The sequence below is a fragment of the Bufo bufo genome, chromosome 2, assembly GCF_905171765.1.
Source record: "Bufo bufo chromosome 2, aBufBuf1.1, whole genome shotgun sequence".
Classification (NCBI taxonomy): domain Eukaryota; kingdom Metazoa; phylum Chordata; class Amphibia; order Anura; family Bufonidae; genus Bufo; species Bufo bufo.
The window spans coordinates 12,364,109-12,436,197 of NC_053390.1; the positions used below are offsets into that span (position 1 = coordinate 12,364,109).

General features: G+C 46.1%; 2 protein-coding genes and 1 long non-coding RNA gene across 3 annotated transcripts in view; all 3 read right to left on the bottom strand.

The window, feature by feature from the left end:
* Positions 1-4,562: 4,562 nt before the first annotated feature.
* Positions 4,563-38,719, bottom strand: LOC120990616 (zinc finger protein 120-like). Its single transcript, XM_040419535.1, has 3 exons — positions 38,669-38,719; positions 5,168-5,551; positions 4,563-4,639 (listed from the first exon to the last, which is right to left on the bottom strand). The coding sequence occupies exons 1-3, from the start codon at positions 38,700-38,702 to the stop codon at positions 4,563-4,565; spliced, it is 495 nt and encodes a 164-aa protein (XP_040275469.1). The 5' UTR covers positions 38,703-38,719.
* A 285-nt stretch (positions 38,720-39,004) lies between these two features.
* On the bottom strand, positions 39,005-47,417 carry LOC120992060. The gene is made up of 3 exons (XR_005776903.1): positions 47,360-47,417; positions 39,370-39,494; positions 39,005-39,055 (listed from the first exon to the last, which is right to left on the bottom strand). It is a non-coding gene; the product is annotated as an uncharacterized LOC120992060 (long non-coding RNA).
* Positions 47,418-64,776: 17,359 nt separating this feature from the next.
* The window catches only part of LOC120992053 (gastrula zinc finger protein XlCGF71.1-like), a 7,782-nt gene continuing 469 nt past the window's right edge, over positions 64,777-72,089 (bottom strand). The window contains exon 2 of the mRNA XM_040420815.1: positions 64,777-65,559. Within this exon, the coding sequence (XP_040276749.1) occupies positions 64,844-65,559 (716 nt within the window). The 3' untranslated portion in view covers positions 64,777-64,843. The remainder of the gene's footprint in view (positions 65,560-72,089) is intronic.

Genomic DNA, 72,089 nt, shown 5'->3' on the forward strand with positions numbered 1-72,089 from the left:
AGGGGGTACTTCCTCTTTCGCTCCAGTGTTTGGGAGATAGAGAATTGAACGCTTCCATGGGACATTATGGAGATGCTTGGTGACCCAGATGGTGGTGTTGCTGGCAGATCCTCTGTTTGCGGGGTGGCAGTTGCCACTGTCACTCCAGAGGTGGATGAAGAGGCCGAGACTGCAGCAGAAGAGGAAGCAGGAAGAGCCAGAGACCTTTCTTTGTTTTTGAGGTGTCTAATCAACTGCAGCTCGTGCTTTGCACTTAGATGCCTGGTCATGCAGGTTGTGCTCTGGTTGAGAACGTTTATGCCTCGCTTCAAGCTCTGATTGCACAGCGTGCAAACCACTCGTGTCTTGTCGTCAGCACACTGTCTGAAGAACTGCCACGCCAGGGAACTACACAGGTCACTCGCATGACCTTGATTCCATGTGGGGTCGAGGACCTCATCGTCCTCCACATCATCTTCCACCCAGTCTTCACCCCTGCTCTCCTTGTCGGTCTGCACACAGCAGAAAGCCACAGCAGTTGGCACCTGTGTTGCGTCATCATCCGAGATGTGCTGTGGTGGTCCTCCCATGTACTCATCCTGAAAAATAAGTGGTTGGGCATCGGTGCACTCAATCTCTTCCACTTCTGGTGCAGGGCTAGGTGGATGGCCCGGGGAAACCCTGCTAGTAGAGACTGCTCCATGACTTGGGGCTCAGACTGCTTGGCTGATTTGCAAGAAGATGAGGTGAAAGACTGATGGACATGGGCTGCAGGTGCCAACTGTGGTCTTTCAGCAGGGGACTGGTTGGGAGACAATGTAAAGGAACTGGAGGCACTGTCAGCCACCCAATCTACTATCGCCTGTACTTGTTCTGTCCTCACTATTCGTAGAACCGCATTCGGCCTGACCAAATAAAGCTGCAGGTTCTGTTGCCTACTCGCACCTGAGGAAAGTTTTTCACTTGTGCGTGTAGCTGGCACAGATCAACCACATCCTCTTCCTGCAACAGGAGCTCCACCAGCAGCACCATGACCAGGGCCACGTCCCTTATTTGACGCTCTGCTCATTCTTTGCGTTCACCCACCAAACTAACTTACGGTTTATGTAACCGCCAATAGTCAACAATTAGGTTCACTGAGAGTAAGGCAGTGCCGGTGTCATAAAGAGGAAAAAATTCTTGAGGTCACACAACAGTGTGACAGGCAAATTTTATACAATTACTTCACGGTCCCAAAATTTTTTAATTTGTCAACCAACAATGTAACAGCGGTATTGACTGGTTGTATTTGTTTGTGACAAATGCAGCAAAGGCCCCAGATGTAGGGTCTTGCAAATAATTGGTGTTTTTTTAAACCCAGAATATAACAGCAGTATTTAAAGTTTGTATTTGACTGTCACAAATGCAACAAAGGCCGCACCGGCCGCAAATGTATTATCTTGCCCAAAATGGGTGTTTTTTTAATAGAAGAATATAACAGCAGTATCTAATGCTTGTATTTCACTGTGACAAATGCAGCAAAGGCCCCAGATGTAGGGTATTGTTAAAAATTTTTGTTTTTTTAAACACAAAATATTAGTGCAGTATTTCAAGCTTGTATTTCACTGTGACAAATGCAGCAAAGGCCCCAGATTATTATCTTGCCCAAAATTATTTTATTTTTTTAATACCAGAATATATAATAGCGGTATATAACGCTTGTATTGGACTGTTAGAAATGCAGCAAAGGCCGCAAATTTATTATCTTGCCCAAAATGGGGGCTTTTTTAATAATGGAATATAACAGCACTATCTAACGCTTATATTTCACTGTGACAAATGCAGCAAAGGCCCCAGATGTAGGGTATTGTGTTATACTGACATTGACTAGCAGGCTGCCCCAGAGAGGTGCAGCATGCTGGGAAACGCTGGAGGCACACTAGGCCCGGCCTGCCTGCACTGACATTGGTATCTCATTTGCAGGGGTGCCGATTGGGATAAGGGGGAGTCTGCTCCCTCTGTAACCGCTTACATGCCGCAGGCGCTATTGCCCACAGCAATTAAAGGTTGAACAGCTTGAATCAGCGCTTCTGCCTGTCTGGGCTATTAGAACAGTATGTATCAGCCGTGCCCTCGCTGCATGGCAGCCCAGTCTAATGCCTCTCACTGACCACTGTAAAAAGGAGAATGGAGCATTACTATTTTTTGCACCAGGTTATTTTATTCTATGGGCATGTATTCCATCTAAAGTAAATGACAATGTGAATATATGACATGTATTACACCTGGTTCACCAGTGGATGGAGAGTGCCTGCTTGGCCATGTTCCGCATAGGAATGGAATTTACCATTTCATTCCTCCCTCTTTGGTAGAAGTGGGCTAGGCCGACTTCATGCCAAGGGTAGGGAGCTAGTCCAGTCTGTGGAGTCCAATCAGAAGGAGTGTGGAAGCAGCTCATAGAGCACCCACTCCCTGCATATACAGAGAGGGAAAACGGGCCAAGGACACCATCATTATCATCAAGCCGCTATTAGGTGTTGTGGAAATTTTATTATGCGGACATTTTATCTTAGGATGTGTGTGTGTTTTTATAGATTGTCATCTGTCTCCCTGTGTCGGATTTAGCCAAAGAGCGCTCTAGCAGAGGGTACTTGGGTTGAATCGGGACCAGTGGCAAAACCGTCAGTATGAAAACCTTCTCATGGGCTTGGAGATGTGTTCTCATTGTGTAGGGGGGCGTTTGCCGGTTTGTGAGCACTAAGTGCAATGCACTGGGTTACTTCCCTTCAAATGTCTATACACATTAGAGAAGTGAAGTCTGCATAATGATATTATACCTCTGCTGCGGCTTCGCTATCCCTTTCTGGATACATATTAACGCTGTAATAATGAAGCGTTTCCATTATGGAAGCGCTTCATTAGTACAGAAGGACCAGGAAGCGGTGAAGGATCTGTACTCACCACTTCCTGGTCCACGGCTCGGCTATCGGCTGTGCACAGCGTGAGGTCGCTCTGTGACCTCACACTGCGCCGCTATACACAGCCAGCCGACAGCAGAATGAAGAAGATCGCGATGGTGACCAGGAGCAGGAGAGGTAAGTGTTTTTTTTATTTTATTTGCACTGGGGGCTGATGGCTGACCTGGGGGACATGGGGCAGACATGAGGGGCTAATGGGGGTTTTATGGCTGACATGAGGGGCTAATGGGGCCTTATGGCTGACATGAGGGGCTAATGGGGCCTTATGGCTGACATGAGGGGCTAATGGGGGACTTATGGCTGACATGAGGGGCTAATGGGGGCTTATGGCTGACATGAGGGGCTAATGGGGCCTTATGGCTGACATGAGGGGCTAATGGGGGACTTATGGCTGACATGAGGGGCTAATGGGGGCTTATGGCTGACATGAGGGGCTAATGGGGGGCTTATGGCTGACATGAGGGGCTAATGGGGGGCTTATGGCTGACATTGGGGGGGTTTATGGCTGACATTGGGGGGGTTTATGGCTGACATTGAGGGGGTTTATGGCTGACATTGGGGGCTGATAGATGGCTAAAGGTTTGGGGGTTGATCTGAGCCATTGGGGGTCTGATCTGAGGTCTGATTAACATTGGGGGTCTGATTGCTGGTCTGACCTGAGGTGTAATGATTTTTTTTTTTGTTATTGTTCTCTAAAACTAGGTGCATCTTATAGAGCGAAAAATACGGTACAGTGCAGCAGAGACCATAGTCAGTTTATATAGTCGTTATATAGTGTTATATATTTGAATATGCACCTTGTGTTTTGTTATGAGCGTGAAACAGTCAGCACCGCCCCCCCCCCCCCCCCACTCACCCGGTCCCTGGGAAAATTGTCTTGCATGAAACTGGTCCTTGGTGCAAAAAAGGTTGGGGACCACGGACCACTGCCATACACCATTTGTGATATTTAACTATTTATGATCATGGATTAATAACAGTTATTTTGTATGGTATATTGTGGCTCTATTATTTGTAGGTTTATTGCACTGGGTATCAAAGTATCAATCAGTTTGATTGGATACGGATAATGTCAGCTTTTTAATACTAAGCCTTAAAAATTAGGAGAATTTCCGATTAGGCACATGCACAACGCAGAGCACGCAATGTTCTCACCAGCAGCTGCACATAGAGAAGGACGGATAGCATCAGGGAGGGTGGAAAATCACTGACACATCCGAGGGGAGGGTTCCTCTTGCTACTGATGATACAGCCAGCCAGCAGCACAGAGGAACACTGGGGGTTAATATTACCTATCTACCCCAATATTGCCATTATGTGAGATATATGACAGAGTAACTTATTAATGTGAGGCATTGACCACGTGGTGTTATTATTTTAGTACCTCCATATGCCTCACATTAGTAAGTAACCCCATCGTCTACCTCCTCATATAATGAGCAACATGTGAGGTACATGATTAGGTTATTTACTATGAATATGAGGCACATGGAGGTCCAAATTGATAAAACCATTAATAATAACTCAATCATTAAAGAGGTTGTGCAGCAATATATATTGATGACCTTTGCTCAGGATAGGTCTTCAATAGATCAGCGGTGGTTTGACTCCTGGCACCCCCGCCGATCAGCTGTTTGAAGGGGAGGCAGTGCTCCATGCGAGCTCTGCTTTCTGTTCGTTACACTGCCCGTCGTCTCGGAAATCTTAGCAAAGCAGAAAATGACGAGAACGCACTCCATTCACTTGAACTAGTGTAACTATTGGTTACTACTGTAATGTAAATTAATTGGAATCGAAATCAAAGTCTAAATTCTGGAATTGTGATCGTATCCTTACTCTTCTGTGACTTCTCTCATGACTAACAAGATCAGATTTTTGCGTAAAACATTGCTCACATTCTGAACATGAATACGGCTTCTCTCCTGTGTGACGTAGCGCATGTTTAACAAGACTTAGTCTAACTGTAAAACGTTTCCCACATTCTGAACATGAATACATCTTCTCTCCTCGGTGACTTCTCTGATGTGCAGCAAGAATTTGTTTTTGTGTAAAACATTTCCCACATTCTGAACATGAATACGGCTTCTCTCCTGTGTGTCTTCTCTCATGTCTAACAAGCTCTGATTTATATGCAAAATATTTCCCACATTCTGAACATGAATTTGGTTTCGCTCCTGTGTGACTTCTCTCATGTCTAGCAAGATGTGCTTTATGTGCAAAACATTTCCCACATTCTGAACATGAATACGGCTTCTCTCCTGTGTGACTTCTCTCATGTCGAACAAGCGCTGATTTATATGCAAAATATTTCCCACATTGTGGACATGAAAATGGCTTCTCCCGTGTGTGAATTCTTTTGTCTGTAGAAAGACTTGATCTTTTTGTGATCTCTTGAAACCTTTCACCCCCTTTCTGACCAGCACTTGTGGTAGCAATCTGTGATTGGTCAGAAGATTCCTCATGAACAGGGGGATTATATGACAGATCTGTACTGTGAAGTCCTGGAGGTACATTAAGGTTTTCTCCTGAAGAGCACTGCATAATGTCTTCATCTTCTGCTTTATAATTTAGTGACAACATGAAGTTTCCCTCAGAATTCTTATGGGAATTTTCTGCTAAAGATACAAAATGAAATTTTTATTTTTTTATCTAAATTACAGAATCGACAAACGTATAACATTCCTATTAAAGGGGTTGTCTCAGCTCACTGTTTCTAAAGCAAAATACCGGCCGGCAAACAGAGTGGAGGACAGATCTGCTGCACGGCTACACACTTCTGTCCATCTCTATGCAATCTAATTATTGGCTTTTCTGTCACAATGGTGCATCTTGAGCCCCGCCCCTGCAGAAATCGCCTGTTATCTGCTGTCTCCATATGGCAGAACCTTACAATCCTCACGTTGGACAGATTATAATAGCAGCACAGATCAGTCACTGGTTATGTCACGCCTTGTGAATGTGCGGAGATCTGTCAGACTGGCTGCACATGTCTGACATCTTTGTTTGTTTTGATTTGGGTTTGAGCTGGATCCACCTTCCCTCAGGTATACTGGGTTTCATTGTTAGTGAGGCTATTTATCCCTCCTTCCCCCAGTGGCCTGTGTAGGTTATAGTTCTTTCCTAGGAGCTCTTGATTTGTGGTGGATCGTCTGCTCCAGCTCTGCTCAAGATAAGTCCTCTCCTTCATTTCCCTTTGTGTGTTTTATCTAGGCCTCTAAGGAGACGCTTGCTTCCTCCTGGTTGGAAGAAGCAGGCTACCTCTTCCCTTTTCCCTGCTGCTTAGGGTTTGCCCAGAGTGTTTAGGTTTAGGCACGAGGGCATGTGCATATCCACCCTAAGGGTATGCACATGGGCACAGCAGTTTAGGGAAGGCTTTTAGGGATCGCTAGGAGGTGACCCTTTTCTCCCTAGCTTTTGGGCCTAGTCGTTTGTTCTGTTTGTTTTCCAGTGTATGGTTATTTCTCCGCTTACCTACCTATCGTGACATTATAATCCACCCAAAAAAAACTGTCATATCCCTGCTGTTTGCGAAATGGAGGCTATGGATATCTTGGTTTATCGCATGCAGGGATTATCGCTGGAGGTTGCTCATCTCCGCTGTTCTGTTGCACGGTGCCAGAATGCTCTAGCGTCTGGCGCCGTTGGAGGAAATCAGGTCTGCTTAGAGCCGAAAGTCGCTCTCCCTGATAGGTTCTCAGGGGGGGTGATGACTTTATTCGGTTCAGGGAGTCCTGCAGGTTGTATTTTCGTCTGTGGCCGATGTCATCTGGTGACGAGAATCAAAGAGTGGGGATCATTATATCTCTGCTCAAAGAGGACGCACAGTCCTGGGCTTTTTCTCTTCTGACCGGTTCACCATCCCTCCGGTCGGTGGATGAATTTTTTAGAGCCTTGGGCTTGATTTATGATGACCCAGACCGGGTCTCTATGGCTGAATCTAAGATGCGCAGTTTGTTACAGGAAGAACATACTGCGGAGTCGTATTGTGCAAAATTTAAAAGATGGGCAACTGACTCGGGGTGGAATGATCCTGCACTCCGGAGTCAGTTTTGTCAGGGGCTATCTGAAAGGTTGAAAGATGCCCTTGCTTTTCATGAGTATCCCTATTCATTGGAGACGGCCATGTCATTGGCAGTGCGGCTTGATAGACGTCTTAGAGAAAGGTATAAGATTCCTCTCGAGTGGGGGGTCCCGTCTGTAAGAGGATCCGTCCCACCTAGTCCCCGCGGGGTAATATGACTTTTGAATCTGGGGCAGGAGAGGAGCCTATGCAGTTGGGCCAGGTTTCCTTTCGCTCAGGTGATAGGCATTTTAGGAAGCTGAATAAGCTATGTTACTTCTGTGGAAGAAGGTCATTTTGTTTGTGCATGTCCTTTTGTTAAACCTCAAAGCGGTAATGAAAAACTACGGAGGTATTCACATAAAGAAAAAAAATAAGGACTTCCCTGACTCTTGATAGTGTGAATAGGGAGTCTGAGCAAGCAAATATGCATTCTCCCTGCAATACCAGTTTCCTCCTGCCTGCCATGGTGGCGCTAGACTCAGGAAATTTCGATTTTGAGGTATTTGTTGACAGTGGTGCGGGGGTAAACCTTATTGATTTTTAGTTCCTCCAAAATCTTGGTTTTAGAACTAGCACTTTAGATAAAGAGATACCAGTGTTTGCTATTGATTCCTCCCCTCTCTCACAAAAGAGTCTTACTCATATCGTTCAGGACATTCAGTTAAGGGTGGGTGATTCACATGTTGAATTCAATTCTTGTTTTGTTATGAGGGGCCTGCCTGCTCTGATGGTTCTGGGTTTACCATGGTTGATAAAGCATAACCCTTCTATTGAGTGGCAAACAAGACAAATCAGTAGCTGGAGTGAATTTTATTCGGACAACTGTCTTTGTGCTTCTATCTCAGGGGTGTCAACTATGGTCCTACCTCAGTTTCTCTCTGATTTTGCAGACGTATTCTCGGAGGGTGGAGCTCAGGAGCTGCCTCCCCATCGAGAATATGATTGTCCGGTCAATCTCATCCCTCGAGCTAAACTGCCAAAATCTCGACTATACTACCTTTCCCAACCCGAAAGAGAAGCTATGCGGAAGTATATTGCCGAGAGTTTGGCAAAGGGACATATTAGGACCTAAGTCCCCTGTGGCCGCCGGCTTCTTTTTCGTAAAAAACTTAGACCGTGTTTAGATTTCCGGGAATTGAATCTCATTACGGTCCGTGATCCATATTCCCTTCTTTTGATTTCTGATCTATTTGATCAAATTGTCGGAGCCAAGGTGTTCTCCAAGTTGGATTTAAGAGGAGCTTATAATCTGATCAGAATTAAGGAAGGAGATCAGTGGAAAATGGCCTTCAATACACCCGAAGGTCATTACGAGAATCTTGTCATGCCCTTTGGTTTAACTAATGCGCCAGCGGTCTTTCAGCGATTTGTCAATGATATTTTCCATCATTTAGTGGGAAGGTTCATTGTTATTTACCTTGATGATATACTAATTTACTCACTCGATTTGGAGACCCATCAGGATCACGTGAGACATAAATTGGGAGAATAAATTGTATGCAAAATTGGAAAAATTTGTATTTCCTGTCCAGGAGCTACCGTTTTTAGGATACCTGACTCTGGTTTTCGTATGGGCCCCGAAAAGGTCCAGGCGGTACTGGAATGGGACCGGCCTGAGAATCAGAAAGCTCTGATGCGGTTTTTGGGTTTTACCAATTACTACAGAAAATTAATCTTGAATTATTCCACCATTGTAAAACCTTTGACAGATATGACTAAAAAAGGCGCCGACTTTTCTGTCTGGTCGGATGAGGCATTACAGGCCTTTTCTGCCATTAAGAAATGTTTTGCGTCTGTTCCCATTGTGATGCAACCTGATGTGTCTCAACCATTCGTCGTGGAGGTTGATGCATCAGAAGTGGGGGTAGGAGCAGTTCTGTCGCAGGGTCCATCCCCTAGCAAATGGCGTCCGTGTGTTTTTTTTCTCCAAGAAACTCTCGGCCGCTGAAAGAAATTATGATGTAGGAGATAGAGGGTTACTAGCCATTAAATTGGCCTTTGAGGAATCGCGCCGTTGGTTGGAAGGGGCTACTCATCCTATTACGGTATTTACTGACCACAAGAATTTGGCTTACCTGCAGTCTGCTAAGCGCCTGAATCCTAGGCAGGCTAGATGGTCACTGTTTTTTACTACGTTCAATTTTGTGGTCACCTTTCGCCCTGGGGTTAAAAACGTCAAGGCAGATGCGTTGTCACATAGTTTTCCTGGGGGGAGTGATTTGGAGGATCCCACTCCGATTTTGGCTGATGGGGTGGTGGTTTACGCTCTGTACCCCGAGTTGGAGATGGAGGTGTTGGGGGCCCAGGAGGAGGCTCCTGATTCTTGTCCTCCAGACAAGTTGTTCCTGCTGAACTGCGATACAAGGTGTTCAAGGAACATCATGATACGGTCCTTGCGGGACATCCTGCAAGCAAATCCACCATAGATCCCCGGAGATTCTGGTGGCCAGGGTTGCACAAGGGTGTTGAGGGTTATGTGACAGCATGTGAGACCTGTGCACGCACGAAGGTGGCTCACACTCGGCCTTCGGGATCCCTTCTTCCTTTATCATTTCCGTCTCGTCCTTGGACGCATTTAGCCATGGACTTTATTACCAAATTACCGAGTTCCTCTGAGAAAACTGTGATTTTGGTGGTAGTGGACCGCTTCAGTAAGATGGCCCACTTTGTACCGTTGCCTAGCTTACCCAATGCCAAAACTCTCGCTCATGTTATTATCGATAACATTGTGAGGCTGCATGGCATTCCCTCTGATGTGGTGTCTGATAGGGGGTCGCAATTTGTTTCCAGGTTTTTGAGGGCGTTCTGCTCTTCTCTGGGAATTCAACTGTCTTTTTCTTCGGCTTTTCATCCCCAGTCGAATGATCAGACAGAGCACACTAACCAAAACCTGGAGACCTATTTGAGGTGTTTTGTTGCCGAGAACCAGGATGACTGGTCCTCGTTCTGGTCTCTAGCCGAATTTGCCTTAAATAACCGTAGACAGGAGTCCACTGATAAGTCGCCAATTTTTTGGCGCATATGGTTTTCACCCACAGTTTGGTACTTTTTCTGGGACTGGATCTTCTGGTATGCCAGAAGAGGAGAGATTCTCTTCCGCCTTGTCACCTATCTGGTAGAAGATCCAAGTTAATTTGGAAAAGATGGGTGAAAGATATAAACGGATGGCTGACAGGAGACGTATGACTGGTCCGGACCTGTGTGTGGGTGATTCGGTGTGGTTGTCCACTAGAAACATTAAGCTGAAGGTACCATCTTGGAAATTGGGTCCAAGATTTATTGGCCCTTACAAAATCTCTGCAATTGTCAACCCGGTGGCGTTTCGTCTGGATCTTCCGCAGACCTGGAAGATCCATAATGGGTTTCACAGGTCTTTATTAAAGAAATATGTGAAACTTGTGTAACCATCGACATTGCCACCTCCCCCTGTCCTGGTGGATAGAAATTTGGAGTTTGAAATCTCTAAGATTCCCGACTCGTGTTCTTTGGTGTTCCCTCCAGTACCTGGGAAGGAGCGGGTTGTCTCTGCCCTGTCATTAAGTCTAGAGCATCCGAGGGCCACCAGGGTTTTCTAGGTTCCTATGTATGGGCATCTCTACCATCGAGAGGTGCCCATACGGATAGGAGTTAGGGCCAGGAGCAGGGTTTTATAGGTGGTGACCCTTTTCCTTCCCTAGCGGTGAGGCCTAGTGTCTTTTCCCTTCCTTCTTGTTGTCTTTTGGTGTTCTCCCCTACTACATCCGTGACAGGTGTTTAAGTTTAGGCACGAGGGCATGTGCATATCCACCCTAAGGGTATGCACATGGGCACAGCAGTTTAGAGAAAGCTTTTAGGGATCGCTAGGAGGTGACCATTTTCTCCCTAGCTTTTGGGCCTAGTCGTTTGTTCTGTTTGTTTTCCCTGCTTACCTACCTGTCGTGACAGGTTATATACGAGCAAGTTCACACATAGAAGACATAGAAGATCAGCTGTAAACATTTCTGTGACTGTCCCGCTACCCTGAATGTGGCTTATAATAATCCATGCACCTGCTGCAGGGAGGTCTGACCTCCTCCTCCAATCAGATGTAGCAGGTTGTAGCTTCTCTGCTTGTGGAGTGACTAGAGGATCCCAGACATTAAGGTCAGGAGAACGACTGTAAAGTCACTATAATGGACTCTTCTTATAAAAGTAAGGACCTGTTCACACCACGTCTGAGCCTCCAGCAGAACATTTGTGCGAAGGGTTTCCTAATATCTCCCTCTGACATCAGGCTCTATACAGTCATACAGGGGCGGACATTGCCCAGAAGCTCCATGTATAATCTACAATGTATACGCTGCGGAACACGGATTTCACAGGACGCCTCTGATAGAGCAGTGTAGTCTACTATATCGGCCAGAAGGACACACTCCTAACATGTGACTGGAGCCCTATGGACATGACTGACATAAAGAACACGTAGCCTCTAATGTAATGTAAGAAGAAACTGTGGAGCTCCTCCATTACATGTCACTGCACACACGTGTACACACTGCACATGACGGCTCTTACCTTGTGATAAAAGAGGCTGGAGCTCCTCCATTACATGTCACTGCACACACGTGTACACACTGCACATGACGGCTCTTACCTTGTGATATAAGAGGCTGGTGCTCCTCTATTACATGTCACTGCACAGACGTGTATACACTGCACATGACGGCTCTTACCCTGTGATATAAGAGGCTGGTGCTCCTCCATTACATGTCACTGCACACACGTGTATACACTGCACATGACGGCTCTTACCTTGTGATATAAGAGGCTGGTGCTCCTCCATTACATGTCACTGCACACACGTGTATACACTGCACATGACGGCTCTTACCTTGTGATATAAGAGGCTGGTGCTCCTCCATTACATGTCACTGCACACACGTGTACACACTGCACATGACGGATCTTACCCTGTGATATAAGAGGCTGGTGCCCTTCCATTACATGTCACTGCACACACGTGTATACACTGCACATGACGGCTCTTACCTTGTGATATAAGAGGCTGGTGCTCCTCCATTACATGTCACTGCACACACTGCACATGACGGGTCTTACCTTGTGATATAAGAGGCCGGTGCTTCTCCATTACATGTCACTGCACACACGTGTACACACTGCACATGACGGCTCTTACCCTGTGATATAAGAGGCTGGTGCTCCTCCATTACATGTCACTGCACACACGTGTATACACTGCACATGACGGGTCTTACCTTGTGATATAAGAGGCTGGTGCTCCTCCATTACATGTCACTGCACACACGTGTATACACTGCACATGACGGCTCTTACCTTGTGATATAAGAGGCTGGTGCTCCTCCATTACATGTCACTGCACACACGTGTATACACTGCACATGACGGCTCTTACCTTGTGATATAAGAGGCTGGTGCTCCTCCATTACATGTCACTGCACACACGTGTATACACTGCACATGACGGCTCTTACCTTGCGATATAAGAGGCTGGTGCTCCTCCATTACATGTCACTGCACACACGTGTATACACTGCCCATGACGGGTCTTACCTTGTGATATAAGAGGCTGGTGCTCATCCATTACATGTCACTGCACACACGTGTATACACTGCACATGACGGGTCTTACCTTGTGATATAAGAGGCTGGTGATCCTCGATTACATGTCACTGCACACACGTGTATACACTGCACATGACGGCTCTTACCTTGTGATATAAGAGGCTGGTGCTCCTCCATTACATGTCACTGCACACACGTGTATACACTGCACATGACGGCTCTTACCCTGTGATATAAGAGGCTGGTGCTCCTCCATTACATGTCACTGCACACACGTGTATACACTGCACATGACGGCTCTTACCCTGTGATATAAGAGGCTGGTGCTCCTCCATCATGGCCTCCTTGTACAGGTCCTTGTGTCCTTCTATATACTCCCACTCCTCCATGGAGAAATAGACAGTGACGTCCTGACACCTTATAGGAACCTGACAACACAATGACACCGTCATCACCCAGACCCCTCCAGTGCTGTTACTGGAGAATTTCCCAGCATTCCCAGCAGTGTCACCTCTCCAGTCAGCAGCTCCATCATCTTGTGGGTGAGTTTTAGGATCTTCTGCTCATGTATCAGGGGGTGAGGGGGAGGCTGTGTGATGGGGGGAGCGGTCCTGCTCCGCCCTCCTGACTCCTGGAGATGGATGATGGGAGTCACACAGTCCCCCGATGTCTTCTTCACTATTGTGTACTCCTGTGGATGGAGAGAGACACTTAGGGAATAAACCCTTCAGGGGCCATGTGCTCTCCTCCGGCCCTCTCCTCCTGGTACAACGTGCCTACTTACCTCCTCATGGCTCCTACAACATGACTATTGGTCACTGGTCACATGACACATCACTCACCATATTGGGGGCTGATCTTCAGGTTCTCCATCACTTGGAAGGTCTGGAGGCCGTTCTCCAGGACCCTGGACTCTTCCCATCACTTCCTATGATGGATTCTCCTTCCCGATTTCTGACTTGTTACAGAATACAATACAGAGGAGAGAAATCTAGAAAAGTTTACCTCTCCGCTCAGCAGGGAGATGATCTCCAAGGTGAGGTCTAATATTCTTCTGCTGATCTCCTTCCTGTCCATCCTTGGTGGTCGTTCAGGAGAAGAGGAGAGAACTGGAGGAGCTGGAGGCTTCTAGTACTGCAGGCGCCTTTATGAGAAGAGGAGAGGAAATCATCCAGGGGACAAGACCAGATGTCACCTCCAGAACCGCACTTCCTGAGCCTGGAGGGGCCCCGCTTCTCAGAGCCCCCACCACATGGATTCCAGGGGCCCCAACATGGAGATCTCTGGTGGCTCCACAGGAGATAAATGTCTGGTAGATGCAGGTCCCACCTCTGGGCTGTGCTCAGCTGTGTCCAGAACTCCTAGAGAAGAGACTGGAGAGAGCTGAGCTCAGGCCGGGCCCCGCTCCATTCATTCTCCTCCTGGAGGCAGGGGCCCCTCACCAGGACAGTCAGGGGCCAGCGAATGATGACAACCCCCACTATCATACTAAGATGAGGAGCGGAGAAGGATTCCTTGTGTGTAATGGAGGAGAATCTCCAGGGGTGACATGTCTGAGCTCTCCACCACACTGTCTCCTCACAGCTCATCTTACCTGCAGGCTGGAGGAATGGCTGATACCAGAGAGAACAAGAGCCCTGACTACCGACCAGGACCTGCCCAGTATCTGCTGCACTGCCAGAGCTGAAGGACCTGGGGTGACGTCACTGTCATGTGATCACTGCAGGGGGCGGTGCTCAGCAATGACTACCGACCAGGACCTGCCTAGTATCTACTGCACTGTTAGAGCTGAAGGACCTGGGGTGACGTCACTGTCATGTGATCAGTACAGGGGGCGGGGTTCAGTAGTGGAGAGGAGAAGAGGTGGGGAAAAAGCAGAGATGTTAGTCATGTGACATGAGGGGGCGGAGCTTTCTATGGAGAAGGATCTGTAGGATTGAGGATTTTTTTCTCTATACAGCCAAGGAAATGCTGGGAGTTGTAGTTCTCTGATATCCTATAATAGCAGTCTGGATGTGCTGGGAATTGTAGTTCTCTTCTTTGATTTCTTATGATAGCAGCTTGGACATGTTGGGAGTTTTATCCTTTTCTCTGATATAATGACAGCCTGGACATGCTGGGAGTTGTAGTTCTCTCCTCTGTTTTCTGCACATGATTACGGGGGTGGCCATCTTTCCCGATGATGAGAGCAGCATTTAGAGCTATGATTTATAGCAGCTGCATGGACTATGGGCACAGTAGACAGGAGAGGATTGTGGACATGCTTTGTGAGCTGAGCAGAGGCCATTGTGCAGGGAGGGGGAGGAGGTAAGCTGTGACTCCTATTGTAAATGGTGGATCCTGTGTTATCTATACTGAGGTGTTAGAAATGATAGAATTAGTCTCGCGTTGTATCTCCTCCTGTGAGCGCTGCAGGTCCCTTGTGAAGTGGGTTCAGTTCACACCAGACATAAAAAGCAAGAAGAACGGACGGCGCTGCTCCTCTAGGATCCACAAGCAGATTAGATCCTAGACGGCTCCTCCTCCGCTCCTTCTCCGTGCTGCCAAACACTGCTTCTCGTGTGGATTGCGGTACGGCTTCTACACATTATGCGTCCTCAGCTTCCCTCCAGGCTCTTCTCTTCCCCTCCAGACTCCTCTGTTCTCTTCCAGACTCCTCTGTTCCCCTCCAGACTCCTCTGTTCTCTTCCAGACTCCTCTGTTCCCCTCCAGACTCCTCTCTTCCCCTCCAGACTCCTCTGTTCTCTTCCAGACTCCTCTGTTCCCCTCCAGACTCCTCTCTTCCCCTCCAGACTCCTCTGTCACCTCCAGACTCCTCTGCTCCCCTCCAGACTCCTCTGCTCCCCTCCAGACTCCTCTGTTCCCCTCCAGACTCCTCTGTTCTCTTCCAGACTCCTCTGTTCCCCTCCAGACTCCTCTGTTCTCTTCCAGACTCCTCTGTTCCCCTCCAGACTCCTCTGTTCTCTTCCAGACTCCTCTGTTCCCCTCCAGACTCCTCTGTTCCCCTCCAGACTCCTCTGTTCCCCTCCAGACTCCTCTCTTCCCCTCCAGACTCCTCTGCTCCCCTCCAGACTCCTCTGTTCCCCTCCAGACTCCTCTGTTCTCTTCCAGACTCCTCTGTTCCCCTCCAGACTCCTCTGTTCTCTTCCAGACTCCTCTCTTCCCCTCCAGACTCCTCTGTTCTCTTCCAGACTCCTCTGTTCCCCTCCAGACTCCTCTGTTCCCCTCCAGACTCCTCTGTTCCCCTCCAGACTCCTCTGTTCCCCTCCAGACCCCTCTGTCACCTCCAGACTCCTCTGCTCCCCTCCAGACTCCTCTGTTCCCCTCCAGACTCCTCTCTTCCCCTCCAGACTCCTCTCTTCCCCTCCAGACTCCTCTGTTCTCCTCCAGATCCTCTTTCACCTCCAGGCTCCAAGGACAGAGAAGCGAAACCTAAATCACAGTGGGGGAACTTGAAACAGTGCGTGGACGAGATGCTATCACAATACATATTGTTAGAACAGACAAAATGGAGTCACATTTCTCTTCACCGTCCAGCTCCTCGGGATAATCAGCCGTCAGACTTCTCTCACATCACCATCACACCCATATCTGGAGCTCTCAGTTTCTGAATGATTTGGAGAAGAAGATGAGTATTTAACCCTTACCCCGCTGAGTGGATTGTCTTGCAGATGAGCAGATTGGATTTGCCATTGACATTGCCTCTGATATGAACTGTAGAAATGCTTCTCAAGGTGACCTCCGCCCAACACACAATCTGTCTCCATTCTTCTGACCGGGAAAGGCATCTGTTTCCACCTTGTTTATGGGGAGAAAAACATCCCCCGTGTTGTCCGTCTGAATCAGAATCCGTCTGAATTAAGGGCTGAGAAATGAGTAAGGCCGATGTGATTGCCCTGAGTTCCTTCATGTTTGATGACAGGAGATCTGATGACGGACACTTCTTTTCTACCCATTGATTCTTGACATGGGCACCCCAACCTGAGCCTGAAGTATCCATGGTGAGGAGGGTTGTTTCTGGTATCAAAATATCGATACCCAATCAATACGTTTGTCCCGGGAACAATTCGATACCGGGATTTGACATTTGCCGATACTAGGCTGCACTACTGCGCAACCCAGTATTAGAGAACATGGAGCGCACTGCTCTCCCCGCGTGCCATGTTCCCTCAGCAGCACAGGGGAGAAGGAAGCAGTCTCTCCCTCCCCCCTGTGCCGCTGATGCCAATGTTAGCGGATACCGGATGAGCGGTGGACTCCGAATTAGAAGTTATGGATATCCATAGAGAAAAACCAACACAGGCATAGAGCTGTGTTTCAAGAGTTTCTACTTTATTAACCCCTTCCCGACACATGACGTACTATTACGTCATGGAAGCCACTGCGTTCCCACAATTTGACGTAATAGTACGTCATGGTGATCAGGCGGGCACCGGAGCGGTGCATGCGCGATCACTGCGGGGGCCCGGCAGTCCCTGGTAGCCGGGCCCCTGATGTATCCGCCAGCATCGCTGTAAAAGCCGTTGCTGGCGGATTAACCCCTTCTATGCCGCGGTCCGCGCTGACCGCGACATAGAAGGGGTTTGTGTCGGGTGAGGGAGCACATCGAGTCCCCGCGCTGCTGTGGCGGGGACTCGATTTGTCAGAAGGCAGCCCGATGCCATGCAGAGGCTGCCCAATGCCCTGCACGGCATCGGGACCTGCCTTCTACGGGAGCCGAGGAGATCCAGCCTCAGGTCCGTCTCCTAGGCAACCTGTTAGTGTATGACTCAGTGTAATCCACTAACAGGCAATGCATTACAATACAGATGAATTGTAATGCATTGCAGAGGGGATCAGACCCCCAAAAGTGAGGCATGGGAGAAAGTCATGTGGTCAGATGAGACCAAAGTAGAACCTTTTGGTCTAAACTTTATTCGTTGTGTTTGGAGGAAAAAGAAGGATGAGTTGCATCCCAAGAACACCATCTCTACTGTGGAGCATGGGGGTGGTAACATCATGCTTTGGGGGTGCTTTTCTGAGAAGGGGACAGGACAACTGCACTGTATTAAGAAGAGGATGAATGGGGCCATTTATTGTGAGATTTTGAGCAACAACCTCCTTCCCTCAGTCAGAGGGAATGTCTCTTAGAGTGGGAACGCACCTACAATGTGAATTTCAGACCCCTCCATGATTTCTAAGTGGGAGAATTTGCAAAATCGCAGGGTGTTCAAACGCTTCTGTTCCTCACTGTATAGACCTATAATCAGATATTGCAACCCTCGGATACTGGCATGTAATAGCACATATCTTCCAGAGACATCTATTTGAACTGACATTATCTGGAAAGGAAGACATTTAGCAATTAAAATAGAAACTCCCCTCGCATAATTAGAATATACTGCATGATAAGTGGATCTCATCCAGGGGCGTTTCAGAGCCAATACTTTCTGACATCGTAGATGTGTCTCCTGTAATATTACTATATCTGGGCTACAGCCTTTCAAGTAATTAAAGACCAATGAACATTTGACCTTGTCATTAAGACCCCTGACTTTCCAGGACATCAACTTAACTGACGCCATACAACCACCAGAAAAATACCGCTGCGTCCTTAAGTCCCGTGGAGGAGCGAACACTCAAACCCCGACACACCGACACGAACAAACAGAACCCCCCCCAACCCAATCCGTCCTAACATGGTTGAGCCTGAACCCTTAACTAAAAAACAATTGGGTATACTGCTAACCCTAGCAAACCAGGCGCATAGTCACATCATAATTAATAGATAGCGGCTCACCCCACTCCACTAGTGGACCTAGGTGCTCATGTTCCAGGACTGCCCCACAGTCCTTTCAAGGGGTACAATTGGATACGTTTGTGATGGAACAGGCACTCTATCACCCGGAATTGTTATTAGAAAGTTAGTATTTAATTGTTGTCATATTCATAGTAAAAAGTTTAAAAGTTGAAATTCCCCAAAATTGTACAATAAATTGTGAATTGAAACATATATATTAAAAAAGCATGTATATTAAAAAACCTCTAATACATATCTTACATTCAAAGCCTATCTCATAAATATTGGGTATATCCCAACAGACACCTTCCAATAAGGGCTGCGTCTGTGGGAGTGCGAGCAGCAAATTGGTCTGTTTGGATATTGCAAATAATATTCACACGGATCATAAAAACAGATAGAAAAACAGATATTAGAAAATCAAGGAAAATAAAAAAAAATTCAAATGAGACTACAGGATATAAGGGATAACCATATTGGGTTTTACAGTCCTGCAAACTACTGGGAACATAGAATATTGGTTAAATATCGACTTAGTTCTTCTATTGTACCCCAATACCCCTCCTTTGTATGGAGGTTATTTCAAGCCACTTATCTGTAGGTGTGGGAGATGAGATGAATCAGGTTGTCGGATGCTCAAGGCAGTACGGGGTTAATTAGTCTGCTAAATCTCCTGTGATCCAATTTCTCTTAATATATCTGTTTCACTAGTGATATTACCTTGAATTGGTTAATACCATTTGGTGCAGTGTATGATTCAACAGGTATTCCTCCTGGTCCCGCAAGGGTTTACCGTATCCTCGCCGTCTTCTTCTACCGTGATGGATCGGCGTGCTGTGGCTGTACTCGCTATCTAAGCCAGAGGCTTGTCTCGCAGTCTGCGAGTCACTTCCGCGTAACAGGTCGTGTGTAGTCCGGCGAGTCACGTGGCGTCCCACGTAATCAGTTTGCGTTCCGGGATTCGAATTCTCTTAGCGCGCTATTGCCAGCTTGTAAGTGCTTGGTCACAAGGTGGCAAGGTTCCTCAGGGATAACGCAATCGGCCATACGCGTTTCGAAGCTGCCTGCTTCTTCATCAGTGGCTCTCAACATTATCCCAAATGGATGCGTCTTTTTATATCCCCGTTGGGGGTGTGACCAAATTCCCAATTGGAGTTAAATAAAAGGTGGACCGGATTCCCATATTCCTTATTGTGTACATAATGGACATATCATGAAATGCTTTCAACATTAGCAACAATAGAGACAAATTATAAGGAACAAAAGGATACGTCAATAATCTATGTAGAAAAACTAGTGTTCACCGCGCATATTCGATGTGTTATATTTTTATTGAGGGAACACCGTAGTTGTTTTGAGGTCACATCGATTCTACTGTGTTATTGATACCACTATTTATCTAGACTTAGAAGGGAGTTACTTGTTCTCAATATAGTCCATCTCAACAAGACAAGTCCACTAGGTTGCCTATACTTAAAAACGCAGTTGCGTTTTTAGGTTTTTCAATTATCTCTATCTGGGCAATTCGTTCAAGCAAATTCCTATCAGTTCTGAAGGATAAATCTGTCCGTTATTGTTGATAATCTCTTGTATTCTGTTCAAGTCACACTTTGCCTGGTATATATGGTAAAGGAGTGCTCTGGTGGATGGGATGGAGTGGGTGCTGATAGACAGCCAGACACTCTATGTCTTGTCAAGAGGAGGCACTCCACCCCAGATCTCTTGTGACCTCGGACAGGGTGCCTTCTCCTGACGAGACATGAAGTATCAGTATCCCTACTTTCCCTCCGGGGAAGACGTTCACCCCCACTCACCAGAGTATTCAATCCTTCCTTCAGTACACACACCGGGAAAAGTGTGATTTACAGTTAATGAACATGAGCCTCTGCCTTTTTAAAATCTGGGGTGGAGTGCCTCCTCTTGACGAGACATAGAGTGTCTGGCTGTCTATCAGCACCCACTCCATGCCATCCACCAGAGCACTCCTTTACCATATACACCAGGCAAAGTGTGACTTGAACAGAATACAACAGATTATCAACAATAACGGACAGATTTATCCTTCAGAACCGATAGGATATTGCTATATACTATAACCTTAGTCTTTTTCTGTCTCGTACAGCGTCTGTGTATATTTGTTTTTAGATTATAACATTACTATTTTTGTATTTTTTTTATGGTTGTTCCGGAGGGTGAACACAGTCGGCAGTATTGAACATTGTGTATTTTTTCCTTTCTCCTTTTATTATATATTTTTTTATACTGAGGCATGACAGGAATGATGGATCCCAATAACTTTTTTTGTAAAACTCAGGGGGTGTTCCCTTGTGGTATTACATTGTCACTGCCACTTCTGTGAGAAGGTCTGGCAGACGTCCTTGTCTACCTCTTGCATGATGTTCTTTGTTTTGGTTTCACTTTCTCATCTCATTTCCTTCTCCCAGGTGTCACCTATTTAGACTAATCCTCTTTCCTTTATATTCCCTCCCATACTGCCTCACTTTGCAGTTTATACTACTTCCTGGATTGAAGTGTTCACTGCTGGAGGCTTCTGCTGCTGCTTGTTCAGATAAGTCCTTTCATGTATTGTGTTACCTTGCTGGCTTGATTCTAGGTGACCCTGACTCCGTCCGTATTAAGTGCAGGGAGCCGGTGGTCGTGTCCTCTCACTATTATAGGGTTTTCAGGTGTCACACAGTCTTAGCTACAGGGGGGATACAATCGTCTACCTTTGAGACCCTTGTATGTGCTTAGCAGTCAGGATGAGCTCTTAGGGTTTTATAGGGGTCACCTATATGCTCCTTAGTTTGGGATCAAGCCAGTCGGACGTTCATTCATAACTTCCAGCTATCTGCAACATCATCCGTGACAAACATTTGGTGATGTATCCTGTATCCTATAGTGCTTGTAGATAATGTGCCCGGAACCAGGACACTATACTTCAGGGCTAGCCAACCTGCGGCTCTCCAGCTGTTGCAAAACTACAACTCCCAGCATGCCCAGACAGCCTACAACTATCAGCCTACAGCATGGCATGGTGGGAATTGTAGTTTTACAACAGCTGGAGAGCCGCAGGTTGGCCAGCCCTGCTATACTTGTTTACTTGTCATCTTAGGTGGGAGGCAGACTAGATCGGTTGGCCTCTAGGTGTTGGGTAACAGCAAGTTATCCGGCACATGTGCCCCCCGATACGGGATTGGGCTAGGTGCGCTTAAGTGCAGCACCTCCCGTCCCTTCTGCATGTCCTGCTGATGATATTTCATTACTTGACTTACTATTACCTGGTTACTAGGATACGCTATTATGTTTACACCGGTCAGGTGAATCATCACGTGACAGCGACGCGTACATGCGCACGGGAACCTTATACCTGTCCTGTGATACTTAGCCGATCATGTAATTATGACGCGCGGACACGCGCATTGGTGCATTGTCCTTTCCAGCTGAGCGGTCTGTGTTCCCCATAAGTTACTACCCCCTACACCTGATGAGAATGCGCAGTAATTATTAATTATGTGCAATGTTAGTCCTTTATATATGAATTTAAAAGGAATACTTATTAAATTAGAGCACTATGCACTTTATTTGGTAGATAAGGTATAATTAAGTACACTGCTGGTCTTTTTAATGTAAATCATGGCAAAGTTTTGTAAATTACTATTAACTGATTATGAATTATGTAAATGTATCGACACTCTATAAATATGCACTAAGACAATGTACGTATTGCTTGAGAAGGGTCCCAGAAAGTGGACTGAAACGTTGCGTGGGTGAATAAAGGACTCTACTTATTTTTCACCTATGGAAGTGCTGCGGTGATTTTGGTTACGTCTATACTGCGGGCACTCCGGACTTCTGTTACTGTTGGTGCTGCCTTGGATTGTCCTATTTTATGTATTGAAGTAGTTATACACCTCTCCAGAACCCATTAAGAACATCGATCGGCCTTCTACCAGTACATTTCTAGTAATAAAATATGAAACAAACATAAGTGAAAAAAAATGCACAAAAACCCTTTAGATTAGATTTTATTTAATAATAAAAAAAATAAAAAACATACCGGTACATACAAATATGTTAGCAAACTCATAGATATGAGATCGAAGCAATCATACAACTCTTTCTATATATGAACACTGCACTAATTTTTCACAAGTATTTTCTATGTATTTTTAATGCATACATTTAAATTTTTATTAAATGGGTCGGGTCGGAGGAACCCATAGAACCCGAGGTACATGGCCGCTTGTAATGATGCTTGCTGATTGGCCAAAAGGGAGACCGTCTAGGCCTACAGACAATCTGTGGAAACTCGCCTGACACTGGTTGCCTACGCACCCGGACCGCCGTGCTAACGCTGAGGGCTTGAGCCTCAAGCCTGGCGAAAAGCTGGAGCAACTAGCCCAGCCCGAGGGGAGGCCCTGAGGTCCCCTGATCAGGAATCAGGGTGCAGACCGCCCAGGTGAGATTGAGCAAACCATGATGTAGCAAAGAACATAAGAATGCCGTTTGAGTGGGAGCAGAGTACAATACCTGATGTAACCATAATTGTCGAGATAAACCCCCATGATGACCCGGATCCAATGCAATCAGGGATTCAAAAATGCGGAACCCGAACCGGATAACAGAAACCACTGGATACTGCTGGAAAACCCAGAGCGTCTCAGGCCAATGTATCGGATCCCGAATGATTTAGGCAAATGTGTACCAGCAGCGGGAAGAGACCTGAGTGATTTCAAGCAAATGCGAACCACCTGCGGGAAAAAGAGCTGAGAGAATCATGCAGATGCGAACAGCCTGTGGGCAAAAAGACCTGAGCGATTCAGGGAATACGTAACCTGGGTGAATCAGGAAAACATACGACCTGGAAATACCGCCAACCTGAAAGAGACAGGAAAATACAGAACCTGAGTGATTCCGGGAATACGTAACCTGGGGAAATCAGGAAAACATACGACCTGGAAATACCGGCAACATGAAAGAGACAGGAAAAATACAAAACCTGAGCTATTCAGGGAAACCTAAACCTGAGCGATTCAGGAAAAAACCTGACCTGAGCGATTCAGGGAAAACACCTGACCTGAGTGAATCGGGGAAAACGTAACCTGAGTGACTTGGGCACATACACAACCTGAACGATCCAGAACATGAACCTGGGCGACTCTGGAACATGAACCCGAGAGATCCAGGTAAAACATGGACCCGAGCGATCCAGGAAACACGCAACCCGCGCGACTCCGGGGAATCACACCTGGGTGAAAGGGTAATACGTGAATTTTGAGCTGATCTGGGAAATACATGGCCATGTCCAAACCCCCGAACCTGAGAATCATAAGGAAACAGGAATGAACATGGTATAGAAAGGATCGCAACCCAACCGAATCAACGGACAGCGCTGCCAACTCCCCGGCGATACCGGAGACCTAGGAATGGAGGTTCGTGATGAATGAAGGAAGGCTCTGAGCTGCGGAGAAGCGTCATGCCGCCACTCGGCTGGAACTTACCTGAAACCCGGCACCGTGGAGTGACCGGGCATGGGGGAGCCCTGCGATATAACTGAGGATGGATCGACATTCCGGTGGCCTGAGGCCCTGCTTACAGGAAATAATAAGCTTGCGTCGGTACGAGACCCGGAGAGAGGTGCGATCTGGTGGCACTGGAAAGAGGCGATGGAGAATCGGGATGCAACCTGGGCGTCATGGCCAACTGCTGGGTGACCCTGGACGGCCAGAATCAGAGCCCGAAGTCGCGCCGCATGCACTAAATTCCCCCTAGTTCTGTGATCACACTCCCTATAAATATAGACACAGTCTAAGGGTCCATTCATACGTCTGCAATTTAGTTTCGCATTTTGCGGAACGGAATTGCGGACCTATTCATTTCTAGGGGGCAGCACAATGTGCTGCCCGGATACGGAATTGCGGACCCGCACTTCCGGGTCCACAATTCCGTTCCCGAAAAAATCTGAACATGTCCTATTCTTGTCCGCAATTGCAGACAAGAATAGGCATATTCTATTAGTGCCGGCAATGTACGGTCCGCAAAATGCAAAACGCACATTGCCGCTGTCCGTGTTTTGCGGATCCGCAGATCAGTGGATCTGCAAAACACGCATGGATGTGTGAATGGACCCTAAGGAGAAGCACTCACAGGGGTCAGCACGAGCCAAAATCATCATCTCTGTCAAAGCGCCATATTGCCTAAGCGCTTGGCAGTTAATCAGGGCAGTCGGACAGGGCAGGAGACGGAGATGCTATGTGGACTACTCAAAGTTACACACAGCACAGGTGTGCTCCAATATTGTCTCACTCAGGCTCTGGCTGCTCTTCTCATTGCTATGGATGTCTACCTTCAAAATCAATCACCTCCCCCCCCCCTCTGTCCCTTCTCTCCACATCAGTCCCTCCTTCCCTCACCCTTGTTCAGTTCCCATACACCTTATACTGTCATACATTACACCAGTGCTTCTCAATTATTTTCTGTCATGCCCCCCCTAGGAAGAAGAAAACATTTTGCACCCCCCGCGCAACTGTAAATAGTATCATTTGTCTATAAAATTGTTATAAGTACACCTCTGCATAACACTGTATCCTTATTAACGTATAAGAGAATAAAAAAAGAAAGAAATGTGGATCGGACACTTATGGGGGGGATCTGTGGATGACGGACACTTATGGGGGGGATCTGTGGATGACGGACACTTATGGGGGGGATCTGTGGATGACGGACACTTATGGGGGGGATCTGTGGATGACGGACACTTATGGGGGGATCTGTGGATGACGGACACTTATGGGGGGGATCTGTGGATGACGGACACTTATGGGGGGGATCTGTGGATGACGGACACTTATGGGGGGGATCTGTGGATGACGGACACTTATGGGGGGATCTGTGGATGACGGACACTTATGGGGGGGATCTGTGGATGACGGACACTTATGGGGGGATCTGTGGATGACGGACACTTATGGGGGGGATCTGTGGATGACGGACACTTATGGGGGGATCTGTGGATGACGGACACTTATGGGGGGATCTGTGGATGACGGACACTTATGGGGGGGATCTGTGGATGACGGACACTTATGGGGGGGATCTGTGGATGACGGACACTTATGGGGGATCTGTGGATGACGGACACTTATGGGGGGATCTGTAGATGACGGACACTTATGGGGGGGATCTGTGGCTGGCACTGTTACAGGGGCAATAAAACATCCCATAACAGTGCCATCCACAGACCCCCACCCCTTAACTGTGCCATCCACAGATTCCGTGTGCCCGCCGCCGCCGTTTAAAGTTATTAAACATGCCCCCCTCACTCCTAATAGTACCGTATATCCGAATTTCTTCTGTATAATGTCGGCAGGCGGGCCGGGCGGCCGGCGCGTCCCTCAGTGACGTCACTTGTCTGCGCCGCCTGCTTCATTCATAAAGCAGGCGGCGCAGGCACGTGACATCACTGAGGGACGCGCCGGCCGCCCGGCCTGCCTGCCGGCATTATACAGAAGAAATTCGCACACCCCAAAGGCCGGCCCTGAACGAGCCCCCCTTTACGGAGCCTGGCGCCCCCCCTGGGGGGCGCGCCCCACTATTTGAGAAGCACTGCATTACACTGACCCATCTTCCTCCACAGTGCAGCATAGAAAACACCAATATAAATCTCTCACCCACTTGCTGTCTCTTTCTGTTCTCCTGCTACTAGCTGCAGAGGATATTTCCCCAAATCCTGGCCCTCGCTCTGTTGCTAACTTCAGCTTCTCCTCTGCCACAGACAGAAACCCCAAAAATCTGATTAATGTTCCCTGCACATCCAGTCTCTTTTAACTGCGCACTCTGGAACGCACGGTCGATTCAAAACAAACTCCCCATAATCAACGATTTCTTCTTTTGAGGTTCACTCGATTAGACTCTTCCATCCATTCCCCCTGAGAGTTGCGGTTGTCTATCGTCCCCCAGGCTCCCCCCACCTATTTCTAGATCACTTTGCCCCTTGACTTCCTCACTTCCTATCTTCTGAATCACCAACTCTTATTATGGTTGATTTTAATATCCCTATTGATCCCATCCCCCCATCAGCCGCTCACTTTCTTTCTTTAACCTCCTTTCTTGGCCTATCACAACTAACTTTTTCTGCCACACATGAACAGGGCAATATACTCGATCTAGTCTTCTTCCGTCACTGCTCAGTCTCAAACTTTAGTAACTCATCCTTCCCACTTTCTGACCACAATCTTCTTTCATTTACCATTAAGACCTCTCACTTTTCTCATGACAATCCTACTTTTCACACTTACAGAAACCTACACACCATTAACTGCCAGCAACTTTGACCCTGTAACAGAGGAAGAAGTCTCCTGGCTTCTCTTTTCTTCTCGACCCACGACCTTTAGCAGTGATCCTATTCCATCACACCTCCTTCAGTCCCTCTCCCCGGCTGTCATCACTCACCTAACTACAATTTTTAATCTCTCTCTTTCTTCTGGTATTGTCACGGCCATGGCTATGACCGTGACTCCTGAACCGCATGCGGTTGTCAGCGGTTTTCATTGGTGTTCAATCACAGGTGAGGGCTGTGGTATTGGCCTCACCTGTGGTTGCCGCTGGCAACAGTATGTATGTGGCAGCGTAGCAGGCTGAGCTGTGCCATGCAGCTCGCTACGCTGCGCATGCGGTTTTGTGTGTGATGTGTGGATGTGTGCACTGTGTTTTATGTTATTGTGTGCACGTCCCCTTTAAGTGGTGTTTTCCCTTCCCTGGTGTTGGAAGGGTTAATCTCCTTCCTAGTGTGTGTGATCACTGGGTGTGTCCGACTGTGGGGTGTGGCTTCTTGGCCTATAAAGCCTCATTGCTTTTGTAGGCCTGCAGGTTGCTTCAGCCATGCTTAGCTGAGATCAGCCTCATGTATTTATTACCTGCCAGTAAGAGCCACCCCTGTGGTCATAAACCTTAATGTCATAACCATATTGTGCTTAAGTTATTTCCAGTTATGTGTGATGTCCGTGTGATGTTTTATATGTGATTTTGTGCAGCTATGGATCTGGGTCCCTGTGTGGGGATGCGTTTGTGATCTGCACCCTGCTAACACAGGGATCCAGTCAGCAAGGCTGTGGCAGGTAGGTGGAACTCTAGTTCACCTGCCATATCCGTAGAGCTGTTTATGTCTCCCCTTTTCCTGCAGCTTGGCCGTTGAGACTCCTGCTCCTCCGTGTCTAGGAGGAGTGGGCTTGTCTTACTCAGCTCCTAGGTGAGGGTCATCTTGAGGGCCAGCAGGGACTTTTAGGTTCCGGAGCATGGGCCCTCCTACCATCAAGGTTGGCCCATGTAACTAGGAGCTAGGGTCAGGTTAGGGATGCCTTAGGAGGTGACCTGCTCCCTAATCCTGTCTTCATGGCCAAGCAGCCGTAACATCACCGGGCTCCACACGGCTGAGGATTTCCCCCATCCTCAGCCGTGACAGTATGACCACAGTCGCTCTTACGTGGCGCTCCCTCGAAAGAGGGTAAAGCATGCACCGCTATCTACGGATGGGGTGCATGCGCGTTCTCCGGAGGGAGAGCGTTATGGGGCTTTCACCATTTACGGCGCGGTGAGTGGCATTCCCCGCCATTCCTTGCTCACCGTGTCCGTGTTGGTGTCCCCTTTTGTTTGTCTTTCCCCTCCCCCCCCCTCCCATTGTTTCTTATGCCTCACCAACCTTCCCTTTTTTTTGTTGGGAGGGGCTTTGAGGGGTGGGAGTATGCTCCCTCGAAAGAGGGTGAAGCATGTACCGCCGTCTGCGGAAGGGGTACATGCGCGCTCTTCGGAGGGAGAGCGTTCTGGGGGTTTCGCCTCTGACGGAGCGGTGAGTGGCGTTTCCTCGCCATCATCGTTGCCTCGTTTGGCGTTCCCCCTGATTTTAGTTACACGTGGTGTGTGTCTGGTATGCGGTATGCATACCTTCGAAAGAGGGTGCAGCATGCAGTGCCATATCAATGTGGCCTGCATGCGCGTTCTCCGGAGGGAGAGCGTTCCTGGGGGTTCTCCGTTAACGGCACGGTTGGTGGCTTTTTCCCCGCCACCTTACCTTCCGTGTCCGTGTTGGGGATCCCTCGTCCCTCTCCATGTTCCCATCTCTGGTCGTCTGCTGGCAGCACTCCGTAAGTGGTCCGGCTGCGTGCTGGTTAGGAGTGTCTGCTGGCAGCGACTGGAGTGGGGACGTGAGTGGAGAGTCCCCTCGTCCATCTCTCAGTGGTTCTTTTCTCTTTGTTGCTGGTGCGGGCTGCAGTCCTCGTCGGACTGGCTAGTGTGAGCCGGGAGAGGATGCAGCTGACAGCGACCCCTTTTTAGAACCGGCACTGAGAGTGGACGTCCCCTTCTCCTATCCCCTTGTCTGAGTCCCTAACGTGTCTTTTTTTGGTGGGGGGGCTTTGAGGGGTGGGAGTGTCACGGCCATGGCTATGACCGTGACTCCTGAACCGCATGCGGTTGTCAGCGGTTTTCATTGGTGTTCAATCACAGGTGAGGGCTGTGGTATTGGCCTCACCTGTGGTTGCCGCTGGCAACAGTATGTATGTGGCAGCGTAGCAGGCTGAGCTGTGCCATGCAGCTCGCTACGCTGCGCATGCGGTTTTGTGTGTGATGTGTGGATGTGTGCACTGTGTTTTATGTTATTGTGTGCACGTCCCCTTTAAGTGGTGTTTTCCCTTCCCTGGTGTTGGAAGGGTTAATCCCCTTCCTAGTGTGTGTGATCACTGGGTGTGTCCGACTGTGGGGTGTGGCTTCTTGGCCTATAAAGCCTCATTGCTTTTGTAGGCCTGCAGGTTGCTTCAGCCATGCTTAGCTGAGAGCAGCCTCATGTATTTGTTACCTGCCAGTAAGAGCCACCCCTGTGGTCATAAACCTTAATGTCATAACCATATTGTGCTTAAGTTATTTCCAGTTATGTGTGATGTCTGTGTGATGTTTTATATGTCTCCCTTTGTGCAGCTATGGATCTGGGTCCCTGTGTGGGGATGCGTTTATGATCTGCACCCTGCTAACACAGGGATCCAGTCAGCAAGGCTGTGGCAGGTAGGTGGAACTCTAGTTCACCTGCCATATCCGTAGAGCTGTTTATGTCTCCCCTTTTCCTGCAGCTTGGCCGTTGAGACTCCTGCTCCTCCGTGTCTAGGAGGAGTGGGCTTGTCTTACTCAGCTCCTAGGTGAGGGTCATCTTGAGGGCCAGCAGGGACTTTTAGGTTCCGGAGCATGGGCCCTCCTACCATCAAGGTTGGCCCATGTAACTAGGAGCTAGGGTCAGGTTAGGGATGCCTTAGGAGGTGACCTGCTCCCTAATCCTGTCTTCATGGCCAAGCAGCCGTAACATCACCGGGCTCCACACGGCTGAGGATTTCCCCCATCCTCAGCCGTGACAGGTATCTTTCCCTCCTCTTTCAAACACTGTGTTATAACCCCACTACTAAAGAAACTCTTCCTTAATAAGCTATCTCTCTGCAAACACCCTCTTCACTCTAGAGAAACTGCCCTTACTAATCTCCTAACAGCAAAAAGAAATGGTGACTATTCTCTACTGATTCTGCTGGATCTCTCTGCAGCATTTGATACTGTAGACCATAAGCTCCTCCTCACCATGCTCCACTCAATTGGCCTTAAGGACACTGCTCTCTCTTGGTTCTCTTCCTATCTCTCTGGCCGCTCCTTTAGTGTGACATTCCCTGTAATTTTTTATTAGCCGCTGGTGACATCAGCAACATTATCTGTGGTATTTCTCCTGTGAAACGTTTCCACATCCCAAATACCTGTGACATTCCCTGTAAATTTTTATTAGCCGCTGCTGACATCAGCGACATTATCTGCGGTATATCTCCTGTGTGACGTTTCCACCTCCCAAATACTTTTTTTTTTTTTTTTTTTTGCTCATACACTTACAAATCCTACGCTAATGTACGTGTGACATACTTTCAAGCATATATAACATTTAATATGAAGAAGGCGAGCAGTAATGGAGAGGGAAGTGGCCGTGATGCTGATTGTGCACACAGAGGCCGTGGCCCTGGGTGCGGTGAAACTGTGCCTGCTGCCAGAGCACAAGAAAAACAATCATCCACGATACCTAGCTTCATGTCCCAGTTTGAAGGGCGGCACAGGACAATGCTCTCGAAGTCAGACCAGTGCAACCAGGTGGTCGGTTGGATTTCCGCAGATAATGCTTCTAGTCGGTTAAGCACCACCCTGTCTTGCACCAAGTCCAGTCTCAGTAGACAAGAGTCTGGTCAACACAATCCTCACCCTGATCCTCCTTCCTCCAACCATGAAGAGTCTTGCCAAACAAGTGATCCCACACTCGGATATTCCCAGGAGCTCTTTTCAGCTCCATTCCTTCATTCGGGCCTCTCGACAAGCGCGCTTGAAGAGGGACGATATCTTGTGCCCTGATTCCCAAACTCTTGAGCATCCACAGTCACAAGAAGATGACGGTGGGGAACAGCAATTAGTGTTTCACAAGGTGAATAATGATGATGAGACACAATTGCCAATAAGTCAATGGCAATTAGTGTCTCAAGAGGTTGATGATAAGGATGAGACACAGTTGTCAATAACTGAGGTTGTTGCTAGGTCAACAAGTCAGGAGGATGAGCAGAGTGAGGAAGTGGAAGAAGAGGTGGTGGAGGATGAAGTCACTGACCCAACCTGGTAAGGTGGCAAGCCGAGCAATGACAGCAGTACAGAGTGGGAGGGATCCGCAGCACCGCAACAGGCTGCAAGAGGCAGTGGGGTGGCAAAGGGGAGAAGGCGGGCCACACCAAACAGGCCCGCAACTGTTCCCCGGAGCACACCCATGCGTAAATCTCCCATGCCAAGGGGTAGGTGTTCCGCAGTCTGCCGCTTTTTGAGGAACGTGCGGATGACAAAAGAATTGTAATTTGCAACCTGTGCCATACAAAAATGAGCAGAGGCGTGAACACTAGCAACCTCACCACGACCACCATGATCCACTACATGGCATCAAAGCACCGTAATAGGTGGGCCAAACGCTTGGGTCCACAATCTGTGTCTGCGGTTCACACCACTGCTTCCTCTTCCCCTGTGTTTCGTGCTGGCCAATCCCGTCAAAGGTGCAGGCGAGGATGCCTCCCACCCTGCAACTGGACCTTCGCAAGCACCATCAGCGACCATATCCACTTCCATGTCCCAGCACAGCGTACAAATGTCCTTATCCCAGGCATTTGAACGCAAGCGCTAATACCCAGCCACCCACCCATAGGCCATAGCACTAAATGTGCAACTTTCCAAATTACTGGCCCTGGAAATGTTTCCATTTAGGCTTGTGGACACTGAGGCCTTCCGCAGCCTGATGTCGGCGGTCGTCCCTCGTTACGCAGTCTCCAGCCACCAGGATTGTTCTTTGGTAATTATAATCAGGTCTCCTCCTTCCAGTGTCTGTTATGAGCTTTACTGTAATGTTGAATATCATCTCGATTCCCTAGATCTTTCCAGATGTCCTGAAATCTATTTAGCCTGGAGTAAACCTTTTGGTTGGATATGGCACTCGTGTCCTGTTGGTTGGGTGCTCTAGTTGTGGGGTCCCACCCCCGTAGCAAGCAATAATGAAATACACTTAGGCACTCCTTAGGAATTGTGTGAAGTATCGTGTTGATCTTTGATTGGTTTTCATATGCAAGGCAACTTATTCGCGTACATGTGACGTTTCGGTCCTACACGGACCTTTTTCAAACACTGGATAACAAATTACAGAAGAATTATTTAAGAATAAAAGGATTACAAAATATTGAAATCTAGTATAACAACATCTATCTGTGTCATATTGGATATAACCATAGGATGGCCTAGTATGGTGAGCAAGAATACTTTCTAAGTCATATAAAGTCAGGTAATATGTCTAGTCTTAGGTTAATTATCGGCAATAAAACATTGCATAGGTTACATAGTCAATGGTATATTACATCATGGGTAAGTATAAGTGGAAGTAGCACTCGACAGTGACATCAAACAGCAGAGATGTAGAGGGGTAAGCAGTAGTCTTGCCAAATATCCGACGATGACTAAGAAAATATGCCAAATAATGCAAATTAATACAAATTAATAAGGAAATTTGTTACAAGCAGATCTTCTGATAGTACGTATTTGGGGAGTATATCTGTTATAAGCAGTTGATTTAGATTAAGGATAGCAACATTATAACAACACAGCAACCGAGAGGAATTTGTAGTATTAAACCGGGTCCCCTGAATGAAGGAAGGAAGAGTAAAGTGAACTCACCTAGTTGCCATAGGAATAGAGGATGGAAAGGTGGTTTGAGGAAGGTGACTAATCACCATATGGTCTCCTAGGGTGTGTTTACAATTGGTGGAGTTTAAATACTGTGTGGGCAGGAAATGTAACCCTTGACCAGGAAGTTACTATGGCTAGTGTAGTAATAAGAACTAAAATTAGATGGAAAAATATAAGAGAAGAGAAGGGGGTGATGGTTTACATCCATATTGAAAATACATGTACTATGATGTGGGAGGTAGCCTGGAGTAAAGAGATCAGGAAGGTTGAGAATTTATTACTGCATTTCCGGAAGGAACAATAAGCTCTCGCATGCGCCATAGCTGCCAGGTGCCTGCTGTTTCATACCGCAGACACCAGCAGCTAATGTCCGTGACTGGCGGTAACAATGATCTCAGACGTTTAACCCTTCAGATGCTGTTGTCAAACATAAGGATCAGGGGAGCCGGATGCATTGTGCGGCAGCCTCAGTCCTCCATAATGAACTGAAGCTGCCGCATGTTAGCTCCTATGAAGCCCCTGCCTGTGGCAGAGCTTTATAGGAATACATTGTAACTCTCATACACTCCAATGTTGGTGTATGAGAGAAGCAATCTGATGATTACTTTTTATAGTTCCCTATGGGAATTATAAAATACTTTAAAAAAAAAAAAAAGTTTAAAGTGCTTCTGTCACTAGAATTTTCAGTATTAACTGGCTGACATTAGCGATGTGGTGATGTCAGCGGCACCTAACTCTGCTATTCTAATAATTATCCGTGCCCCCATTACTGTAGAATTCTTACTTTTATAATATGTAAATGAGGCTTCAGGAGCAGGGGGGCGTTGCTCCTGCACCTAGAGGCTCTGGTCTCCCACTGTCACGGCTGTATGTGAGCAACAATAGTATACACAGTAAAGAGCTACTGACCGGACCCAAACTAGGGAGGATAAAGGGTGACCCCTGTCCGACCCTCAACGCTCTCCCTATGCTGCTAAAGCACATGCCCGGATCCAAATGGCGGAACGAGGCATGCCCACGTGCCTAAGACTGATGACCACTGTAACCCCTACAATAGTGGAAGGGGCACGGCCACCGGTGCCCTACTCAGTATATGGAGGGAACCGTGGCCACCTCAGATCCAGTCAGAAAATAATCAGGAACACAACAATGTCTGTACACTTAGCTGAAGGTGTTGCAGCCGCAGAGAAGACGGATCCAAGGACAGGCTGGCAATATCCGGAGTGCTTGCTGCAGCAGAACACAGGTCCAGTGAACTGATAGCTACAAGTGAAGATACTAAAGCAAGAGCTACAACTGAAATGAGAACTATAATCCACGCCCTACAATAGGAGGAGGGGTGATATAAAGAGAGGGAAATCAAACACATGAGGAACAGCTGGGAGGAAGGAAACCAAAAGTAAACAGAGCAGTGAGAACTCCTCCCAGCTCTAGTAGTGACATCATCACAGGGGTGGAGAAACAGAGCTGTGAGAACGTCCCAAAGCTCTGGTAGTGACACCCACCTAAAGTCACACCTTCCAAGTGTTGATTGACAGGGCCAAGCATCGTTCGCATCGAAGCTGGCAGCCTGCGAGCATCCTTCCCTCACCGCGCCTGCGCAGAATACCGAACGGCGTGAGTTTTCCCCAGGGCACAGGGCAGGCAGAAGGATGCAAACGATGCCTGGCCCTGTCAGTTTAATACTGAAAATTCTAGTGACAGAAACCCTTTAAAAAAAATTAAAAAAAAAAAATCTAAAAAATCTCCCCCTTTCCCTCAAAATGTAAAAAAAGGCAAACTATTAAAAAAAATACCCATCATGGGTATTGCCATGTGCAAAAGGGCCCATACTTTAAAACTATAAAATATTTTTCAGATGTGGCAAATGGCAAAACGGAAAAAAAATGGCCTCTTTGGTCTCTTCACTTCCCACAAAAAATTGAATAAAAAATGTTAAAAAAATACCCCAGAATGGAATGAATGAAAAGTACAGATCATCCCTCAAAAAATTAGTCCTCACACAGCTCAAAAAACATAACTACAAAAAAGTTATAGAGGTCGCAATATGGTGATGAAAAGGAAATAAAAAAATTTTTGCAAAGTTTTTTTTCCAGGTTAAAGTGCAAAAAAAAAAAAATACATATGTGGTATCACTGTAATTGTACTGACCTGGAAAATGAAAGTAACAGGTCAGTTTTACCGTATAGGGAACACCGTAAAAACAATACATAAAACTGTTGTGTAATTGTGTTATTTTTACAATTTCACCCCAAATGGAATTTTTTTTCCATCTCCCCACTACATCGTTTGTACCGCAAAAAACAAGCGTTCGTACGGCAATGTAAACAAAAAAATAAAAAAAAGTCCTGGAAAGGCAGGGAGTAAAAAAGGAAACTGCAAAAAACACTCTGGGGCTGAAAGGGTTAACTGTAAGGTTTAAAATATAAGTCATGAACAGAATATATGTCTTCCTAAACAGGATTCTTCAGATGTTTTATAGAAGCCGTTATGTGACATCAATTAAGCTTTTATATCCAAATATACAACCTGAAATGAAAACAATGTCTATGACCCAGTGATATATTGTTTCGTTATATTGTGGCTATATGGCTTCTCTCTTGTGTGACTTCACTAATGACCCCTAATTATGGCTGTGAGGAATATGGATTATTGTTCAATGTCAGCCATGTTCCTACACCAGGCATCTGCTGTCAGATAGCAGAGGTAGTGAACTCCACAGAGGGGCCTTGCTTCAAAGCCCAGCCAAATGGCAGAGAACTTCTTGCAGGCCACCTATGTTTACAATTTCTCACCTCCATTCAGCCAGCCAGGAACCCAGCTAATGGAACAGGAAAAACCTCTCTGCAGGGGTCTAGGCCATTCCCCAGTTCAATTAAATTTATCAGACATCATGAAACCGGGGATTCATAAGGAATTATGAATCGCCCGGCCATCATAGGCATAAACCAGATACATATTTGTGTCCCTGTGGCCTCGATGAATAGGTCTGTGGTCATAGTTTGGTGGTGGGATGCCCTGGAGGGGAGATATACATATCTCCCCACAGAAACCAAATAATGGTACAATGCTTGGACTCTACTAATACCCGGAACCCAGGTGGACCCATTGGTCCCAGAACCACCTCCCTGCGACATTCTGGTCTGGAGCCATGAGCCCTAATCGGTTTTGTGGCTCATTTGCTGCCAGCCCCAGCAGAGGGGGAGTGGACCCCCCTGGAGGCCGGGAGAGGATGCCAGCTACAGGTTAAAAGGACTGTGCCAGCAAGCGGGCGTGTCTTTTCTCTGAAGGAAGGTCACATCATGGCATGTGTTTAAAGGGACCTGAAACCGGCTGACATCACTGCTTCCAATTGTGACTACAGCTAAGAACTCATCACAACCCAAAGGACTCATATACCTGGTAAACTAACCTTTTTGTTCTGCTTAACCCCGTTTGTACCATGCCATCTGTATTTACCACTCAGACCACTGTATATATTTTCTGTGTATATTGTGTTACGTCTACTGCGCCCTTAAGGCAATTAAATATATAATTTAATCTTGTGCTGTCCTTGTATCTCAATTACGAATCCTCACGTGTTTCGGCCTAGTTAGACGCTACCGCGGGTTGGTTTCTTACCCTATATAATACCGTTAGCGGATCAGGTTTATATCAAACTAGAAACTGGTGGCAGTATACCCGGGCTGAGGAAGCGCTGTTTCACTGGGGCAGTGAAAAGGCTCCCTCCGCTTGTTGCCACTCTGTGCCCACGTGGACAGGAGGTGTCTGTGTAAACTGTACTAAGCTGACCTTACTTGTTCCTCAGGGATGGCATAACGTCATGCTTTGGTAACCAGTGACTACACCGTATCTCTCTGGCTCTACGTATTTGACGTACGACGTCAAAAATTTTTTTTCTCATTCTGAATGCAGCTTCTCTCATGTGTGATTCCTCTTATGTTTTATAAGACGTGATTTATCAGAAAAAGTTTCCCACATTCTGAACACTAATACCGCTTCGCTCCTGTGTGACGTCTTTCATGTTTAGCAAGATTTGACTTCTCTGTAAAACATTTCCCACATTCTGAACATGAATATGGCTTTTCCCCAGTGTGAATTCTCTCATGTGTAACAAGATTGGATTTCTGTGTAAAACATTTCCCACATTCTGAACATGAATATGGCTTCTCTCCTGTGTGTCTTCTCTCATGTATAACAAGATGTGATTTTTGTCTAAAACATGTCCCACATTCTGAACATGAATATGGCTTCTCTCCTGTGTGATATCTCTGATGTTTAACAAGATCTGATTTCCGTGTGAAACATTTCCCACATTCTGAACATGAATACATTTTCTCTCCTTTGTGACGTCTTCGGGGTGTGGAAAGTCCTGAACTGTTTGTGCATTCTTTACCACAATTAAACCTTTTAATCCTTTTCTGACTTGTTCTTGTGGTAACAATCTGTGATTGGTCAGGATAAGGTTCCTCATAATTAGGAGGATTATATGACAGATCTGTACTGTGAAGTCCTGGATGTACATTAAGGGTAATGAGGTTTTCTCCTGAAGAGCGCTGCAGGATATCTTCATCTAGTGGTAACATGACATTTTCACATTTCTTACTGGGAATTTCTGTTAAGATAGAAATAAAAATTTGTTTTAAAGTTTTATTTTTTGCAAACTACAGAGTAGACAAACTTATTACATTCCAATTAGGCTGGAAGTCGATCCAGCAGGAAGGAGAAGTGTTCATTCATTTGGAATCCATTCCTGATTTTGGCCAAAAATAACTGCACTTGTGATCCCAGCCTTACAAAGCTTCTATAACTTCCTGACAAAGTCCAGGATTCTGGTTTACACCAGGTCATGACTTTGATTACATACAGTAAATAATGACTTAACAAAACAAAAAAATTTGAAAAGCCTGATCATGTCTGGAAACGAGCCCTGCTCTCTGCCAACACATTTTGCCTTTCAAGAGCAACTAGACATCATATGAATAAAACAAGGAGCATCATGGTTGGAGTTGGTGAAGTGGGGCCTAATGGTTTGGGGCTGGTGGATCTGCTTTGCTGCCTCATGGTCTGGACACCCTGCAACCATTGGGTAAACAACTGGGCAGATTTACTAATCCTGTTTAAAACGTACAGAGTAAATCTAGAGATGCTCCACATTTATCACAGGAGCTTGGGCTGGAGGACAGATCCGCTGCACAGCTACACAAGTCTGTCTACCTCTATACCACTCAGTGGTTGGCTTTTCTGTCACAATGGAGCATCATAAGCCCCGCCCCTGCAGAACCTGCCTGTTGTTTCTATATGTGGAACCCTAAAATCCCCCCTTTATGGACAGATTATAAGAGCAGCACAGATCAGTCACTGGTTATCTACCAGCAAGTTCACACACAGCAGATCAGCTGCAGACATTTCTGTGACTGTCCCGCTGCCCTGAATGTGGCTTGTAATAATCCATACACCTGCTGCAGAAACAACCCAATATATGGAAATGTCTACAATAAATGTGCCCTGTGTGAACACGCTCTAATGCAGCTGGAACATTCTGGGACATGCAATTACTGCTAGAAGTCACACGTTCAGTCTGAAGGGGATGAGCAGATAATCGCTGAAGTGATGGACAACAGGATCACATTTAGCAATTTAAAGCCGATGCCAGACATACCACACGCCTGTTCTACATCGATGACAGACAGTCGTACAGGGGCGGACATTGCCCATAAACTCCATGTATGATCTACAATATATATACAATGCAGAACACGGATTGTACAAGACGTCTCTGTAGTATAGTCTACTATACCGGCCCGATGGAGGCCAGAAGGACACGCTCTCATCATGTGACTGGAGCCTTAAGGATATGACTGACATATAAAGAACACGTAGCCTCTAATGTAATGTGAGAAGAAACTGTGGAGCTCCTCCATTACATGTCACTGCACACACGTGTATACACTGCACATGACGGCTCTTACCTTGTGATATAAGAGGCTGGTGCTCCTCCATTACATGTCACTGCACACACGTGTATACACTGCACATGACAGCTCTTACCTTGTGATATAAGAGGCTGGTGCTCCTCCATCATGGCCTCCTTGTACAGATCCTTGTGTCCTTCTATATACTCCCACTCCTCCATGGAGAAATAGACAGTGACATCCTGACACCTTATAGGAACCTGACAACACAATGACACCGTCATCACCCAGACCCCTCCAGTGCTGTTACTGGAGAATTTCCCAGCATTCCCAGCAGTGTCACCTCTCCAGTCAGCAGCTCCATCATCTTGTGGGTGAGTTCTAGGATCTTCTGCTCATGTATCAGGGGGTGAGGGGGAGGCTCTGTGATGGGGGGAGGGGTCCTGCTCCGCCCTCCTGACTCCTGGAGATGGATGATGGGAGTCACACAGTCCCCCGATGTCTTCTTCACTATTGTGTACTCCTGTGGATGGAGAGAGACACTTAGGGAATAAACCCTTCAGGGGCCATGTGCTCTCCTCCGGCCCTCTCCTCCTGGTACAACGTGCCTACTTACCTTCTCATGGCTCCTACAACATGACTATTGGTCACTGGTCACATGACACATCACTCACCATATTGGGGGCTGATCTTCAGGTTCTCCGTCACTTGGAAGGTCTGGAGGCTGTTCTCCAAGACCCTGGACTCTTCCTATCACTTCCTATGATGGATTCTCCTCCCCGATGTCTGACTTGTTACAGAATACAATAAAGAGGAGAGAAATGTAGAAAAGTTTACCTCTCCGCTCAGCAGGGAGATGATCTCCAAGGTGAGGTCTAATATTCTTCTGCTGATCTCCTTCCTGTCCATCCTTGGTGGCTCATTCAGGAGAAGGCTCGTATTGCTGGTTTTCTTCATGAAGCCTCTAAAAAAAAGGAATAAAGGTTAATCAGTGAGTCCCATGTCCCCGATAATGAGACCGAGACAAAGTAAAACTCATCCCGCAATGCTTAGACCCTCATAAAGCTGCAATGATGGGAAAAACTCTGAGCTCCGTGTGTATCTAAGCTCCTGGCAGTGCAGTGTGTGGAGGCAGGAGACTCTGAGCTCCGTGTGTATCTAAGCTCCTGGCAGTGCAGTGTGTGGAGGCAGGAGACTCTGAGCTCCGTGTATATCTAAGCTCCCGGCAGTGCAGTATGTGGAGGCAGGAGACTCTGAGCTCTGTGTGTATCTAAGCTCCTGGCAGTGCAGTGTGTGGAGGCAGGAGACTCTGAGCTTCTTGTGTATCTAAGCTCCTGGCAGTGCAGTGTGTGGAGGCAGGAGACTCTGAGCTCCGTGTGTATCTTAGCTCCCGGCAGTGCAGTGTGTGAAGGCAGGAGACTCTGAGCTCCGTGTGTATCTAAGCTCCTGGCAGTGCAGTGTGTGGAGGCAGGAGACTCTGAGCTCCGTGTGTATCTAAGCTCCTGGCAGTGCAGTGTGTGAAGGCAGGAGACTCTGAGCTTCTTGTGTATCTAAGCTCCTGGCAGTGCAGTATGTGGAGGCAGGAGACTCTGAGCTCCATGTGTATCTAAGCTCCTGGCAGTGCAGTATGTGGAGGCAGGAGACTCTGAGCTCCCTGTGTATCCAAGCTCCTGGCAGTGCAGTGTGCGGAGGCAGGAGACTCTGAGCTCTGTGTGTATCTAAGCTCCTGGCAGTGCAGTGTGTGGAGGCAGTAGACTCTGAGCTCCGTGTGTATATAAGCTCCTGGCAGTGCAGTGTGTGGAGGCAGGAGACTCTGAGCTCCGTGTGTATCTAAGCTCCTGGCAGTGCAGTGTGTGGAGGCAGGAGACTCTGAGCTCCGTGTGTATCTAAGCTCCTGGCAGTGCAGTGTGTGGACGCAGGAGACCGAGCTCCGCGTGTATCTAAGCTCCTGGCAGTGCAGTATGTGGAGGCAGGAGACTCTGAGCTCCGTGTGTATCTAAGCTCCTGGCAGTGCAGTATGTGGAGGCAGGAGACTCTGAGCTCCCTGTGTATCCAAGCTCCTGGCAGTGCAGTGTGCGGAGGCAGGAGACTCTGAGCTCCGTGTGTATCTAAGCTCCTGGCAGTGCAGTGTGTGGAGGCAGGAGACTCTGAGCTCCGTGTGTATATAAGCTCCTGGCAGTGCAGTGTGTGGAGGCAGGAGACTCTGAGCTCCGTGTGTATCTAAGCTCCTGGCAGTGCAGTGTGTGGAGGCAGGAGACTCTGAGCTCCGTGTGTATCTAAGCTCCCGGCAGTGCAGTGTGTGGAGGCAGGAAACTCTGAGCCCCTTGTGTATCTAAGCTCCCGGCAGTGCAGTGTGTGGAGGCAGGAGACTCTGAGCTCCGTGTGTATCTAAGCTCCTGGCAGTGCAGTGTGTGGACGCAGGAGACCGAGCTCCGCGTGTATCTAAGCTCCTGGCAGTGCAGTGTGTGGAGACAGGAGACTCTGAGCTCCGTGTGTATCTAAGCTCCTGGCAGTGCAGTGTGTGGAGGCAGGAGACTCTGAGCTCCGTGTGTATCTAAGCTCCTGGCAGTGCAGTGTGTGGAGGCAGGAGATTCTGAGCTCCGTGTGTATCTAAGCTCCTGGCAGTACAGTGTGTGGAGGCAGGAGGCTCTGAGGTCCGTGTGTATCTAAGCTCCTGGCAGTACAGTGTGTGGAGGCAGGAGACTCTGAGCTCCGTGTGTATATAAGCTCCTGGCAGTGCAGTGTGTGGAGGCAGGAGACTCTGAGCTCCGTGTGTATCTAAGCTCCTGGCAGTGCAGTGTGTGGAGGCAGGAGACTCTGAGCTCCATGTGTATCTAAGCTCCCGGCAGTGCAGTGTGTGGAGGCAGGAGACTCTGAGCTCCGTGTGTATCTAAACTCCTGGCAGTGCAGTGTGTGGAGGCAGGAGACTCTGAGCTCCGTGTGTATCTAAGCTCCCGGCAGTGCAGTGTGTGGAGGCAGGAGACTCTGAGCTCCGTGTGTATCTAAGCTCCTGGCAGTGCAGTGTGTGGAGGCAGGAGACTCTGAGCTCCGTGTGTATCTAAGCTCCCGGCAGTGCAGTGTGTGGAGGCAGGAGACTCTGAGCTCCTTGTGTATCTAAACTCCTGGCAGTGCAGTGTGTGGAGGCAGGAGACTCTGAGCTCCGTGTGTATCTAAGCTCCTGGCAGTGCAGTGTGTGGAGGCAGGAGACTCTGAGCTCCGTGTGTATCTAAGCTCCCGGCAGTGCAGTGTGTGAAGGCAGGAAACTCTGAGCCCCTTGTGTATCTAAGCTCCTGGCAGTGCAGTGTGTGGACGCAGGAGACCGAGCTCCGCGTGTATCTAAGCTCCTGGAAGTGCAGTGTGTGGAGACAGGAGACTCTGAGCTCCGTGTGTATCTAAGCTCCTGGCAGTGCAGTGTGTGGAGGCAGGAGATTCTGAGCTCCGTGTGTATCTAAGCTCCTGGCAGTACAGTTTGTGGAGGCAGGAGGCTCTGAGGTCCATGTGTATCTAAGCTCCTGGCAGTACAGTGTGTGGAGGCAGGAGGCTCTGAGGTCCGTGTGTATATAAGCTCCTGGCAGTGCAGTGTGTGGAGGCAGGAGACTCTGAGCTCCGTGTGTATCTAAGCTCCTGGCAGTGCAGTGTGTGGAGGCAGGAGACTCTGAGCTCCGTGTGTATCTAAGCTCCCGGCAGTGCAGTGTGTGGAGGCAGGAGACTCTGAGCTCCGTGTGTATCTAAGCTCCCGGCAGTGCAGTATGTGGAGGCAGGAAACTCTGAGCCCCTTGTGTATCTAAGCTCCTGGCAGTTCAGGATAACAAATCTCTGATGGAACTGACACAAACAGTTGCGAAATAAGTATTGCTCAAAATAAAGAATCTTTTTTTTTTTTTTTTTTACATTTTCCGTTCTTTTGACAGATCAGAAGAATGGAAATCAAACTGGTGATGTGAACGTGGCCTAAGGCTACATGCACAGTGAAAAATGGCTGTGTAATGGCGGTTTAAGTAACACACCGTCACACGCCCATTTTTAGCACCAATGAAAGTCTATGGGGCTATTCACATGGCTGGTTTTTTAATGGCCAGTGAATAGCGCCCGTCAAATAATAGTCAAAAGAAAAAGGAAAAACTCTGGTACCGTGTTAGCCAACTGAAAACTAGTTTAGTGCTCTCATTAATGGCTAACAATAATAGAAGCAATGATGTTACATAGCGAGCCTTCTAGACATCGCCAGTCCCTTCATCAGGCGGACTACAAGAACGTATGAAGAATATATACAATAAGAGCAGAGACATGGGGGGGGGGGGGATGAATGGATATGTGAAAAACATCAACAGAATATCAAAGATCTGGAGAATGAGTCCTTAATTATCTTACAGATAAGGGGTGTGAAAGTTTTATGGTTTCTAAACTGATGTTCTCCGAGACCTGGTGCCCCGACTATGTCTATAGTAGAATCTATAGATCTTGTAGTGTGCCATAAATCCCAGGGACAAATTCAGTCCAGAAGTCATGAACCAGCGTGTCCCTCTGGTTGTGTCAGGAACCAAACCAGGAAACTCCTGTGTCCCAGGCGATAGCCTTGCTCACTGAGCTATCGGCTACTCAGAACCTAGTGAATAGTTTCCTAGTCTTGGACAATCTCTGCTACAGCAGTGCTCCAGATTGTCTCAGCCATTGGACTCCTTACCTACCTTCCAGGCCTGGATGATTCCTCATTTCAAGTGAGCAATTTTGACATCACTCTTACAGGTTGTGACCTACAACCCACAACTAGAGGTACTGCCCAAAAATGACACCATGATATCAGAAGATTTTCCCTTTAGGGCAAATAACCATCACAGGTGTTGGAGTGGATGAATTCTTCTTGTTTTATTTCAGCAATAAACATACAACTCGTTTCAGGGAACATAGGCCTCCTTCTTCAGGTAAAAGAATTGCAGAACAAAAACATACAAACTGATACTTTGTATTGGGCGCCAAAAAACACCAGGGGGAGCGGTGGGCGGTTCTCATCCCTGGAAACCACCTCCCTGTTTTGCTAATAGTTTGTGTGGAATACATTTTTGTTATTAGAGCTTTTCCAGGTGTTGCCCTACTTGAAAATATATGTATGTGTATATATAGAAATGGCCATGTTGTCATAAGAAAAGGAATGAGAGGTGCTGGGTTCACGGAGAGTCAGCGGTCACATGATCAGAGTTTGTCACATGACCTGCTCTCAATGTGAATGGGCTGACTATAGGCCTTAGAGAGGAGATGATGGTCACATGTTCCATCCTTATCATGTGACTAGGAAGCGTAGGGAGTGTGTGGTCAGGAGCGGATGGATATTACCATGGAAACCTGGACACTAGTAGGAAGAAAGAAGGGGTCATGTGATCGGGGGGCAAGACTGCACCACCAGGATATTCGGATTCTTACTCCATAAAGCAGGGTGGGCACATTCCTATATGAATGAAAATATTGGGGTTTGATGAGTATCTTCTTAAGATAAGATAAGATGCCTTTATTGTCACTGTACAATACAATGAAATGTTGTTTGGAGCAATCCTAGATGCCATGGACAGAGGAACAAGAACTGACATTTAAACTAAAGCATTACACTAGAAAAAAAACTAAACATTGCACTAGAAAGCATTACTATTCCCAGTTCACAGCATATATATATATATAGCAAGAGCAAAGTAGGAAGTGCTGATGAGTATATATACACCCTGATCAGACACCACTGCAGACAAGAGATCATCATGGGGTCATGAATGCAGCCGTCACTTTCAGTCTGTGGTAGTTTCTATCCTAGGAAGGGGCAATAATCTCCGAGCATTTAGGAGACTGATTGCTTTGGGGTAAAAGCTGTTCTTCAGCCTAGTGGTGCGGGCATGTAGGGCTCTAAGACGCCTACCAGAGGGTAGGGGAGTGAAAAGGCTGTGGCTGGGGTGAGTTGGATCCCCGCAGATAATTTTTGCCCTGTTGCTGCAGCGAGCAGTGAAGATGTCATCCAGTGATGGTAGCTGAGGACCAGTGATTTATCCAGACATTCTGAGGATGCGCTTGAGGGTCTTCTTGTCTTCAGAAGAGCAGCCGGAGGACCACCCTGTAATGCAGTATGTAATAACAGATTCTATGGGGCACCTGTAAAAATTGACTAGCAGCTGTTTTGGGAGTCGTGCTTTCTTCAGACTCCTCAGAAAATGAAGGCTCTGAAGGCCTTTTTTGGTAATTTCTGTTGTGTTTTTTAACCATGACAGGTCCTGACTAATATGAACTCCCAAGAATCTGAAACTTTGAACTATCTCCACGTTTCTACCATTAATGCTAATGGGATGGTGTCCATTTCGTTTCTTCTTCCTAAAATCCAGAATCGGCTCCTTTGTTTTCTTGGTATTGAGTAGGAGGGTGTTGTTCTTACTCCATCTCTCTAGGTTCTCAACCTCTTTCCTATAGGCTGTTTCATCATTGTTGGAGATTAGGCCTATCACGGTCGTGTCATCTGCAAATTTTATAATTGTATTGGTATTGTGAATAGGTTTACAGTCATTTGTGAAGACTTACTCTTCTTCATGGAGAGGACTTGCGGTCACATGATCGGCTTGCTTCGTCACATGACCAGGATGTGCCGGAGCACTTGGCGTGTGGCTGTGGGCGCAGGCAGCCATATGTCTATGGATACTAGATGCTCATTGTAGAGGGAGGTGTCAGGTAATCAGGCCGTGTTATGTGATTTATATTGAATGGGGCACCCGATCTCTCTAGATTCTGGAAGTAGGAATAGGCATAGTGGGTGCACCAAATCAAACATAGGAATAGTGCATACACACAATTATGTCGAACTGGATTACCAATAAAAATACATTCTGATTAAAGATCCAGTGGTGGTGACTTTTTACCACCTTCTGAAGATTCATAAAGATCCACTCAATCCTCCGGGCCGACCCATTATCCCGGACATCCTATCACTTACCAGTAATCTGTCCTATTATATAGATTTGCTGCTACAAAAACATGTCATAAACTTAGATTCACATCTGAAAGATTCCACCTCATTGATCAAGGAAAAAAAAAAATGCGAATGGAAAGAGGGATACCACTGGTTGACGCTTAATGTATCGGCATTATACTCGAACATTGAACATGAACTGGGCATCAAATGTGTGGCCCACTACCTCCAAACAGATGCCCAAATGCCCCCCATCGAAGAGAATTTGTGCACAATGCGATCAGGTTTATACTGACATACAACATTTTCACATTTCAAGACAGTTTATACCAACAAACACGGGGGACCGCAATGGGCACGATGTTCGCGCCTAGTCTTGCGAACCTCTTTATGGGGAGATTCAAGGACTCATTTATTTATAGATCCAAATTCTGGGGGAAGAATATCATACTGTACCAATGGTACATAGATGACCTGCTATTCATATGGGATGGAAATTTATCTTTCATTCATGAATTTCTTGACCACATGAATACAAAATACTTCAGTTTAAAATTCACAAGCACATTCAGTGAGTCATGCATAGAATTTTTGGATCTAGAGTTATGTACAGAAAAAACGACCATACTCACCCGAACCTTTTTTAAAAAGGCAACAGCTATCTCGACTTTTCCAGTACACATTACAATTGCTATTCCTGCACTCATTGAGGCACAGCAGGACTACTAGATCCGGATCCCCGACACACAGCAGGACTATGAGATCCCGATCCCTGACACACAGCAGGACTATGAGACCCTGATCACTGACACACAGCAGGACTACTAGATCCGGAGCCCCGACACACAGCAGGACTATGAGATCCCGATCCCTGACACACAGCAGGACTACTAGATCCGGATCCCCTACACACAGCAGGACTACGAGATCCCGATCCCCGACACACAGCAGGACTATGAGACCCCGATCCCTGACACACAGCAGGACTATGAGACCCCGATCACTGACACACAGCAGGACTATGAGACCCTGATCACTGACACACAGCAGGACTATGAGATCCTGATCCCTGACACACAGCAGGACTATGAGACCCCGATCCCCGACACACAGCAGGACTATGAGATTTGGATCTCCGACACACAGCTATGAGATCCCCGGGACATTCATGGGTTCTATATCTAATGTTGTGTATCTGATTCTCTGCACTAATTGTCCTGTTGGGGGCCTCTATGTTGGAGAAACAGGACAGAAACTTAAAGCAAGGATGAGGTCACACAATTAAAGAGAAGAAACTGCACTTTCCTGTGGCAAAGGACACAATGAAGAACACATGTGAATGTGAATACAGGAGACATCACATGGAGGTGATCTGCCTGGTCACATGACCCTCCATCAGCGGCCATTTTATGGACAGGACCTCTGTGTGGACAGCACAAAAGACTTTGTATATCTTATGACGTATAGAAAATGGTGCAGAATTTCAACAAAGACTAAATTAGTAAGTGCCACATAATCATCTTATATACACATTACACAGACATTTCCTGCCGACTTAACCCTTTACATACTCGCTGGGCGGGGCCGGTCTCCAAGGTAACTATAGGGCCCGGCCTGTGAGGGGAGGAGGATTCTGGAGAACACTGGACGTTTCTGTATAAAATAAAGAATTTCCCCCGATATCTGAGAATTAGCAGCTGAAAACCTCATTCACACGGAGCAGATTCTCTTGTTCAGCAGCGAATGATGACAACCCCCACTATCCCCACTACTCCTCCCCCATCATACTAAGCTGAGGAGCGGAGAAGGATTCCTTGTGTGTAATGGAGGAGAATCTCCAGAGGTGACATGTCTGAGCTCTCCACCACACTGTCTCCTCACAGCTCATCTTACCTGCAGGCTGGAGGAATGGCTGATACCAGAGAGAACAAGAGCCCTGACTACCGACCAGGACCTGCCCAGTATCTGCTGCACTGCCAGAGCTGAAGGACCTGGGGTGACGTCACCGTCATGTGATCAGTGCAGTGGGCGGGGCTCAGCAGTGGAGAGAGGAGGTGGTGAAGGACCTGGGGTGATGTCACCGTCATGTGATCAGTGCAGGGGGCGGGGCTCAGCAGTGGAGAAGAGGTGGTGAAGGACCTGGGGTGACCTCACCGTCATGTGATCAGGGGGCGGGGCTCAGCAGTGGAGAAGAGAAGAGGTGGTGAAGGACCTGTGATGACCTCACTATCATGTGATCAGTGCAGGGGGCGGGGCTCAGCAGTGGAGAAGAGAAGAGGTGGTAAAGGACCTGTGATGACCTCACTAACATGTGATCAGTGCAGGGGGCGGGGCGGAGCTCAGCAGTGGAGAGGATGAGATTACTGTGATGACGATCATGTGACATCAGGGGGCGGAGCTTTGTATGGAAGCGATAAGTCTATTTCATTTTATGCCCTTCTATAGGGCTGACATATTCCACAGCGCTTTACAGTTATTAGCATCCAACTAATGGCTCACAATCTAAGGTCCCAATCAGGATGTCTTTGGAGTGTGGGAGGAAACCCACGAAAATACAGGGAGAACATACAAACTCCATGCAGATGTTGTCCTTGGTCGTATTCGAACCCAGGACCCCAGCACTGCAAGGCACCAGTGCTAACCACTGAGCCACTGGTCTGAGCCTAGTGGCTTTTCTCTTAGAGCCAAAACAATGCTGGGAGTTCTCTCCTCTGATATCCTATAATAACACCCTGGATATGCTGGGACTTGTAGTTCTCTCCTCTAATGCTGTAGCTGTGGTGAATTCAGCCGACTTCTGGGACATGTAGTTCAGTTTCGGGAGGAGAATGTTGTCCTTCCTGGTGCTGACCTCAAACCCGAGACAAAAGTCTTCTGCAGACATCTGAGTTCAGGGCGGCAGGATGGTTGGAAGCTTCCATCCCCTGATGACAGAGGTCGCCCGCTCCTCTTATGTAGACGACCTCCCACCCCGAGATCAGACCTTGTGCCCTCAGATGACAATGCTATGTGGGGGTTTCTGGCCTTTTCAGTAGAAGACATTGAGGAGATCACGATGGTGTGTAACGTCAGGTCTCATCTAGTCTGCAGCGGCATCAGATGCCCCAAAGAGGCGTTGACGAGGAACGGGCGGAGATTCCCCCAGAAGACTAGGGTAAGTAACGGGGATAGTGGCGGGATGTTTGGTCCACGCCGCTCTCACACTCCGCCCATTTATAACAAAATGGTGGACAAGACCAAACAGCGAGCTACTTGTGCAAATGAGAAGTGACTTTACGGCTCCAAAATTCAGGCTCCGGGGCTTCATAAATCACCCAATTGTCTTTCCATCACTTCCAGACCGGGCCATTTGACCCCTTCCTGACCAGGCCTAATTTTGCAAATCTGACATGCGTCACTTTATGTGGTAATAACTTTGGAACACTTTTACTTATCAAAGCCATTCAGAGACTGTTTTCTCGTGACACATTGTACCTCATTTTAATGGTAAATTTGAGTCAATATATTTCACCTTTATTTTAAAAAAAATCCAAAAGTTTACCAAAATTAAAAAATTTAGATTAGGCCCAGATTATTTAAATTTACACTAAAGAAACAGTTTTCGGATGGAGTACTGTATATGTCACGGATGTGTATTAAACGCACACTACAGGGAGTGCAGAATTATTAGGCAAGTTGTATTTTTGAGGATTAATTTTATTATTGAACAACAACCATGTTCTCAATGAACCCAAAAAACTCATTAATATCAAAGCTGAATATTTTTGGAAGTAGTTTTTAGTTTTAGCTATTTTAGGGGGGGGGATATCTGTGTGTGCAGGTGACTATTACTGTGCATAATTATTAGGCAACTTAACAAAAACAAATATATACCCATTTCAATTATTTATTTTTACCAGTGAAACCAATATAACATCTCAACATTCACAAATATACATTTCTGACATTCAAAAACAAAACAAAAACAAATCAGTGACCAATATATATTGGTTGCAAGGACACTCAAAAGCCTGCCATCCATGGATTCTGTCAGTGTTTTGATCTGTTCACCATCAACATTGCGTGCAGCAGCAACCACAGCCTCCCAGACACTGTTCAGAGAGGTGTACTGTTTTCCCTCCTTGTAAATCTCACATTTGATGATGGACCACAGGTTCTCAATGGGGTTCAGATCAGGTGAACAAGGAGGCCATGTCATTAGATTTTCTTCTTTTATACCCTTTCTTGCCAGCCACGCTGTGGAGTACTTGGACACGTGTGATGGAGCATTGTCCTGCATGAAAATCATGTTTTTCTTGAAGGATGCAGACTTCTTCCTGTACCACTGCTTGAAGAAGGTGTCTTCCAGAAACTGGCAGTAGGACTGGGAGTTGAGCTTGACTCCATCCTCAACCCGAAAAGGCCCCACAAGCTCATCTTTGATGATACCAGCCCAAACCAGTACTCCACCTCCACCTTGCTGGCGTCTGAGTCGGACTGGAGCTCTCTGCCCTTTACCAATCCAGCCACGGGCCCATCCATCTGGCCCATCAAGACTCACTCTCATTTCATCAGTCCATAAAACCTTAGAAAAATCAGTCTTGAGATATTTCTTGGCCCAGTCTTGACGTTTCAGCTTGTGTGTCTTGTTCAGTGGTGGTCGTCTTTCAGCCTTTCTTACCTTGGCCATGTCTCTGAGTATTGCACACCTTGTGCTTTTGGGCACTCCAGTGATGTTGCAGCTCTGAAATATGGTCAAACTGGTGGCAAGTGGCATCTTGGCAGCTGCACGCTTGACTTTTCTCAGTTCATGGGCAGTTATTTTGCGCCTTGGTTTTTCCACACGCTTCTTGCGACCCTGTTGACTATTTTGAATGAAACGCTTGATTGTTCGATGATCACGCTTCAGAAGCTTTGCAATTTTAAGAGTGCTGCATCCCTCTGCAAGATATCTCACTATTTTTGACTTTTCTGAGCCTGTCAAGTCCTTCTTTTGACCCATTTTGCCAAAGGGAAGGAAGTTGCCTAATAATTATGCACACCTGATATAGGGTGTTGATGTCATTAGACCACACCCCTTCTCATTACAGAGATGCACATCACCTAATATGCTTAATTGGTAGTAGGCTTTCGAGCCTATACAGCTTGGAGTAAGACAACATGCATAAAGAGGATGATGTGGTCAAAATACTCATTTGCCTAATAATACTGCACGCAGTGTATAGACAATAAATCTGGCGCTGATTATTTGAATTTACGCAAAAAGACACAGTCTGCGGATGATGTACAGTATACATATGTCACTAATAGGTATTAAAGAAAAATATCTTGCTGCTGTCAAACACACACACAGTGGTCCTTAAAAGGACTTTGGGGTCTTTGAAAAGCTTTTGGTAGTAAAAATAGCTAATTTCGCTCCCTGTCCCTTCCTCAGCACAGATGACTGATCAATTTAGCGCAGGTAAAAATATATTGCTGCTCTAAAACACACACACAAACACACAGTAGTCCTTAAAAGGACTTTTGGGTCTTTGAAAACTTTCTTAGAATAATAACTGTGAATTTCGCTCCCTACACTGCCTTTCCCTTCCTACGCTCTGCTCTCCCTATGACTGGTCCGAGCACGTGTCATCGGGTGCTTTATAGCACCCGATGACACGTTCCGGCCAGCCAATCACTGTAATGTCAGCAGCCAACATGGCTACTGGCATTACAGTGATGGCAATACTTACCTGCATGTTTATTGGCTGCTTAGCAGCCACAAAACGTGCGGGAAGGAGACTCGAGCATGGCGCTCAAGCTCATGCAGTACTCGGCCGAGTACCGCCATGTGCCGAGCATAGCGATGGTTGAGGCGAAACGGTATTCGGCCCAGCATGGTCGCTCATAACTAATCATCTATAGAAGCCACTGCGGTAAGAATGGTACGTCTAGTTGCAACTTTCTTTTCAATAGATACTTCAAAGAAGAACTTGTCATTCTCTACATTCCATCCAAATCCAAGTATGTACTGGACTGGAAGATGATCATAATTGAGATCTACATTCTTCATTGTTGCTGCACGTTCACAGTCACTGATGGATTCCAGTACCTCTCTGTTGTTTGAGATAAATTTGTGAAGGCGCAGGTTTCCTCTTGCGCATAACTCTTGGTTTTCTTTCACTAGTTTGATTGCAGATTCTGTGGACTCTAGACTTATAAGAACATCATCTACATAAAAGTTTTTCTTCAGAAAATTTGCTGCTGATGGGCCATCCTTTTCATTCTAATTGGCCAGGTACTTCGTACAATAATTGGCGCAACCTGGAGATGATGCTGCTCCAAACAAGTGTACTTTCATTCTGTATTCTACTTGGTCTGTATCTGTAGCTCCGTCCTCCCACCATAGAAACCTCCGGAAGTCTCTATCTTCATTCTTCACATGAAACTGGTGGAACATCTTTTCAACGTCACACATAACCGCTACCGGATACTTTCTGAATCTACAGACTACTCCAAGTGTTTGTAAGATCTGGACCTTTTAGTAGATGATCGTTCAATGCAACACCATCGTACTTTGCTGAGCAATCAAATACCACTCTAATCTTATCTGGTTTCTTTGAGTGGTAAATACCTTGATGTGGAATGTACCACACTTCTCCTTCTTTATGTTGATTATTAATGTTCTCTGCATGTCCTTCTTCGAGGATGCCTTCCATGAATTTCAAATAATCATTCTTGAGTTTGGGATCTCTTCCCATCCTTTTCTTCAAACATTTCAATCTTGCTAGGGCAAGATTTCTGTTATTTGACAGACGAGGTGGTTCTCTAATAGTGATGAGCGGCAGGGGCAATATTCGAATTCGCGATATTTCACAAATATTTTGTAGAATATTCATCATATATTCGCAAATTCGCGATTATATTCTTCATTGCGAAAATCGGCAATGTATTATTCGCGTAATGCGCGCGAAATTCCGGCGTGGGTCACTTATGCTACATTTTTCAAGCTGGTATAAGTTTCCTGAGACAAACTTTTCCTTCTGGGGACTTCTCCTTCAATTGTTGGCACTTGTGTATGGAGTGGTTCTCTCCACAGAACATACATTTGAAGGTAGTCTGAAGATTTGTTGGTTCTGTCTCTCTACTGATCCCAGTAGTGACTTTGAACTTGCTCTTGTAGGTATCTGGACCTTTAGCTGCTGTGTTGGTTGCAAAGCTAGTTACTCTTGCAGGTCTTATCTCTCTTGCAGGCCTTTCTTCTAAGGATTTTAAGGCATAAGATGCCGATACTGGATTACATGCTATTCGTGCTTCCTTATTGATGAAATCAGAGAACTCTTTAAAACTTGGGAATTTCTTGCCTAGATCTAACTGTTCAGTCACATAGCGATTCCATCTAGAAGCCACGTCTTCAGGTAGCTTAGTTAGCATCCTGTGGTTTTCTAGATAGTCATTCAGTACTTCCAGTCCTTGAATATGTGGGATGGCATTGCTGCATGCTTGCAGGAAGTCACAATACTTTTGGAGTCTGTAGTGTTTTTTAGGACCTATTTTAGGCCAGTTATTTAGTTTCTCTCTAAAGGCTCTTTGTACTAAGAAAGGATGACCCTATCTTGCTTAAAAAAAAATTCCAAGCTTTCTTGTAGGCTTCTTCATCTTTTCTATAGAAGTTACCTTCAAGAACTTCCTTTTCTTTTCCACCAACATATTTCTGAAGGTAGAATTATTTTTAAAAAAAACAGTAACTTTTACAAAGACAGGTGGACTCTGCAATCTTACTAAACCCTCATACTGATGTAAAATTGAGAGATTAGCCAACATATCCTACTGTGGAGGTACTTGTGGTCCGCTGCGGGCATCCTCCATTGTATGCATTTTTGCTGGGGATTGCCATTAGCAGCGGACCACAAGTGCAGGATCTACATAACAGTATGTTTGTTACCTTTCTCCCTGCAGTCGTTCTGCTAAAACAAGCACTTTTATAATATGCTAATGATCATCTTTGTGCTATGTGGGCGTAAAATCAGCACCTAGAGGCTCCGTCTACTCACTCTTTATCCCGCCCAGGTCCCCTGTTCTGCCTTTCTCGCTCCTCTTGATTCATGGCACGGTTCTCTGTTGTCTTGCTGGGACAATGGTTGTAACACTCTCCTGAGCATTTCCGTGGCATCTAGGGATAGAATCATCCGGTTCTATTTTCTCACTTAGTTCTGAATTAGGTGAGTCTCTCTCGTCATCTTTTCCGGTAGAGATAGAGGGTAAATTCACACATCTTTTTCCTAACACTGGACTAGGCCTCTCTTTGTCTTTCTGAGCAGGAATGGACTGATAATGACTTATTTCCTCACTAAGTGTTGGAGATTTCCTTCCATTCTCATGGATTTCCTTCCATTCCATTCTATGATTCTTAACTTCTTTTTGCCTTTCCAGACTTTTCAATTCAGCTTCCTTTTTAGCCACCAGTTGACGCTGCGCCTCGATGGCAGCTTCCATATTAATTTATGCTCTCTTGACAGCAAGTTGTTAAGCGAATTCCTTTCTTTTGGCTGAAGTACTTGTGGACTCTGATATGGGGGTGGCACTTCTGCTAGCGAAGGAAGTCCCACTTGTAATTATGGTTCCACCTAAGGACCTAGCATAGTCTCTTATAAAAAGCTTGTTCATTCTCCTTCTTGCTTTAACTTAATCAGTTTGCTGCAGATGATAGTTCTCTTATGAGCTTTACTAAGTCTTAAGTGACCACAGTACATATGTCCATGTTCCTTACAATATCCTGGGAAGGTGTCGTAGATGACCACAGGTTGACATATGCTGCCATAAGCTCTGATTCAAATTCTTCTACCGTCTCTACTATATCACTCAAGTTCCTTTTTATACTTACTTGTTTTAGCTTTCCACGAATGCCTCCAATGTATTTCCACTTATCATACATTCGGGCGATCCTTTTCTCTTTTAATTCTGCTTCTTGCTCCAAATTTTCCAGCATCTTTGGGGTCGGTTTTATAAACAAATATCTATTTCTCGCCTGCTTAGCATTAATTTCTACAAAAAACTAAGGGGTCTAAAAGCTCACTACACCCCTAGATGAATACCTTAGGGGTCTAGTCTTCAAAATGGGGTCATTTATGGGGGTTTTCTATTGTTTTGGCAGCTCAATGTCATTATATATGTGCAATGGGGCCTAAAACATTTTCAAGTAAATTTTGTGTTCTGAAAGCCACTGGGTGCTCCTTTATGTTTGGGTCCTGCCATTTGTCAAGACATAAGATTAGGGCCACAATGGGGATATTTCTGAAGACAGGAGAAATAGGGTGATACATTTTGGGGTGTACTTCTTCATTTTCATGTGCTTTGTAGAAAAAAAAACACTCTTTAAATTGACACTTGTGTAAAAAATGAAAGAAATTTTTTTTTTCACTTTCTTAGCATTCATTTCTTTAAAAAACTAGGGGGTCAAAAAACTCATTACACACATAGCTGAATACATTAAGGGGTCTAGTTTTCAAAATGGGGTCACTTTTGGGGGGTTCTATTATTCTGTCACTTATAAGCCAAACTTGCCCTGTTGCAGGAAAAAATATGTACTTCAAAAATCTTAAAATTAATGTAAAAATGGTAAGTCTCCTAAATAAAAAAAAGTTTTTTGTAAGTGTAGTCAAAATAAAGTAAAGATGTGGAAATATATTTCTGATAAAAAATATTGAATAGTATTTATGTATGTATGTAAAATATTGCAGTTGAAAATAGGAAAATGTGCCAACTTTTACAAATTTTCATAGATTTTTTAGTTTTTTAAAAAAGATACGCATATTTTATCGGTAAAATTTTACCACCTAAGTAAAGTACAATATGTGACAACAAAACAATGTCAGAATTACTTTGATGTGCCAAACCTTTAAGAAGTTATTCTCTGCTAAAGTGACATTTGTCAGATTTCCAAAATCTGGCTTGGTCACTAAGGGGTTAAAATATATTGTATTTTTCGCCCTATAAGACGCACCTAGGTTTTAGAGGACAATAAGAAAAATGAAGATTACACTTACCGGTAATCGGATTTTACAGACGCCACGACAGCACCATAGAAAGAGAGGGATCCACCCCCAGGGACAGGAAACCTACAGAAATAAAAGGGTGGAGCCTCTCCTCCTATTCAGTGGATTACAGAGCAAGAGAGGGACTCCTACACCTTTAATCAGTCTGAGCTGAACAGCATATATTCGCATAAACAATACAGATCTTGAAAAAAAAAAAAAAAAATTTTTTATTATATACTGTACAGACCAAAAGTTTGGACACACCTTCTCATTCAAAGAGTTTTCTTTATTTTCATGACTATGAAGGCATCAAAACTATGAATTAACACATGCGGAATTATATACATAACAAACAAGTGTGAAACAACTGAAAATGTGTCATATTCTAGGTTCTTCAAAGTAGCCACCTTTTGCTTTGATTACTGCTTTGCACATTCTTGGCATTCTCTTGATGAGCTTCAAAAGGTAGTCCCCTGAAATGGTCTTCCAACAGTCTTGAAGGAGTTCCCAGAGATGCTTAGCACTTGTTGGCCCTTTTGCCTTCACTCTGCGGTCCAGCTCACCCCAAACCACCTTGATTGGGTTCAGGTCCGGTGACTGTGGAGGCCACGTCATCTGGCACAGCACCCCATCACTCTCCATCATGGTCAAATAGCCCTTACTTTCAAAGTTTTCCCAATTTTTCGGCTGACTGACTGACCTTCATTTCTTAAAGTAATGATGGCCACTCGTTTTTCTTTACTTAGCTGCTTTTTTCTTGCCATAATACAAATTCTAACAGTCTATTCAGTAGGACTATCAGCTGTGTATCCACCTGACTTCTCCTCAACGCCACTGATGGTCCCAACCCCATTTATAAGGCAAGAAATCCCACTTATTAAACCTGACAGGGCACACCTGTGAAGTGAAAACCATTTCAGGGGGACTACCTCTTGAAGCTCATCAAGAGAATGCCAAGAGTGTGCAAAGCAGTAATCAAAGCAAAAGGTGGCTACTTTGAAGAACCTAGAATATGACATATTTTCAGTTGTTTCACACTTGTTTGTTATGTATATAATTCCACATGTGTTAATTCATAGTTTTGATGCCTTCAGTGTGAATCTACAATTTTCATAGTCATGAAAATAAAGAAAACTCTTTGAATGAAAAGGTGTGTCCAAACTTTTGGTCTGTACTGTATATATACATTTTTTTTTTTTTTTTTTGAATACAGAAACCATCACCAAGGGAGGGAATTAGGAAGGGTGCTGTCGTGGGGTCTGGAAAATCCGATTACCGGTAAGTGTAATCTTCATTTTTCCCCTCCCTTACGACAGCACCATAGAGAGAATTACAGAGGAAGAACCCTTCCTAGGGAGGGACCACCGCTTGCAAAACCTTTCTACCGAAAGAAAGTTCAGAAGAAGAGTGCAGATCCAAACGGTAGTGATGGAAAAAGGTAGAGGGAGAAGACCACGTGGCTGCCTTACAAATTTGCTCAATAGAAGCCCCCGACCTTTCTGCCCAAGAAGTGGAAACAGAGCGAGTAGAGTGAGCCTTCACCGAGACTGGAGGAGACAGGCCCTCCTCCAGGTAAGACTGTATAATGCCCAGTCTAAGCCACCTAGACAGGGTACTTTTGGTAGCCTTCTTCCCTTTATTCGATCCTGAAAAGAGAATGAATAAAGCAGAAGACTTTCTCCATTTTTCCGTAATTTTGAGATACTGAATTAGGCATCTCCGTACATCTAGGGTATGAAATGTCATCTCTCCAGGATTTTTGGGATGGTCACAAAAGGAGGGAAGAATAATCTCTTGGGACCTATGGAATTTAGATGACACTTTGGGTAAAAAGGCCGGATCAGGCAAAATAATAACTCTATCCTCCAGAATTTTAGTGAAAGGGGGATTGATGGAAATGGCCTGTAACTTGCTTATCCTTCTAGCAGTAGTGAGGGCCACTAACAAAACAAGCTTGAAAGTAAGAAGCTTTATGCTTACAGAATCAATAGGTTCAAAGGATGCTTTGGTTAAGGAATTAAGCACGATGTTAAGATCCCACGGGGGAACTCTAGGGGATCCATGGATTGGAGGCAAAGTTCTGCTCGAATAGAACTGAGAGGGCAGAGACCTGTACTTTAAGAGTACTCTTAGCAAGACCTAAGGAAAGGCCTTTCTGTAAAAATTCCAGAACCTGGGAAATAGGGACAGACAAGGGTAAATGTCCTGGGTTCAGATTACAGAATTCAATAAATTTCTTCCAAGTTCTGGCATAGATGGAAACGGTAACAGGTTTTCTGCTCTTAAGCAAGGTCGTGATGAGCTCCTGGGAGAAAGCTTTTTTGAACAATAAGCTCCGCTCAAATTCCATGCAGTCAGATGGAGACCACTGACCGCCTGATGAAAAACTGGACCTTGGGACAACAGATCCGGCAGGTCCGGCAGAATCCGGGGTTCTGAGATCGACATCGTCCGGAGCAGAGTGAACCATGCCCTCTTGGGCCAAAAGGGGGCAATAAGGAGGACCCTTGCCCTGTCCTTCCTGATCTTTTTTAGGACTGCTGGAATCAATTGGAAGGGGGGAAAGGCATATGCTTGGGGGAAGTCCCACTTCAGTAGAAAAGCATCCACCCCATAGGGGGATTCTCTTGGATTTAGGGAACAAAAGACTTCCACTTTTCTGTTCTGGCTCGTACTGAAGAGATCTATGACTGGCATGCCCCACGACTCGCTGATCCTGAAAATACTGAGATGTTGAGGGACCATTCCCCTTGCTTTAATGGATGTCTGCTGAGAAAATCTGCGTGAACATTCTCCTTTCCCTTTATGTGGAGGGCCGATACGTGTCTGACTTGTTTCTCTAGCATCGCTAATAATTTTCCTGCTTCCCACCATAGGGACACCGACCTTGTCCCCCCTTGATGGTTCACATATGCCACTGTCGTCTGATTGTCCGAAAGAATTCTGACGTGGCCTGTGCATAGTAGTGGCAGAGATGCTTTTACGGCTACCAATTCTTTCCGGTTGGAAGAGAATGATTTTTGGACTGGGGACCATAGACCCTGAAAATTGTATTGTCGAATGTGGGCACCCCACCCCTAAGGGCTCGCATCCGTGGTCAGAACTATAGGATCTGGGTAGGACCATGGAACTCCCTGAACTAGGTTGTCCCTGTCCAGCCACCAAGATAGACTCCTTCTGGTTGTGTCTGAAATGTTTATCCTGACATTCAACATCCCCTTGTGTTTTTTGAAGGCTGTCAAGATCTCCGACTGTAACTGACGGGAATGAAGTTGGGCCCACTCCACTGCCGGGATGCAGGAGGTAAGGGATCCTAGGACTGACATGGCCTTTCGAAGAGTCAGGGATGTGGAAGAGAGGGATCTGACTTGATTCCAGATTTTTGTAATTTTTTCTTCTGGGAGATACACTTTCTGAGTCTGAGTTTAAAACTAGGCCAAGGAACTGCTGAATCTTGACCGGTTTTAATTTGGAATTTTTGTAATTTACTATCCAACCCAGCTCCTGAAATGTCTGAATAACAGTCTGAACGTTCCTTTCGCAATCCAGCCTGGAACTCGCAATGATCAGAAAATCGTCCAGATATGGAACTATCAAAATGTTTTTGATCCTTATGAACGACATCATCTCTGCTACTACTTTCGTAAATATTCTTGGGGCCATAGACAGGCCAAAGGGCAATGCCTGGAACTGATATTGCCGAATCTGACCGTCTATCGGAATTGCCACTCTCAGGAATTATTGAAACCCCTGGTGCATTGGTATATGGAAGTAAGCGTCTTTTAAATCCAACACAGCCATGAAACAATGAGGAAAAAGAAGCTGGATCGTATTCCTCATTGTTCCCCTCTTGAACACCAGAAATTTGTTCAAATCCCTGAGATTGATGATCGTCCCGTGTGTACCATCCGGTTTTGGAACCAGAAACAGGTGGGAGAAAAACCCTTTGGATTGCTCTTCTGGAGGAACGGGAATCAAAACATTCTTCTTGATAAGGTCTGAAACTTCTTTTATTATGGGAAAACAGCCTCTTACACAAATGCTTTTTGTAATGATGCGGAGGCAAAGAATGGAACTCTGGTTTTAGACGTTAACAAATAATGTCTAAGACCCAAGGTCCTTGTCACGGATGGTGTACAGGAAACAAGACAATGCAATATAATCAATGACTCACTGGATCCACAACTAAGGAACAAAAGGGAGAGCCCTGCATGGACCTGGCAGACTCTCCCTGACTGCTCAGCCTATGCGAACACCCCAAAGGTGAATGGTCGCATATCCACGTACCTCGACTATCTAACACCTGAAGACCCTACAATAGTGAGGGGACACGACCACCGGCTCCCTACACAGACACGGAGGGCGTCAGGGTCACCTGGATCCAGCAGACAGAACATCACAAATACATATACAGCACTTATCTTGCAGACGACTGGGAACTAGGAACAGCATGCACACACACTCCAGGAAGTTGTATAAGCCGCACACTACTGCATTATGGGGTTGAATTTAAAGGGAAGCAATCAGTCCAACTGCATGACAGCTGAGATAGGCTAACGAGATGAGGAACTGAAACCAAAACAAAGAAAACTCAAGGAGGAGGTTCTGAACGGTTTCTGTCAGAGCTTCTCAGCTGTCTGGTTGTGACAGTCCTGCAATCCTCCCCCAGGCTTTCTGGAAGAATTTTAGCCTTCCCCCCACCTCTAACCTGGCGTCATTGTTGGGGTTGTTTCTTATTAGCAGAGGAAGAGTTTCCGAACAGGAATCCTTTCCCCCAAAATTTCTGGATCTGAATCTCTGATCCTTATCCCTGCTTGGCCTTCTGCCCGCATAATTTCTATAGGGACGAAAGGACTGCCTATTCCGGGAACCAAAGATAGCAGCAGGATTAGGGACTGGAAACCTTTTCTTCCTATCGGCAGCTTTTTCTAAAAGGTTGTCTAACTCTGGTCCAAACAAAAATTCTCCCTGGCAGGGGATATTACATAACCACTGTTTAGAAAATTGTAAGGCAGCTCTCACCTGCAGTAGTTAAATCACCTGTGGTGCACGGATGCCGCACCTGGATGCGGTGAAAATCCAGAGAACAAAGAAGAAAAATCTGGCTCACTTCAGGTGAAGTATAATAGCTTTTATTCCAGCGAAGTAAAATCCGTAAGTGTACATAAATCTACGCGTAGGTATGTGGGTCCTTCCTCATGACAAACATGTGTATGAAATGGGAGCACCTCCTTATGTATCCCAAACTAACCCCAGGTTAATGAGTATCACCTGGGAGGAGGAGACACAAGGGGGTGTTCCCATGCAAATTAACAAAGCTAAAAAAAGCCTTAAACCAAAATCAAAGCAAACGTGAAAAAGAGACTAAGGTATAAATGCTGCCAATGTAACAATAATCATAATAATGGGTAAAAAGCAATAGTCATAGGGTTAATGCATATACAAAAAAGAAAAGAAAACGCCATGATCTCATGTCAATATTGTAAGATGAGATCATGGCGTTTATTTAGCCCATAAGGCTGGCGAGATCCTAGCTGGAAGATCCAGAAGGCCTCCCTGTTAAGGAGTTTCCTTCTATGATCTCCCCCCCTAGGCGGCAAATAGACCCTTTCTATACCCTTGACTTGTAAATGGGACACATCTCCTGCATGTGCAATTGCAAAATGCAGGCTGGCTGCAGAAACATTCCGGTCTTTATAATGTGGCACATCGGATATGTGTCTGCGGATCCGATTTTTTAACGGATTGGTGGTGCAGCCCACATTTAGCAAAGAGCACATTGTACATGTGATAAGGTAGACCACATGTTTGGTGTTGCAATTAATATAAGATTGGATGTTATATACTTTTTCATTAGTCATGGATTTGAACGTTTTTTCAGTGGTCATGTGGTGACAACAAATACACTTTTTGTGTCCACATTTAAAGTTACCTTTATGTTGTAACCAAGTGGCTTGTGATTTTTTTCCCTCTGAGAAAAAGCTAGGGCTAATAATGTTGCCTAGGGTGGGTGCTCTCCTGGCCACACACTTAATTCCGTTAGACACAATATCAGACCAGTCGCCATCAAAGTTGAGTACGTGAAAATATTTTTTCATAATTTTACATATGGCAGAAAATTCTTGGCTGTATTGTGTAACAAAATAAGTTGCTTGTTTGTTGTGGTCAGTATCCGCTGGTTGTCTAGGTGCCGTGGACTGTTTAGGAAAAATGAGGGACTGTCTGTTCATTTTTTAAACCATTTTAGTGGCATGTTGTATATTTATGTGTGAATAATCCCTGCGTAGCAATCTTTCAGTTATATTAGAAGCTTCCCTTTCAAAAGCCTTCCGATCAGAACAATTCAGACGGGCACGTATCAATTCACCCTTGGGGATACTATGGATGGTGTGGGAGGGATGGCATGACTGGGCCAGTAATATAGTATTCCCAGCAAGTTGTTTCCGGTGTGTAAACGTGTTAACTTTATGGGCGGAGACCTCCCCCCTCAGGCACAGATCCAAAAACTTGATCTCAGTTTGATGAGTGTGGAAAACAAATTGTATGCAGTCCACCTTGGAATATATCACCCCCATTCCAACTTTTTAACCAAAGAGCTCTACGTGCAGAATTGGTGAGGGAGGCTGACTGTGCGCTGAGCTTAATAGAATCAACCGACGCACCTGTTAGGAAGTCAGCAGCTTTTTGTAAAGTTGGCAAGGAGGACAAAATCTGATCCCTAGGGGCTCTTTCTTTTAAGTGCACTTCTAGCTGCTGTAACCAGAGAGCTAAAGTCCTAGCCGTGACTGTAGCCGCTACAGCGGGGCAAAAGGATAAGGTAGAGGCCTCCCAGGCACCCCTAAGGAAGCCTTTAGCTTTTTTGTCTAAGGGCTCTTTAAGCATACCAGTATCTTCAAAAGGAAGAGAGGATTTCCTAGACACCTTAGAGATGGCCACATCAATTTTTGGAGCTTTCCCCCAAGAGGAAGAGGCCACTTCTTCAAACGGATATTTACGTTTAAAGGCCTTAGAGGCAAATACTTTCCTGCCTGGCTTCCTCCATTCTCTCTGGATTAAGGACATAATGCTGCTATGTACGGGAAAACAACGACCCTTCCTTTCCTGTAACCCCTCAAACAAAGAGTCTGCTACAGATTTATCCTCCTTAACATCCTCAATGTTCATGGTAGATCTTATAACTTTCAGCAGTTTGTCTGTATCTTCTAAAGGAAAAAAGGTGTTGGACATAGACTCATCTTCAGATGAGGAACCAGACGAGGATGACCCTGGTGGTGTGTCACTGTCGTCTGAAGAGAAGTCCTGAGGCAGGCCAGATCTTGCACTTTTATCCTTAACAGAGGTTTTTTCCCTCTTGCCTGACTTAAGGGTATTTTTAACCTCCGTCTTAATGAGCGATCTAATGTTTTCCAATAAGGATGGTGACTCGTCCGAAATGGTCTTATCGATGCATGTTTGGCATAATTTCTTCCCATAAGAAGAAGATAGAGAAGTTCTGCACAGCGCACACTCCTTGTTTTTTCTCTTTGCCAGCAATTTCTTTGGTTTAGGCTGGAAAGGAGAGAGCACAAGGCGTAACTTTAATAAAAAGTGCCAATTAACTGAGCCACTTACCCCCTGAAGATTAAAGAACTACCAGGATGGGATTCCCTTCACCCTCAGCAGATTCTTGTCTTCTTTCTTCCTCCATTGAAAACCGGATGGTAGGAGGTAGGGAGTCTATACACTTATAGAGAAAAAAGGGAAAAAAAGGGGGTATAGTTAATCCATTTGGCCCATAGTATTTGTTACCCATGTAACAACTACCAGGAGGCTCCTACATGGGATATCAATAGGCACAGACCGTCCTGTATAGCTCACTGACTGGTCTGGCTTGCCTCCCTTAAATACAAAAAAAATCGGCATCTCCTGCCCCTTTAGAAGTGCGTCACATCCGGTATTCTGAAACCGGAAGTCGCGCTTGCGTTCCACTTCTCGATGGAGCTGGAGGGAAGACCGGAAGTGTGTCATACCCTCCGCGCGTACCGGAAGTGACCTTCACGTGTCCGGAGGCGCTTAGCTGCTACTGGTACCAGGATACCACTTCCACCGCACAACTGGCGTTTTTCATGGGGCAGAGCTCTCCCTGAGAGTTACCCACATGGCTGCTGCAAGATACAGAGGGCCCCTGGAGCACCTCCGTACCCTAGGGTCCTGTCAGCCTGCCCAGCAGCGTGATGGACCCCAGCAGCAACCGACGGCCCTCTAGGAAACTCCTAGGAAGCAAGAAAGACCGCCGGTAATACCTAAAGGAAAAACTGTAGGTCTCCCACTCCAGGGACAGGAAACCACTGAATAGGAGGAGAGGCTCCACCCTTTTATTTCTGTAGGTTTCCTGTCCCTGGGGGTGGATCCCTCTCTCTCTATGGTGCTGTCGTGGGGGAGGGGAAAAAATATATTTTTCATAACACCTCTGGTCAGACCAGCAGTCAGACCCCCAATGTTAATCAGACTTCAGCTGACAGCCCCAATAAGACCCCAAATGTTAATAAGACCTCAGATTAGACCCCCAATGTTAATAAGACCTAAGATCAGACCCACAATCAGACCTCAGCTCAAACCCCAATGTGAATGACCCCATTCAGACCTCAGATAAGAGCCCCATGCCTCTCATCAGTTTCCATATGCCTTTCTTCAGCCCCCATTACTTCTCATTAGCCCCCAGAAGCCTCATATCAGCCCCCATTTCCTCTCACCAGCCCCCAGCAGCCTCTCTTTAGCCCCCAGCCATGTTATATTAGCCCCATCAGCCTCTTTTCAGCCCCCAGCAGCCTCTCTTCAGCCCCCAGCCATGTTATATTAGCCCCCATCAGCCTCAATAAATAAAATAAAAAACCCACTTACCTCTCCTGCTCCTGGACGCTGCCACTCCACACCTACATCGCAATACTCTTCCTCTTGCTGTTTGCTGTGCTGTGATCTGATCAAATGTCACAGAGCGCCCTCACGCTGTACACAGCCTTCACAGCCGACAGCCATGGACCAGGAAGCAGTGAGTACAGAGTCTTTACCAGTTCCTGGTCCTCCGGTCTTCATTAGTATTCGCCCCATTAGACGCAGGGGCATTTCCCCCCCCCCACTTTTGTGTGAAAAAAAAAATGCATCTTATGGGGCGAAAAATACGCTAAGTCATATATGTCTTCCTAAACAGGATTTATCAGATGTTTTATAGAAGCTGTTATGTGACATCAATTAAGCTTTTATATCCACATATACAACCTGAAATAAATACAATGTCTATGACCCAGTGATATATTGTTTCCTTATATTGTGGCCATATGGCTTCTCTCTTGTGTGATTTCACTAATGACCCCTAATTATGGCTTTAGAAACAAAAAAAAAATTCTCATTCTGAATGCAGCTTCTCCCATGTGTGAATTCTGTCATGTCTAACAAGATGTGATTTCTCTGTAAAACATTTCCCACATTCTGAACACGAATATGGCTTCTCTCCTGTGTGAATCCTCTCATGTGTAACAAGATTGGATTTCTGTGTAAAACATTTCCCACACTCTGAACATGAATATGGCTTCTCTCCTGTGTGACTTCTCTCATGTCTAACAAGATGTGATTTTTGTCTAAAACATTTCCCACATTCTGAACATGTATATGCTTTCTCTCCTGTGTGACATCTCTGATGTTTAACAAGCATTGATTTCTGTGTAAAGCATTTCCCACATTCTGAACATGAATATGGCTTTTCCCCAGTGTGAATTCTCTCATGTTTAACAAGAATTGATTTCCGTGTGAAACATTTCCCACATTCTAAACATGAATACATTTTCTTTCCTTTGTGATGTCTTCGGTGTGTAGAAAGTCCTGAGCTGTTTGTGGATTCTTTACCACAATGAAACCTTTTAATCCTTTTCTGACTTGTACGTGCGGTAACAATCTGTGATTGGTCAGGAGAAGGTTCCTCATAATTAGGAGGATTATATGACAGATCTTTACTGTGAAGTCCTGGATGTACATTAAGGGTAATGAGGTTTTCTCCTGAAGAGCGCTGCAGGATATCGTCATCTAGTGGTAACATGACATTTTCACATTTCGTACTGGGATTTTCTGTTAAGATAAAAATGAAAAATTTTTTAAAGTTTTTTTGCAAACTACAGAGTAGACAAACTTTTAACATTCCAATATGGCTGGAAGTTGATCCAGCAGGAAGGAGAAGTGTTCATTCATTTGGAATCCATTTCTGACTTTGGCCAAAAAAACTGCACTTGTGATCCCAGCCTTAGGGTACTTTCACACTAGTGTTTTTCTTTTCCGGCACTGAGTTCCATCATAGGGGCTCAATACCGGAAAATAACTGATCAGTTTTATCCCCTTGCATTCTGAATGGAGAGAAATCTGTTCAGGATGCATCATGGATGTCATCAGTTCAGTTACTGAACGGCGTTTTGGACGGAGGAAATATCGCAGCATGCTGCAGTATTATCTCCATCCAAAATTCCGGATCAGTTGCCGGAATGCGGGATCCGGCATTAATTTACACTGAAATGTATTAGTGCCGAATGCGGCATTAAAAATACCCTAATGTTAGATCCGTCCTTCCAGTCTGCGCATGCGCGGACCGGTAAAAATGTGAAAAAAATATATAACAGATCCGTTTCTCCGGATAAAATCCGGAGTGACGGATCCGTTCTTGCAATTAATTTATAAGATGGATCCGTCTACAAATACTGTCCGTTTGCATGCAGATTGCCGAATCACTCTGCCGCAAGTGTGAAAGTAGCCTTACAAAGCTTCTATAACTTCCTGACAAAGTCCAGGATTCTGGTTTACACCAGGTCAGGACTTTTATTACATACAGAAAAAAATGACTTAACAAAACTACAAATTTTTAAAAGCCTGACCATGTCTGGAAACGAGCCCTGCTCTCTGCCAACACGTTGCGCCTTTCAACAACAACTAGACATCATTGGAATAAAACAAGGAGCATCATGGTTGGAGCTGATCAAGTGGGGCCTAATGATTTGGGGCTACTGGAGGGAACATCATGGTTTTAGCTGGTGAAGGGGGCATCATGATTTGTAGCTGGTGGGGGGACATCATGGTTTGGAGCTGCTTTGCTGCCTCATGGTCTGGACACCCTGCAACCATTGGGTAAACAACTGGGCAGATTTACTAATCCTGTTTAAAACGTACAGAGTAAATCTAGAGATGCTCCACATTTATCACAGGAGCTTGGGCTGGAGGACAGATCTGCTGCACAGCTACACAAGTCTGTCTACCTCTATACCACTTAGTGGTTGGCTTTTCTGTCACAATGGAGCATCGTAGGCCCCGCCCCTGCAGAACCCGCCTGTTGTTTCTATATGTGGAACCTTAAAATCCCCCCTTTTTGGACAGATTATAAGAGCAGCACAGATCAGTCACTGGTTATCTACCAGCAAGTTCACACAGAGCAGATCAGCTGCAGACATTTCTGTGACTGTCCCACTGCCCTGAATGTGGCTTGTAATAATCCATGCACCTGCTGCAGAAACAACCAATACATGGAAATGTCTACAATAAATGTGCCCTGTGTGAACACGCTCTAATGCAGCTGGAACATTCTGGGACATGCAATTACTGCTAGAAGTCACACGTTCAGTCTGAAGGGGATGAGCAGATAATCGCTGAAGTGATGGACAACAGGATCACATTTAGCAATTTAAAGCCGATGTCAGACAAGAATTTTACTACAAAATTTATTCACATTTTATTGAGACACCAACGACTTACATAACACACGCCTGTTCTACATCGATGACAAACAGTCGTACAGGGACGGACATTGCCCATAAACTCCATGTATGATCTACAATATATATACACAATGCAGAATACAGATTTTACAAGACGTCTCTGTAGTAGTGTTGATCGAGCACCGTAGTGCTCGGGTCGAACACATCGTGATATTTGGGTGCTAAACCGTGCACCCGAGTATAATGGAAGTCAATGGGAGAACCCGAGCATTAAACCAGGCACCCCCTGCTCTGAAGAGGGGAGGGTGCCTGGTTCATAAGAAAATGTCAGAAATTGTTGGTAACACCACCGAAATGGTTCTGTAACAGCATGGGGAGGATGTGTGGATGCATCTTGGACTCGCTGGTCGCTGCTGATATTAATACGCACAAAACCAAGGGAAAAAAATCTATTTTAGAGGAAAAATTGATAGAAAACATTTTTCCTGAATATTTAATTGTATATAAATTGCAAGTGCTGCCAAAAATTACAAGGAAGCGGCACTCCGATACACCCTTAGTTACCCATAAAGGAGGGCATCATACACACCCTTTAAAAATTATGATTTATGGCCTGCTGGTGACCCTCAAAAACATTAGGAGCAAGGGCTTGCTGATCTGACCATCTAAAACATTATGGGCGGTGGCCTGCTGCCACTATGGTGACTCTAGTTAACGTGGGGCCGATTGCACGTCCCCGTGATGGTGACGATCCATTCGGATGTCTGCCCTATCAACTTTTGATGTAATTGTCAGCTCAAAACCATTGGAAACTACGGGTAACGGGGAATCAGTGCTTGACTCCAGAGAGGGAGCCTGAGAAACGGCTACTACATCTAAGGAAGGCAAGCGGGTGCCGCTCAAATCACACACTCCCAACTCGGGGAGGTAGTGATGATAAATAACAATACAGGACTCTTAAGATGCCCTGTTATTGGAATGAGTAATAAAAAAAATTACAGGGAATGTCACTGCGGTATTTTGGATTAGAAAAACATTATACAGGAGAGGCCCTGCTGCCGCTTTGTTGACTCTAGATAACTTCTGCCTGATCGCACGTCCCTGTGACGTCCACCATCCATTTGGATATCTTCCCTATCAACTTTCGATGTAACAGTCAGCTCAAAACCATTGTAACTACGGGTAACGGGGAATCAGTGTTTGATTCCAGAGAGGGAGCCTGAGTAACGGCTACGGCTACCACATCCAAGCAAGGCAGCATGCGCGCAAATTACCTATTAGGTATAATTAGCTGAGGGCCTGCAGGTGAGCTGACCCTGTAAAACATTATATGTGAGGGCCTGCAGGTGAGCTGACCCTTTAAAAGATTTGAGTTGCAAGCCTGCTGGTGAGCTGAGGTGGAACCGACAAACCCAACTTGATTTTGATGGCTGCATTATTCTGCAAGTGACCGTCATACAGTTCTACAGATTTGTTTCCATCTGCATCTTTCTAAACAATCTGTGGCCTTAGTCTTTTATCGAGACTCAGTCATTGTGTCACTTTGTGGCCTCCTCATGCTGCCATCTCCACACCATGTCACCTTGCCACTCATTTTAATCACCATGCTGCTGCTGATGCTGCTTTAAAGGCCTTAAACTGATCACCAGGCCCACAACCTAATTAAGGTTTTCCGCACAAAACCAAAAGTAAAACATATTTATATGCACACTTGACACACAAGATGTGGCACGGATGTCACCGTTCACAGCAAACACAGTATATGGAAAAAGGAAAATAGATTTCACTTATATTTTTACTATCTCTTGTCCTGACACACACACACACACACACACACAGAGACGCTATTGCAGCACAAATGTGACAATAACTGCAGGAACCGTTTATAGGAAAATTATGGATAAATTATGGAAAAAATAATATATTTGTTGTCACTAATGCCTGGGGTAATGACATTTGTGGTAATGACATTTGGACGCTGCTATTCTTTTGTCGTCCGCACTGCCATACTGCCAAACACCTACCCCTTGGCAAGGGAGATTTACGAGAGGGGGTGCTCCGTGGAACATTTGTGGGCCTGTTCAGTGTTGCACGCCTTCTATCTTTTGCCACCCTACTGCCTCTTCCAGCCGGTTGCAGTGCTAAAGATCCCTACCCCCCTGTACTGCTGTCCTCGCTCGGCTTGTTGCCACTTTCCCAGGTTGGGTCAGTGACCTCGTCGTCCACCACTTCCTCTTCCACTTCCTCACTCTGATCATCCTCCTGATTTGCTGACCTAACCACAACCTCAGTGATTGACAACTGGGTGTCATCCTCTTCCCCAACCTCTTGAGACAGTAATTGTGGTTGACTCATTGGCAACTGTGTCTCATCATCATCCACCTCATTAAACACTAATTGCCGTTCCCCAGCGTCATGTTCTTGTGACTCTTGATGCTCAAGAGGTTGGGAATCAGGGCACAAGATCTCAGGTCCCTCCCTCTTCAAGAGTGCTTGGTGAGAGGGCCAAATCAAGTAATGGCGATGAAAAGAGCTCCTCGGAATATCCGAGTGTGGGATCACTTGTTTGGCCAGACTGTAAATAGGAGGAAGGAGTATCAGGGTAAGGATGCTGCTGACCAGACTCCTGGCTACTGAGACTGGACTTTGTGGAACACCGGGTGGTGCTTAACCGACTGGAAGCATTATCTGCTGCAATCCAACCGACCACCTGGTCGCACTGGTCTGACTTCAAGAGTGGTGTCCTGTGCCACCCTGAAAACTGGGACATGAAGCTAGGTATCGTGGATGATTGTTTTTCTTGTGCTCTGGCAGCAGGCACAGTTTCACCAGGGCCGCGGCCTCTGCATGCACCACCAGCATCACGGCCACTGCCCCGTCCCTTAATGCTCACCTTCTTCATATTCAATGTTATATGCACGCTTGACACACAAGATGTGGCACGGATGTCACAGTTCACAGCAAGCACAGTATATGGAAAAAGTACGTAAAAGTATGGAAAAAGGAAAATAGATTTCACTTATATTTTTACTATCTCTTGTCCTGACACACAGACGCTATTGCAGAGCAGATGTGACAATTCACTGCAGGGACCGTGGATAATGTGGATAAATTATGGAAAAAATATAATTATTTTCGCCAATATTCTTCCTATCTGTGCCCCTGACACACAGAAGGCATTGCTGAACAGATGTCACAAGTCACTGCAGACACCCTCTATAGAAAAAGAATTGCAAAGTATGGAAAAAATAAAAAATAAATCGAAGACTACTTTGCAAGATTAAATTGCTGCTTAAAAGGACTTTTGGGTCTTTGAAACGTTTTAAAATTGAATAAATTGCGATTACAAACTCCCTGCACTCTCTGTCCCTTCCTACGCTCAGCTCTCCCTGACTAAGAATGAGCCGAACCCGCGGCACCCTATGACGCGTTCTGGCCAGCCAATCAATGTAATGCCAGCAGCCAACATGGCTACTGGCATTACAGTGATGGCAGTACTTACCTGCATGTTAATTGGCTTCTTAGCAGCCGCGAGACGTGCAGGGAGGAGACTCGAACGAGCACCGCCATGTGCCGAGCATAGCGATGCTCGAGCCAAACAGGTATTCGGCCAAGCATGCTTGCTCAACACTAGTCTACTATACCGGCCCGATGGAGGCCAGAAGGACACGCTCTCATCATGTGACTGGAGCCCTATGGACATGACTGACATATAAAGAACACGTAGCCTCTAATGTAATGTGAGAAGAAACTGTGGAGCTCCTCCATTACATGTCACTGCACACACGTGTATACACTGCACATGACGGCTCTTACCCTGTGATATAAGAGGCTGGTGCTCCTCCATTACATGTCACTGCACACACGTGTATACACTGCACATGACGGCTCTTACCTTGTGATATAAGAGGCTGGTGCTCCTCCATTACATGTCACTGCACACACGTGTATACACTGCACATGACGGCTCTTACCTTGTGATATAAGAGGCTGGTGCTCCTCCATTACATGTCACTGCACACACGTGTACACACTGCACATGACGGCTCTTACCTTGTGATATAAGAGGCTGGTGCTCCTCCATTACATGTCCCTGCACACACGTGTATACACTGCACATGACGGCTCTTGCCCTGTGATATAAGAGGCTGGTGCTCCTCCATTACATGTCACTGCACACACGTGTATACACTGTACATGACGGCTCTTACCTTGTGATATAAGAGGCTGGTGCTCCTCCATTACATGTCACTGCACACACGTGTATACACTGTACATGGCGGCTCTTACCTTGTGATATAAGAGGCTGGTGCTCCTCCATTACATGTCACTGCACACACGTGTATACACTGCACATGACGGCTCTTACCTTGTGATATAGGAGGCTGGTGCTCCTCCATTACATGTCACTGCACACACGTGTATACACTGCACATGACGGCTCTTACCCTGTGATATAAGAGGATGGTGCTCCTCCATTACAGGTCACTGCACACACGTGTATACACTGCACATGACGGCTCTTACCTTGTGATATAAGAGGCTGGTGCTCCTCCATTACATGTCACTGCACACACGTGTATACACTGCACATGACAGCTCTTACCCTGTGATATAAGAGGCTGGTGCTCCTCCATTACATGTCACTGCACACATGTGTACACACTGCACATGACGGCTCTTACCTTGTGATATAAGAGGCTGGTGCTCCTCCATTACATGTCACTGCACACACGTGTATACACTGCACATGACGGGTCTTACCTTGTGATATAAGAGGCTGGTGCTCCTCCATTACATGTCACTGCACACATGTGTATACACTGCACATGACGGCTCTTACCTTGTGATATAAGAGGCTGGTGCTCCTCCATTACATGTCACTGCACACATGTGTACACA

What these genes read in the sequence shown, in the direction of transcription:
- LOC120990616 (XM_040419535.1), bottom strand. Translation starts at nt 38,702, where the DNA reads ATGATGGAGGAGCACCAGCCTCTTATATCACAAG. An exon ending in CCAGCCTCTTATATCACAAG is followed by an intron (nt 5,552 to 38,668) that starts GTAAGAGCTGTC and finishes TTGTATCTTTAG; the next exon opens with CAGAAAATTCCCATAAGAAT. An exon ending in GCCGTATTCATGTTCAGAAT is followed by an intron (nt 4,640 to 5,167) that starts GTGGGAAATGTT and finishes TGCTTTGCTAAG; the next exon opens with ATTTCCGAGACGACGGGCAG.